A 63,316-nucleotide genomic window follows, 5' to 3' on the forward strand; every position below is an offset into this window, starting at 1 on the left:
TTGTTTTAAATAAACCTTTTTTTAACATGAAATAGTAGCACAGACAATAACAATAAAACAATAAAAAGGATTTCACTCCATTTAGGTTTAAGAGAACCAGAGTCCTGCTGTCCTTTAAAGGAATACTTCCCCGACTTGCATTTAGCTTTGTCCTGTTAGCGGAACTCTTAGCAAAAGATGGTGGACACTGTTTACATTATTTGAATGAGGTCCCGCCCCCCTACGCGTGGGTCTAAAAAGTGCGGAATTAGCGTTGCAGTGTCAAGTCTCGGACAAAGTGTCAACGGCGGGCACGCAACACAAAAAAGAATGAAGATATTTCTCAACTCAGGGGAAACTGAGGTTGGGAAGCACCTTTTTTCAAAAATACTACCCCTATTCTAGTAACACAAAGCTAGATGCAAATCGGTGAAGTATTCCTTTAAGTGTAAAGGTAAAAACTTCACATGTTTTTTCTGAAAATGTACAGTTTTCAATACTGAAAAACCACATTTCCTGTATTTTCTCGGTCAGTCCACTGTTCCCCTCGAGTGGATTTCTTTCCAAGACTTATTCGATGCAGCTTGTTCCTCTTTTTTAAGTCACTTTGGATAAAAAGGCTTAAATGTAAATGTTCTGCATGTGTTCTGAAAAAGTGAACTTGACATCAAAACCCTGCTAAAACAAAAAATGTTGCTGTTGCTGCTTGACGGCAAAAATAATTGAAGGCAAAATCTCTGACAAAGGAGAGGAAAAAGGAGAGCGACAAGGATAAATGCACACGGTGACTAATGACAGATTCTTTTTGTCATTCACATCCAGCCCCCCCCCCTCCCCTCTCCCCTTTTCAGGACAAAGTCAGACAGTGAATCATCAACAACACTCGTCTCACGTTGTATTCATGCTACCTGGCTCGGAGTCATAACCACAAAGCAGCCAAACACACTCTGACATGAATCAGACAGATGGATCAGCACATTGTGTGTGTACTGATGGAATATAGACAGCGTCCATACAGACAAAAGATAACAAGAAGCAACGCAGACGCTGACGGACGAAAAAAAATGATGTCACGTAATGACGGCGCGGACGGAAGAGCGGCTCCACTTTTCCTCGCAGAGATACAATTGTGCGGAGACAATTATATAGGAAGCCACTCGTATGACATACCTAATACGCACAACATATGGTCTTCATACTGCGTTTAATAACATCACCAGTAGACGTGCGGAGTGTGTGTGTGTGTAATGCATTAGAATGTGAGTGCAGCTGGGAGCTCAGTCAAAGCCGAGTGTCCCCGTGTAGAAATAGAAACAGCTCTGGAATACAACTTGAATGCTCATTTTGAGTCCATGATGGTTTTCTACCACAGGACTGGTCAGACCAGAGTGATGACATCATTTTTATTTTTTTTTTTTAAATATCTGTCCCTGAAAAGTCCTACTTTTATAATTATTGCATGCAGAATTATACAAGTTATACGAATGTTCCAGCCCGTTGCTATGCATTGCATGAGTAGTTATGAGCACTTTGTAAAGTATTCATAGGTTAGGCCACATCTCAAACTTTCATTTTGGATCTGATTCACAAATGCTTTTTCCGATGTCTTGTGACACTTCCCTGACCCTTGCGCCTCAGACATCTGTCATCTTTCCACAGACACATAAATGCTTGCCAAAGTATTCAAAACCCACCTCTGTTGTGAATCCCGCGACAGTAAGGTGTCTCCTGAAGAACCAGGATTGTGTTTCTCAGCCACACTCTCACAGCTGTTAAATGGCTTCAGTTTCCCTTAGAAATGAACAGCATGAAATTCGAGTAAAATTGTTGTTTAAATCACAAATACATTAAAAAAAAAATTGCAATGACTTTCAAGTAGCTGTGGGACAGACTCAACACCAACGTGCTCGAAAGAAGGAACTGTTTTGGGCCAAAAACGGACTTTCCGGCTGTTTATCGCCGCCTGTTGTCATCACAAAAGGCAAATAAATGATGTCATAAAAGACGGGACATCGAGACAAGCAAAAGGGTCTGCACAACAGTTATGACTCGGACCTGGAAATAGGTCAGAGTCATTTATCAGCTCACTCACTGCTGTAAAGTCAGAGGCTGCACTTGATTTAGATGAATATCTCTGGCAAAAAGTCTGCTTCAAACGTGTCACAACCTTTGATCAAACATCTGATCATCTTTTAGTCATCCATCGACGATTCTTTTATCCTCTTTCACGACGCAAGAAAATACTCTCGAAAAAACGTGTCTTCAATTATCAATGATGAGGTTACGCATGCATCATGTTACTAATATTATTATTTACTTTCCTTTTCAGTCAGGGACACTCTTTTCATAATAATGCAGCACATGAGAATACGGGGAGTGCAATACAGGAAACCCCCATACGAGAGGTGAGCCCAAGCAAGACAACGGGAGGCGAAACTTTGTCCCGTGCAGCGGCGTGAGGCAACATCAGTGTATCAGGCGATTGAAGTGTGATTTAGAGATAGATTTTAGTGTCCTGCATGAACTAATGCATGTCTTTACTGGGCTTTTATGATTAAATTTGGATGATAATCACTGAAAATGTATAGCTAACTACATATCTATATATCTATTTTCTCTATAAGAGCACAGGATTACAAATGTGTAGTTCAGAGCACAAAACAGGTTACCTGAAAATGTTATTGACTATTATCTACAAAAAATGACATGTTTCCACACCTTAGTAGTATGATAGATCCTCCTCGAGGGAGGATTTAACCATCACAACTAAATGTCGAACCTTAACCCTTAACCTAACCCTTACCTTAAAACCAAATCTTGAAAAGTCCTCTAAAGATTTGTCCTCACAGCCTACTACAGACATGTACACACACGCTCACACACACACACAGGTTCACGCATCTATCCTTTTAGGCACTCTTACTGTCTTCCATTCATTTAGACAGCCTTACCCCTACCATAAACCATAACCAGTTAATGCCTAACTCTTAACTTTAACTTAACTTAACCACATTTCAAATCTTAGTCAGAATGTCAGAAATGAGGCTCTGCCTTATTAGGACCAGGTTTTGGTCTCCATACGGACCACTGTCCTGACAATAAATGCCAGAAAATCCAATCCGATCCAATTCATTCACAAATGTATATGTATACATATACATATACATATACATATACATATACAGCACCACAAAAAATACGTTTTTAAGACTGACTTAAAAACAGGAAGTAGGGGTCACAAAGAATTAGAATGAATTATTATTTTTGAACACTAATTAGATTCAACCCGTCCTTATCACAGTGAACACACACAAGCACCCCAGCCCCCGTCCCTTCCCGGGATTGAACCAGCGGTTACAAGCCCAATTCCTTTCCACCTTGGCCATGGGCTGCCATAGGAGTAGATCCGAGAGGCAAGGTGGAGCGAGGTCACTTAGACACTTAAAAACAAACAATAATAACATGTTCACGCCTCTGTGTTCTGGTAAGATGGCGTGCAGCATTGAACATGTTGGCGGTGAGCGACGGAAACCTGGCTAACCCCAGCATTAGGGGTGTTATATAAGATAAGCATGTATGAGTCTGTCAAGACTAAGCCTTGGCCATTTGCCTAAATTGAAGAATTTGTATCGTTATTACCTCCTGGTTTCTAACCATGGGTTTGTTGTAAGAAACCAAGACCAACTGTAGGGGTGGTAGAGGTGCTGCATGGGCCGAACAGTATAACCTCAGCCTTATTGTCCTTAAAACTTAAAGCTGTCTATGCTGTGATGTCACTGAGACATGCCAATAGAGGTTGGACAAATAATGCATCACTTCGCCTCAGGGGACGGAACATACATTTCACACATAACAAATACAAGTACATACACACACATCTGCTACTCAGGGACACAGGGATATGTATCTGCCTGACTCTGCAATCTCTACTTTATGACTCACGGTGCAGAAATCCACTCTGCTAGGTCTACACACACGCACACACGCACACACACACACACAGGCAGACATGACAAATACTGGGCTTCCACCGTTATGAGCTCATTGAAAAACAGCTGCCATTTGCTCACAGAGGTCAAATGAGGGAGAAACCCTTCACTGTCTAACCGCCTGCCTTTTGTCTTATCTGACTATGTGTGTGTGTGTGTGTGCATCTGCATTTAGCAGAAGAAGAATTCTAGTTTAGTACACTTTGATCTCACTTTGTAGCCGCATCACTCATTTGGGTTTGGGCTAGAAACAGGAATATAACAAAAGTAATGGCTCATTCATGCATGGAGTATAAATTGCACCAGTATTGAAATGTTATTTTTTCTTCTTTTATTACTGTGGTCTATGATCAGTGTATAGAAATGGTGTAAATTGATAAAGAAAAACAAAGGATCACGTTTATGGATCGGTGGGGAGAGAGCAGATCATCATCGAATTTGAAGCTCCTCTGAACTTTCTGATGTGCAACATACACCAAATTCCTCCGCCAGCATATGGATGAGTATGGAGGATGTGCTTTATGAATGTATGAATGTGTCTGTGGATGTGTGTGGATGAGTGAATGGTGATAAAAGAGAAACACAGACCATTTAACAACTTCACATTGTGTGTGTGTGAGAGACTTTTGGGGAAATTGAGGACATTTTGGCAAGATTGTATGTGCACACATGATGTGTGTGTGTGTGTGTACGTGCTTGTTGTGCATGTTTCATGTACTGTATGTGAACATTCCATTTCAGTTGGTTTAGTGTCCTATCTCACACAAAGCCTTTGCTCCTCCCTGTCCACTGGGAGGAACACATTAGACACACACACACACACACACACACACACACACACAGAGGGGGAGAGAGGGCAGAGGTAGAACCATCAAAAGGGACGCTTATCCCAGTGCGGTATGGGTAAATGATAGAGTGTGAGCACAGCAGTGATTAATGGAGGGCAAAGAGGAAAGTAGAGTCAGCTGCTTCGACATGAAGGCAGGGAGGGAGTGATACTAAAACCACACCTACAGCATAGGAGACCATGAGGAGAGCAAGTGATGAGTAGATGCGGATGCAGGAGCACAATCCACAATCCAGAGGGAAGAAGCCACGCTCACATTGTCACATGGGAAACCTCACGACTGCAAATATCAGGGCTACAAAATCCACCGTGTGTGAACTCAAGTCAGTGCTGATACAAGACTCGCGTATATGAAAACATCCTCCAGTGACTCACAGTGGGGTTCAGTGTTTTTGAGACAACACAGCGAGGGGGACTGGAGTCTTTGGTTTGTTATTCCTGGCCATGATTCATTAAACCTTTAGCATCATAAATGGACCATGGCCGCCTCCATAGGTCTCGCTGAATTCTCACAGATATCATGCTGGACAGAAACGAAGGGGAGTTTTACTTCACATGAGCAAGTGGAAGTCAATGCTATGTCACTGTGATTAAAGGGCTTTTGTTTGTACTCTCTTCAGGATGTCATATAATAAAGTTTTGCCACTTTTGTCGCAGATTTCTGTCAGGATAATGTGACAGTAAACCACAGTACATACACTTTGTTACTATACTTAATTAGAATATTTCACGTGTCGCAACTTCTACTTATACTCCACTGCATTTCCTCTAACTAGCTTCGTTACTCGTTATTACCAAATAAAATCAAAAGAAGGTCTGTATTTAGCATTTCACATGCTGCAACGTGGGGTTAAGTGTCTTGCTTAAGGGCCCATATAGACTAGCAGAGCCAGGAATTGAACCCACAACCTTCCAGTTGAACGACAACTTGCCCTACCACCAAGTACATTTGTATATCAAAAAAGTACAGTAAATATCATATGCTTTAAGACTTTAACTTGAGTAATATTATAAACAGGGACTTCAACACCTATCAAAGTCATGTTCTGGTTAGGTACTTTATACAAGAGTGCTGTAAACTACCATGCATCCCATACTGAGGAGGATAAATGGAACTCAGCCAACATTATTTGACTATTTACACCTGTGTTTTTCCTACTGTGACCTGCTGTGTGCAAAGTGCAAAGGAGCCACTGGCAATCTTACTTTAGTAAAAAAAAAAAACAACCCTTGAGTTGAGTGACTCATTATCTCCGCCTAAAACGTTGATATGGCGGAAGAGGAGGAGGAGGGAGCAATGGTGCAGACGGAAGGTGAAATTAGAGAAGCAGCAGAGAGGAGGAGGAGGTAGAGGAGGTGAGAGGAGAGGAAGTGACCGAGGATAAGAAAGATGACTAAAAAGAGGGACAGAGGGGAGGAGGAGGTGATTGATGGAAAAAGACAGTGAGGGGGGGGATTCTGATTGTGGACGAGGACTCGTCTGGCAAACTTCCTATGACAATAAGGCTTCGGAAGCCAAACTTGCTGTCATGTTTTTTTTCTTTTTCTTGGAGCATTATAATATTTGCACCACAACGCTCCGTCTCTTTTCTCTTGCTTGCTTGCTTCATGGTAATCATCTCCTTCTCTCTGTATCTGTGTCATCTGAAAATTGAGTCTCGCGAGGGCCGCGGGCTGATTTCAGGTCCGTGTAATTATGCTCATTAGGGGGTGGTGGTTACACTTGCTGCGAGTGTCTGTGCAAGTGTGTGCACATCTGCTTGCTTGCGGTAACTTCGACAGTAATGATTTATTTTTATTTATTTGATTAAAGTATCGTGATACATGCACAGGCATAAACACAATATGGATCCTCAGACAGCAGATTTCGGTTATATTAGCATTATATTCGGTGTGTTTGTTCGACTGATGTCAGTGCATATCGCTCTGAAGATTAACATTCAATTGACATAAATTCTGGGTCGCGGAAGCACTTTGTCTTTGTTTGTTTATAGATTAAAAGGATGAAGCCACAGGAAGAAGCAGGAGAGAGAAAGAGACAGAGAGAAAAGGGGAGTGGGAAGAGATTAAAAGGGAGAAGATAAACGTGACAAATTAGGGCCGCATCTGGTTCGCTTTGCTGTGAGGAAACTCTCAAAGGACATATCTGTTTTTCTAGCCGCCAATAGCATCCACAGCTAAACGGTCGTTAATAAGAGTTTATCTTTACTGTCAACGATCGTGAAGAGATGGTTTTCCTGGATGACACACGTAAAATTCAAATTCATATTTTACACATTGAAAAGTGAGGCATAAACTCACAGATGCACACGTTCCTGTCACTGTGCAATGAACACATCCAATCCTCTCGCTATCATGGTAAATGAACTGGGTGTAACACTCGAGACTCCCATCCACAGCTACAACAGACACATCCAAACACAAACGCCCATATGCATGTTGAAACATGACATCCATTTTTTTTTTTTAGAGCAACTGTAAGTCAGATCGAGTGATTAGAGGTTACAGCTAAAGGATGAATGAAAACAGTGAGGCGCTATAGAAGATCAGCTCGGGTCACCCAGACAGGGAGGAGGATGGAACTGATTACAGAGAGACAAGAGCAGGAAGACGCGGTGCTCGAGACGAAAGAAGAATGGACAGAAAATAGGGCGGGACCGTGGCCGATACGGCAGAAGGAAAGACAATAAGAGGAAATGAGAAAGATGGTAAATTATGAAGTAAGCAAAAAGGAGTTGGGTAAAACAGTTGCCCGAGAACAAAGAAAGAAACACTAAATCACAAGATGGACACACTTCCAGTAACTCAGATATGAACCTGGGCAAAGTGAAATGCAAATCACATGAATATCACAATCGAGTTTTGGGAAAAGATAGAAGTGGAATATATTGAGAGAAAGCCAAATTAACAGCCGTCCGTCTCGTCGAGTGCCTCCACTGAACTTGCTTCAGCCCTCTCGTCTTTAGCCGAGGCACCGCGTCGTCCGAAGAATGTCTCACCCTCGTGTCTTGCCTCTCGTGGCTCCCACGTCTCTTGGGAGCCAGGCAAGTCAGAGAAGCGAACAAGCAGAGCAGAGGCGAGCAGAGCGAGCATCTGCAGCCATTCATCCACACTCTGCTGCACGTCAACTAGAACTCGTCATAATGTCCCCGTCTCGGGTCAAATGAAACGCATTGTATCTGCATTAGGACATGAGTACATGAAAAGTGTAATTGGTAACATACAGTGTTGGGTGTCACTGGCCAGTGTGAGGTAATGAAGAGGAGTTGTAGAAATACCACAGCATCTAGGTTACCACTTGGGGGAGGACACTTATTTTGGTTCTAAGAGACTTAACATAAAAAATGATGAGCTAATTAAATCATAGCATGTGTGAGATCCTATGCATGGCATTTCCCAGCATCACAAACACACTGAGGGAAATGTCGTGATAATATCTCTTGTGTTTAAGTGTTGCTGGTCACACAAGAGAGAACTATGATGCAGCAATGTGAAGCTGTTTTTAGTGCGGTTTGATTTTTTTATTTATTTATTTCTTTTATACTGAATATAATTTGAATAAAGCACAGTTGGGGGGCCAGACCAGAAGTTTCTTTTAAGAGTGGACATATGTTGTTTTACAAAACAAAGTGATCATGTTGCAATGCTGAAGGCACGTGCACACACAGACACACACACACACACGCACAGAGACAGACAGACAGACGGAGCACCAGACTATGCCCATCTATGGTGGGAAAAGTGCTCCACCGTCTCCACAGTGTGATACAAAGTAGTGAATCATTGATTCTCCCCTGCAGACACATAATAATTCAATAACTCAGCCCCCTCCCCCCTTTTGTATCCAGTATTTAAGGATCAAGTAAGGATAAGGATAAAAGATACAACCTTTTAATAGGGGGATCCCACTTTGTAGTAAAAGAAACTTGAAACTGTAGCGTGTTTTTAAATATAAATAAATGTCCATTGCATTCAAGCAAATACCAAACAAGTTTACCCAGCACTGAATGAGCTTCATGCGGTGTTCTGTTGGCCACACGGTAGGTGTAGTGGTTAGCACTCTTGCCTTTGCAGCCAGAAGACCCAGGGTTCAAGCCCCGGGTTGGAACAAGGGGATTTTCCTCCCCCCCTGTGTGTGTGGGTTTTCTCTGGGTTCTCTGACTTCCTCCCACAGTCCAGATTAGGTAAATTGGACACTCTAAATTGACCATAGAGTGTGAGAGTGAATGGTTGTTTGCAGTGGCAAATGGCTGTGTGTTATGTTATTACATGTTTTTATTTGAATTCATATATACAAACTCATCAACTTTGCCAACCCAGTAACATTGGCTTCACATATGTTTTCATATTGTTTGACCAAACAATAAAAAAAACGATGAATACAATGACAGAAGGGTACAAAAGTTATAAAATACAACACACTCAGTATAAAATAATAAACACATCTAAAAAACTAACTTAAAAACATTGGAACAAACATGACTAATAAAATAAAAATTGTATCTGTGAAACACTTTTCTCAATTATTCCACATAGATATTTAACACAGCTTGTTGATATGATAATTAATTAATTATGTCTTATATTTTATTACCAATATTGACAACTTCAGGCTTCCCTCTGTCCAAAAGTGACTGACCGTAACGGAAAATAAGTCAAAACTCACCCAGTCTACCAAATACATGTAAATGTGTGTTTACTGTTCCAAAGATCCACGATGGAAGCATGGGAAAACAAGACGGCTGCTAATGGTTTGAGTAGGGCTGAAAATACCAAGAAGCATTCCCATGAAAAGTTTCAGAAGTGGATTCTACCGCTTAATAAAACTGCAGTTTGACTTGATTATAAATGCTAATTGCAACTGGACAGAGTTGAGGGATTTTTTTTGGTAATTACTTAGAATTCCTCGGGGAGGAGTGACAGATGTGATACAAAGGGCCGTACTGTTGTTTTCATTACATTGCATTTGGTAGCTCATGGGTCACGTATTCAGTTGCAAAATCCGTAGGAAACACTGACGCAGGTCAAACTACGCAGACAGACTGAGTGGACGCACACTCTGGAAATTAAGAGGAACATGAATCAGTATTTTGTTGCTTAATAAGGGACATTTTGGAGATACACGTATGATTCATTTCACTTTCAACCGACTTGATATTTGTACGTGCTTGACTTACAGTACCTGCATGGTTATAACATGACATAGATTTTAGGGTTTTAGGGACGCACTGGTCAGGATTTTTAATTTGCCTTCTCACTTGACTGTCTCTCAGCACCATGTGTCATCAGTGGGATTAAAAAAGCCCCTCAGGACAAACAGCTACTCTTCTGTTCGGATAAAGGAGCAGATATTAGAGGGCAGGTCATTGCACAACATCAAAAGAAAGGACCTGATTCCTGTCCTGGTTGAGTGGACAGGTAGTACAGCAACATAGACTCCTCTAATAATGTAGCCTCCTCTAATGACATGAAAGGAAACAAAGCTTCTCTTGATCCTGTTCTATTTACCACACACACACACACACACACACGTCACTTTCATGCCATAGTTTATTTAAATCCCCCTCCTCATACATGAAGTCAAACTGGGACGACCTCTTCAATAAAAAGGGGGCCAATTATGACAAATTTAACTTGTTTAACATTTCCATCCTGCCATTACCTGTTTACTTCAATTCAATTTCCCCTCATTGTTTCATTCCATCGTACCCCTTCCTCTTATTCAGCAAAGAAGATTTTTTTCATTGCCGTTTATGGCATATCCAGATGTCTACAGAAGTAACCGGATACTTTTTGTACTTTTACATCCAACATAAATAAAGATTTCAATATGAATATCAACAGGTTAATCACATTTATTGCACAGTAGGTTTACTACACGGAGTCCGTCACACATGAATCAACAAACGTTACATAAATTGAACTCGCGCTACACTCCTCCGCCGCCATCTCTCCATCACTGGCTGGTGCCCCTGTCATAACAGTGCAATTGATATTTTTCCAATACTACTGGAATATACTACCTTCTGGAATTGTGTGTGTGTGTGTGTGTGTCTGTGTGAGTGTCCATGTGTATGCAATTCCCAGTCTGTTTCCGTTCACTGGTTTCCATTCAGACCAAACTGACTCATGCAGGTTATGATGTAACAGTTAAAATTCAGAGAGCAGTAAGAAAACAAAGCTGTAATTTCATTTTTAAACTCCTTTCACAGGCAAAACCTGGTGAATGACATAAAGTACTGGACCAGTCCCATAATACCAGACTAAGGGACATAAACTCCTCTCTCTCTCTCTCGCTTCGACACTATAAACAATCAGCTGACTCATATTACACAAACGTGTCCTATAATTTCTCACAGTGGTATTCGTCCATGCAGACAGTATAAATATATCTGTCTCTGAGGTCCACTTTAGAGCTGATATTCTTATTTGTCTCCCAGGTGGACATCCTTTATGAACGGACATTAAAATGAGTCTCCAGTGACCGCTTGTGATCAGATCTTACTTTATGCTAATAAACATGTTCCTCTTTCTGCCTTAAATGCTTTAGTTTTAACCCATTATTAAGGCTCTATCCTCCACAGGAGGGTCAGGGGGGGGAGCTGTGCCAATCTCAGCTGACATAGGCGGGGTACACCATAGAGAGAGAGACAACCGTTCACACCTATGGTCAGTTTAGAGAGACCAATTTATCTAATCCCCTAGTTTTAAGTCTTGACCGGGCAAATAACTTCAGCAGAGATCCAGCGATCTCACAGAGAGCATCATTGTGAAATTTAACCAACCAGTGGAGGCAAAAGTAAAAAGTATACAACTCAGTCTTCTCCTGCATCTACGGGAATATCTCAAAAACTATAATAATGGAAAGTTATTATAGGTATCAGGTGTGATGAAGCAGGGAAACGTCTAAAACATGCAGGACATGGGTCCAGGAGGACCAGGATTAGGAAACACTATTCTATAAGGTTCTAAAATAATGTTCCTTGTGACTTTATTTGTGTTCGTCTTCTACATTATTATTTATAGTTTTGTGTTGTTTTTCGGGCAAGGAACCATATATGTTAACATCATGGACCTTGATTTTCTACAAGCAAATAATAAAACAGAAAAATGGAACAAAAGGAAAAAAAGGTCTTGTTATATCCTTCAATAATCTGGGGTTGAACTGTGCTAGATGCTGTTGTCTGCATGTAGTAATAAGTCAATAATAAGGCAATGGACCACTGAGCTCAGCAATGCCAATTTTGACATTAAATAGTAGATAAACAGATATAACAAATCACATTACTGAAAATGTGCCAGTCATTGTAGACATTTTGGTGTCTTCAAAGCATCTTGGGTGGATCCACATCTGGAATTAGGGCTTTCTAATTGCATTTCCAAATGAATGACATTTTGTTTGTGCCACTAAGGCAGCTCATGACACGTATACTTAGAATGGTGAAAATCAACGTGTCCACTGTCTACATACTACACCGGTGCTATGTAACGTCTGTGCTCGTTCATTCCCCTCAACCAAATCACACGGAGCCAAAAATCAGCATTTCTGTCGTGTCATCTTCTGACCGTGTTAGCTCTGTTTTCCCTCCTGAGTGGAGGACGGAAAGGTGCGATGTGAGAAAGGAAGATGTTCCTCAACCTTTGGTCCCAGTACAGTGTTACTCACGATGAGACTTCACTTTTCCCCCAGAAAATACATCTCATGAAGGTCCTGCCCCTGCACTATCCAAGACGTGCACACACACACACACACACACACACACACAGCTGCTCCCAAACATCTCCATCTTCAGTTCTACTGTATACCTCTAATTAGAACATGACTGTGTGTGAGTCAGACGTTTGAGGGAAGTCATCATTTCCCAGCTCAACCATCTTTCCATGCCCTCTGTGCTTGGTAACGGTTATAATAATGACTCAACACCAAACACATTTTGTGCACGCAGCCTATGGTGCTTTCTTTTATTTCATATTTCTTTTCTTGGCCTCTCTCTCTGAATCCTCATCTTTTTTTTTTTCCTCTTCTCACTCCGTTTTCCCTTTCATCTTGAAGCTCTCAAATGATCACACTGCAATTCCTCACCAGTGTTATGGGGTAACCATGGAAACCCTAATCTCAGGCTCCCTTGGTAATTAACATGTGATTTATACCTTTATATAGCCATGATAAAGTCAATTTTTTAAAAAAAATCCTACATTGTACTTTTATAAACAAATTTTATGACGCCATAAAAATAAGAACTAACATTTTATTTGTTATTAGATGTTGCATTTCCCTATTTTGGATACTTGTTCACACACACACACACATATGTAAATCAGGATGTTAAACATTTCCAGGTCAGACAGGGGACAGCAGGGTCAGACCGCCATTGTCTGGGCTCTTTTGGGTCGTCCACAGACTTTGTCCATTCACCCCCGCAGTAGGCTACACGCTCACATTTTTCAATCTGACAGGGTGTTCACAAACCAGTCTGCCCCTTTATAATTGTCACAGGGACCAAAAGCCAGGGGAGGCAGATCACCGACTTCCACTCAACACTTACACTGGGAACCAACACAAAATCTAAACCAAACGTTGATTTGTGTTCCCAGACTAGCACCCAAATATCAGTGAGTCAAGCCCAGACTTATGAAAACAAGTACTTCTGCCATATATAGTGATGGCCCATCAGAGAGGGCCTTTAACTCCTTTTCAGCCTGTGCACATAAATTAAGGAAGTGTTTTTCCAGAGTCTGGGTCTGAGCTAAAAACAGGGTATCGTTAGGATTCAAATTGGACCTTAAGAATGCACAATGGCATATGCCTTTACGTGGACCATAGAAAATTCATATTTTTAATCAAAATAGTTTTGATTCATTTCTGCAAATATGTATTAATGCTGTGAAAATGTCCTACTTCTAAACCTGGCGTACACACTGACATAAAGTTTTCAAGGCCCTAAAACGGAGATTAATGGAAAGTTTATCCTTGACGACGAGCAACAGACACTTTTGAAAGAAGAATTATCGCCCAGATTCTTTTCCAAACCGGGTCTCATCATGAGGGAGTAAATGTAAAAGAGAGTGGCTAATCCTTCCTTTCATTAACTGCTTCTACTCCAAGGTTTGTCCAAGTCAAGGAAATCCCTGGAGCTATAACTTTTCTCTGCAGACAACATTATGCTCCCCTTATCACATAGAATGGGTCATGGCTAGTGTAGGGTTATGCATCACACATCTGGATGGAGACTGTTTTACAATGAAAGCAGATTAGTGTGGACATAGACATAGGACTGCTGGGAAAGCAGGATAAATAATACGTTTTTATGGTGTCATTGTGACAAACACACACACACACACACACACACACGTTTGTTCAGCATTCCTAGTGATTTGGACACCAGTAAACATAATGCATAATGGAATACTTCGCCGATTTGTATTTAGCGTTGTATCACAAGCTCAGTTTCCCCTGAGTTGAGAAATATCTTCATACTTTTCTTTGCTACGTGCCCACCAGTGACACTTCCTCCTGTTAGCTTAACTGTTAGCAAAGATGGCGGACACTGTTTACATTCTGGGAATGAGGTCCCGTCCCCTACGAGTGGGTCTAAAACGTGCAGAATTAGCGTTGTAGTTTCAAGCCTCGGACCAAGTGTCGCTGGTGGGCACGTAACAAAGAAAAGAATGAAGATATTTCTCGACTCAGGGAAAAATGAGGTTGGGAAGCACAATTTTTCAAAAATACTACCCCTATTCTATTAATACAAAGCTAAAAAAAAACCTGAAACCAAGTCTTAATCCTAAAAAAAGCCATTTTAAAGGGGCGCCAGAACATGAGGACAAGCCAAAATGTCCTCACTCCTGATGTTTTTCCAAATTTTGTGTGGTCCTCACAAAGATACCCATACAAGAGCTCACAAACACACACTTCCTCCCTTCCTGCTTGGGTTCCCTGCGGGGGTCGACAGCCCTCTGCGTTATGTTCTGTCGCCAGGAGATAAACCAAATGTTGTATTGATGACATCATGTGTGAGTTTGTTTATGGGGGAGGATTGAGGACGGGGTGAGTTAGAAGGAACTAATGTGGAAACTGTTGGGAAAGGTGGAGAAGGAGAGAGAAAGCTGTGGTAGAAAAAAAGGGGGGAATAAGAAACAGGATGCATTCATAATCCAGAATAAGCAAATTTAACCCTCGTTGCCTGCTCAGTTTGTTTATCTCACAGTCTGTTCACTGAACAACCAAACACTTAGTGGCTGTTTGCTTTCACAGCTGCTTAGTCTATGGATGAGCTTTTCAATTAAGTGCAGCTTATGTCTATGTGTTGTTCTTTATGGCTAAAAGATGAATACGCGTCGTCTCATGCTTTTCAATTGTCTTAAATTTGGGGCCACGTTCACAAACACACTTACATGTGGGAGAGAAGTTTCAACATCAGTAAAAAAAACCTGAAAATATGTGATACATTACGTCATAAAATTCTACTGTGGAGGTCCGTGCATAGAATCCCCAAAACACTTTTGGACCCCGCGCGCCAGAAATTCTGAAATAGTATCGCCAAACACAGGAGGATATGACAAGCAATGAATGTAAGAATGCAAAGTGGTCAAGACTGACTCATTTGTATTTAGTGCTGTTGAAACTAAGTTTGCAAACAAAAAAAGGCCCTAGACAACCTTACCAGCTGTAAACTGCTCACTCTCCTACACCGAAGTCCATGTAAAATGACTGATTTTGTCAATGGACTTTGGTTTGGATGAGTAAGCAAACCTCAGTCCCAAAAAAGTCCCTTTCCAGCTGGAAAATACTGTCACACATTGAGAAAAAACTGCTCACACATTCCAGGAATATGGTAGACCTTCACAGGCATAAATTTTATGAGGTGAGTCTTTAGTTAAGTGGCTGAAATCTGTTTTTCCGTCTGTCCCTGCTGGCAGCCATGCTATCCATGAGACTAAAGTATCAATGTTAAAACTCTGGTTTTAGTTTAGTTTACTAAGACAATAATTCTGTTTTCTTAATGTCATGTATGCTAGAATCATTTAGTCCGACTAAAATCGAGCAAGTCTTAGTCGGACTAACATACCTGGATAATGCGATTCATATAGTCCTATTACTCCTGCATGTATACGCTTAGTCGGACTGGAGTCGGACTTGGTGTTCTGTGCATGCACCAAAATGTCCTCCCAGGTCTTTGACCCGGAAGTGGAAGGAGACGTTTAAAGTATAAACTGCAGTACTGTTGCAGGAAAGCATGCGGCAGCGGCGGTGGCGTCTTTCTTCAGACAACACACCGATGCTCAATCTAATTTGTATCACCATGAACATGTACAGCAGGTATGAAATACAGAAACACAGCACGATCCATCTCGAACTACCTCTTTAAATGTGACCAATCGCTGCATGCAAGTCACAAAAATAAAAGAGGGCTCCATTTCCCAGAAATGTTTCCACACATTTGAAATACAATGAACAGTGCTCACTTCCCAGGACGAGTGGTCCGTGAGGTTTACACAATGACACACTTGGACGTTCCCATCCCGTCTGTCCATGACAAATCCATGGTAAGCAATCTGAATCACTTCTATCTGTGGTCATTCTGTAGCTAATGGTTGTGGATGTGGTCCGGGGGACCGGGTTGGTCTCACGCTCTCCTGCACGTCTCCGCAGCAAATGACTATGACTCCACGGGGGAGTCGAGAATCTCCAAGGGGGGGGCTTCATGTTATCGTCTTTTTAATGTGTTTGTCTGAATGAGGACACAGGGCTATCAAATATCCACACACTCAGAAAAAGCTGCACATATATATGCATGTCCATTTTGCTCTCATACTCTCATGAGCCCTCCACCACTGGTGACCAACTGGTTTAAAGGCTGTTGAATCTGTGACACCAAGAGACAAATGCCAACAGTCGCTCTTTTCGTCTGTTACCGAGTGGATAAAGACATCCAGGATATATTAATGCATGCACAGTGATTTACGCTGCACTCTAAACCAAGACTGAACATTCACAAACACCGAGATGCTTTTGAAGATACCCAGAGCTAATCCGCCCATGAAAAGTGCGGAGTCTCAACTCCTAATCACTCCATCGCTCTGTGGACTGTGACCTCATCTCCCTTGAGAGGAGGTAGACTGGAGGATGAAGAGGAGGAGGGGGAGGTCAAGAAGAGAGGAAAGCGGGGGGAGGGATTTTAGGAAAGTTTTTTTGTTTCGTTTCATTTTGTGTGATTCAAATAGAAAGCTTTCTTGTACATTGGTTGTGTGTAGTGTAAAACAATAAGCATGATTTAAGTGAAAGCAGAACTTAAAAAAAGGGAATGCACGAGTAAACAATAATTAACTTTTGCGGAAAACGAGTGCTCAGTTGGTTATTTTCTCGATGAATCGAGCACTCGTCCAGTCCATAAAACATCAGGAAATGTTGATCGATGTTCACCCAACCCTCAAAATGATGATGTTCGCAAACGTCTTATATAAAGCAAAAAAAGTCACTCACTCACTCACTCACTCACCCATCTTCCACGGCTTTATCCTTCACATGAGGGTCACTGGAGGGCGCTGGTGCCAATCTCAGCTGACGTAGGACGAAAGGCAGGGAACATCCTGGACTGGCTACAAAGAAAATCAGTAAATCAATCATCAATCAATTTAGTAATCTGTTATATTTTAATTTTATTTTTCACAATTATTTGCGCTTTAAATATCAAAAAGGATGGCCAATTAGTTGGCAACAAGCAGAGTGATGGACCTAGAAACACTACGGTCCGTCAATGGTCGATAGAGAATCGTCACATCCATGTAACAACAGGTATAGTGTGGCAAAAATCAAATGTCCCTGCAGTGTGATAGAGAAAGAGAGAAGATTCAACATCACTTTCTCTTTCAATGAATAACGGTGGTTTACTGTGTTGCCTTTGTTCTTGAATTTACTTTCCGCTTATACTGTGTTGCACTGATAGGACGTCAAAGCTTTCACCATCTGGCCTACACACACACCATTTTGGAAACGCAAGCCAGATTAGGAAGATCAAGATTTATCATTCCAAACCACACCGTGGTGAGCTGCACTGAACACATGAAATCATGACGTTTCCCTTTCATTCCATAGGATAATGTGTTAATGACTAAACAATACAGTAAAAGGTAAGTTTAGTAACAGAAACAGTTCAAGACGTAGTATTGAAATAACCTGCACAGCTTAAAGTAACTAGTACAACAATAACATCTCCAGACCAGTGACTTTACATAAAGATGGATAGCACGTCCCTTCCTCCCACTGAACAATAATGAAACCAAAACACCCAAGACTGGGTAACTTCCCAGGTGAGCCAGAGTCTGTGCTGTCGATTTTTCACTGATAAACCCTTTGTGTACTTTAGCTATTTTATTTTGGGTCATGTCCCACCTGCTAACAAGGGTCAGGGTTTACAACCTATATAGTTCAGCCAGCCAGCCAGTGGTCGAGCAGGATGTTTTGGCTTCGGGTGAGCTGTAAGGTGATCTTTTCTTTTTTTATTTCCAGTCAATAATCTCCATTTGCTGACATGACAAGAGCAAAACGGTGTCAAGGCCCAGCTGTGACTATAAATACAGAGTAATGAATAGAGTTCACAAAATACAGAGACCTGCAGGTAAACAAAATGGAAATACACTGTATAATAAAGGAGTAATGTGCTGGAGTCTCCACCGGGAAGTGGCAGTTATAAAGACACATAATGATGCCAAGGCGCAGAAAGAATGAGGAAAAAGAAGAAGTTGAAGGAGAAAGGCAAAGAGTAATTCAAGTCAGCTGCTCCTGAAAATCAAAAGCAGAAGGAGAGACAAAGAGGAAAAAACAAAAAAACCAAGAGAGCGTAATATTGAGAAAAGATTTGGAGAAAGACTAAAAGACAACACGCTGCATTTGTACGGAGGCTTTGCAGCTGTGACCCTTGTCCACTTTCTCAGGATGCTGATGCAATAGTAAACTTACAGTACGATTTTTTTTTCCACCCATCAGCACAAATTCTTCATCAACTGCCCAAATTTCTCAACTCTGTGCTCACGATTCACTCACGGTATCGCCCCTCCCTTTTCACTTCTCTTACTTCTGTCTGTTTGGATTATTAATACTGCTTTGGCCTTGAACTCACTAAAACCTTCACACTTTCTTTTTTTACTTACAGCTTTACAACTTTCTTTTTCTCCTTCCAGTAACTTCCCTTCACACTCCTGTCACTTTTTTTTTCCTCTTCTCTATCCAGTCGATTCCAAACATCTAAGACCGCAAGTGTATTTGTATTAAATAATAACTGATAATTGTAGTTTCTCTGCTAAATATAATTGTGTCTGTTGCTGCTGTCCAATATCCTGTGTGATTCACTTTTAATGTCCAATTAATATTTAAAAAAAAACTAATTTAACCATAGGAAAGTGTGTATATCTCTAGATAGACTCTAGATGTGAAGCCATAACAGACAGATGACTTGCACGATAACCAGATGATGACTTCAAACTAGGAGTTCCAGCTTCATTGGCACTCATCGCATTTCTCTACTAACAGAAGGGATGTTTAGGAAATTATATATCAGTGTAGGACTCCGACTTAAAAAGTATATAGAAGATGAATAACTGCTTCTACTTCACTAAACATGGCGCTGGCCAAATCACAAATCTCAAGGCTCCACACGGGAGTTCAGATTCTTATAGGTGACTTCTGGTCGCCACTCGGTCCCACCTTAAGTGAAAGGTGTATTATTTTTTAAGTCAAACTTAAAATCCCATTTAAACGTCGGCACATCTCTATCATGGCAGTACATCAGATGAATAGAACTATGATGAACTCATTCTAACAACGGTGACGCAACGGCACATTTTCCTCTGGAGTACAAAATTAACAAAGTTCAAGTTCAACACAAAACAATGACATTGTCAGAGTCTCCATAGATAATGAGGAATGCAGAGAGACAGCTGGTACCAGAGAGACTGCAATGTCCAGATTATTCAATACATCTCATATGTGAAGTCTTGTTTTCGATGTTTGGAATGGAATGGAAATGATACGAGAAACGTGCATGAGAAGATGTGGAAATAAAGTACAAAGTACTGTAAAAGTAAGTAAGAAAGGAACAGAACTCAAACTAAGGACAACTATCACACATCGGTTGTGTTTGCACACAGATGATGAGATTGTATTCAGGTCAGTAATTGGAAACACATGTGGAGCCTTCTCCGCTCAGAAGTGGCCTTTCCTCAGCTGGGTCGTGTTCATAAAACACAATCTCACATAAAGTGCTTCGCATACTCTTCATCCTCTGACATAACAGACACATGACGTGGGGATATATATGTATATATATATATATATATATATATATATATATACACATATGGTAGTTGGGGTCGGTCTCGCTGGGAAAATCTCAGATAGTCCACGTTTCAGAGAGTCTGCACGTCATACACCAACCAACAGATTTGACATAAGTCAACTTTAAAAAAAGAGTCTACTGGACGGAGATTTCCCGACACACGTACGATAATCCACGTGGAATCAGCTGAGTAATGTGATCTAAACATGTGTCGGGGACTATGCACACTATCTCTATGCATTTATGTTATTCCTTTGTTTATCCCTTCCATCAGGCTTTTACCTTCTCATTATACTTCCTTACTTCTTCTGAATGACCCCCAAAAAAGTCAGGACATGAGTTTATTTATAATTATTCTGCAGATACCAACTGACACCAAGGTTCTTTCTTTGTCAGTGTGCACGAGTGTTTCTTGCCCAAAATCTCCCAAGAGGGAGACTTAAGTCATGGCGGAAGTTACCACTCATGGTAAATGTAAACAAGTGTGCTAACGGCTTAAAACATAAACATTACGGGGGGTTTCTTTCTATACACAAAGCGGACACTTTTTTCTTTTTTACAGTGTTTACAACAAAATAATGACTCTAAAACTGGAGGAAAATGACTAAATTTGAACAAACACAAATACCTGATCAACTTTAAAACACACGCACAACATAACTTGTGTTTATAGTGTCACTAAAAACACAAGAGATAAGGAGCTCTCCTCTTTCTCAACATGGTGCTGGAGACCTAATCTCCATAGACATCCTTTAACAGCGAAACCACGCCACCAGCTCATACAAGTAAGTTTGTAACATCATGGACGAATCATTTCAATAAGCCCTCGTGGACGTATGAACACCTCCCAGACATTGAAAGTTCAGGCTACTGGAGATTTTCCAGACACCGACACCCTGCGACCTAATCCCTGCTGATCATTCCCTGCACCGTGTAACACCTACAGGCCAACATACTGCATTTCATCAGTGTTTGGTGGCAGAACATGAGCCAGGACGTCACAGAGCAGTAAAGACACTTTAGTATTGGTGCACTTTAGTAGGATGAAACCAGACCTGGAAACATAGACTGTGTATATGAACATGGGGTCAAAAAGAAAAACTGTATTGAAGCCGTAGTCAGAAATTCAACATCACCTGCAACCAGGCGCCTACCGGATGATACAAGCCGTCAATCACATGGTGTCATGCGATGTCAAGTCTATTTTCCTCTAAAAGAGAACATCATTTTGAAAATTGGTTTCCTTTTGAATAAGACCAGAAACAAATGATTGACACAGTTATCTCCTCAGGAAAATGTACTTATTTCCATTATTCACAAATCTGTCACTTTCTTATTAATCCAGAAAAGATGGATCCGTGTTTCCACAAACTAAAGATGGTAAATGATCTGTATTTATAGATATTTATAGATTGCTTTTCTAGTCTTGGTGACCACTCAAAGCTGCTTTACACTACAGTTTTGTCCATTCACACACTCATACGATGCATCTATGTGCAGCACATTTTTCTATCACACATCAAGCAGCGTGCTAAAGGACACAATTGGCATGTAGTAGTAGCGAAGCTGGGAATCAAACCCACAACCTTCAACCTTCCAGTTGAAAGATGTTCTGTCTACTGCAGAGCCGCAACTCACCGTTTTTTCGATACTCGATTAATCGGTCAATTGTATTCGCGATTAATCAAGTATTTGTTGATTAAAAAAAAGCAACGATTAAAGATGTCTTGCTTTATCCACAAACCAAAATGCACTTTAAATTAATTTAATCATTAAAAACAACCGAATAACGAATTATCAAAATAGTTTACCATCACTCATTTACTGGTTTATCAATAATTGAGTACATTTAGACATGTGACGCTATTTTCTGCGTAAATAAAACAGTAAAATAACTGATTTCACTTTCAAACACACCTGGGACTCATCGTGGATAAAACGTTACACACATGTGCACAGCTGGGCAGGGGTTTGGGTCAAATGCGTGTGTGTGTGTGCGTGTGTTACATACTTTAACAGAAGGGATAACAACTGTGATTCAGTCGGTGCAGTGATTTCCACTTTGTTTACCTGTGTGTGTTACAGGTCGCGTGGAGACAACCGTTGCATTTCCCTTTTTTTTAAAAAATCTTACCTCATAGTGAGAAACAGACGGTGCCAGTGAGCCGAATTGTGCGTAGACATCTCAACCGTCGTGTCGTAACATATTTTTTTTTTTTTATGTGTGTGTGTCGTAAGTTTTATCTGCTTCTTCTCTCCTTCACGCTGCGTAAGAGCAGTCGTCGTCGTCGTCGGCTGGTTCTTTGCTGTTGGACCTCCCACCTCCGGTTGAAAGCCATCCCCAGATAAATCACTCCCACGGACTGGTAACCTGCACACACTGGGGCCGCAGACTAGCGGAGAGGATCGGGCTGGTCGGGGAAGCAGGAGCAGAGCAGAGTGGCTCACAGCGAGAGAGAGAGTTTGCACAGGAACACGAGTTTAGCCTTCGTCCTTGGAGACGACCCAAGTACAGGGAGCATCCTTCATTAGTTGTGTGCTGCAGCATTATTTAAACACCATGTCTGGCAGCACCATAGCCAGGGTGCTTGTTGCGCTCTGTATCGGGGGCGCGGTGAACTGCATGCCCAAAGAGACGCACAGGAATCGGAGGCAGCCGCAGGAGCATTACCCCGCCTCAGTCGACCAGGGTGAGTGCTTCTCTCTTTTTTCCTTTTTGTTACAAGGTTACAGTCATGAGAGTAGATGTGTGTCCCCACAATCGGGGGGGGGCCACCAGGGGCCAAAAATGGGAAAAAATAAAATCTAAATTTGAACTATTACTTTGACATCATCACCTTTTTGTCACTTAATGTATCACGTGAATCACTTCCAGCATCCCTGCAGTTGGTTGATAAACACCACAAAAAAAATCACTTCCACATCAACAATAACCCTTTTTTAATTGAATCCATGTGTGAATGTTTCAAACTTCCAAAGCCCCAGGAATGTAAAAAAAAAAAATTAAATGCTTCCATTTGAAAATGTGGAACTATTACAATTTAAGAAAAGAAGGGGAAAAAAAAGGTACAAAAAGCTGTCTGCAGTATGTGAAGTTATGGGATGTGAACAAAGAACAGGCCTGGTGGGAGAGAGAGAGAGAAAACGTGTATATTATTCTCCAGTCTGTGCAGCTGATTTATTACTCAGCCTTTGGCCCCTTTTGAAGTCAAGTTAACACATCCAGAGTCAGTTTCACAGACACTGGTGAAGTCCTCACCGCCCTGAACAATAAGAGGTGTATTTTTGATAGAGGCTTATTATGGTGTGTGTATATTTGGCTTTCCCTTTCATCCCCCTGACATCACCCGTGTGTTTAGAAGTAAAAGTTATAATTTTCCAGTGGCTATATTTGTGTTTCCATCATGTAAGAAGGAAATGGTACGCAGGTACAGAGTTTTGTGGGTGTGTGTGGGTGGAGTATCTCTCTTTTTTCCACATACTGTAAGTGTTTTGGAGTAAGAGCAAAGGCAGGGGGTTCTTTTATTATTATTACACCCCCTGCTGCCAGAGTCCAGCTCAAACCAAAGTCTTATCAACTCCTCCCCCCCTCACATCTCCCTCTCTGCTGTCAGACGGTTGTACAGAGAATGGCAACGTCTACTCCATCAATGACCAGTGGGAACGGCAATATTTGGGGAGCACTCTGGTCTGTACCTGCCATGGAGTTGCTGGTATCAAGTGTAAAAGCAAACCTGAAGGTCAGTTTGTTGTCTGACCTCGGATTAATTGTCTTCTAGTGAAACACAGATGCAGTACGAACCATTTCTTTTCTTTCTGTAGCAGAGGAAAGGTGCTACGATAAAATCAACCAGCAGTACTACACTGTGGGAGAAACCTATGAGAGACCCAAGGACAGCATGATCTGGGACTGTACCTGTATCGGCTCTGGCAGGGGGAAGATCAGCTGCACCATTGCCAGTAAGTGTGCTTCCTCTATTAACTGTTCCTTGCTGCAGACCACACACTCCAGCTTATGTTTTTCCACGTGTGTATTCTTCTCGTCTGCCAGACTGCTGCCATTAAAACTGGTTAATCTCCATATTCTCTCCAGCTGATAAACGACTGGTGCCACACGGCTGTGTGGTTAGATAATTGGATAAATGTCTGAGTTTGTGTGTTGTTGTTTTTTTTACGTGACATTCTTTTTCCTTCTGCGCCACCAGATCGCTGCCATGAAGGCGGGGCTTCATATAAAATAGGTGACACCTGGAGGAGACCCCACGAAACAGGGGGATACATGCTGGAGTGCGTCTGTCTGGGTAACGGCAAGGGAGAGTGGACCTGCAAACCTGTCGGTGAGTCATTCAGACTGTGACTGACTAACAAATGACTGCATGTGAGGAGAAGTTTGAACGATTGGTCACTTCTGTTATTCGTTTTCTGAGCTATTCGCTCGGTTACTTCAATTCTAGAGTGTATTTCTAACGGATTTCTGCAAAAATAACAATACAAGTTCAAACTTTGTGTGTTTGTGTTCCCTGCAGCCGAGCGTTGTTATGACAACTCAGCGGGAACATCCTATGTTGTCGGGGAGACGTGGGAGAAGCCGTACCAGGGGTGGATGGTGGTGGACTGTACCTGTCTCGGGGAGGGAAGTGGACGCATCACATGCACTTCCAGAAGTAAGAAGAATAAACACTTTTAAACAAACTTAGCAGGAGTTTTTGAAGTGTGTATATTCACAAATGTAAGTCCAATTGTCACATGCAGAATACTGAATTCATTTTCCACACATGTTCATTCCCATACAACTTGATCCCCGAAAAGCTGTAGCCTCATTAATAGGCTTAAGCAGAAGAGTGCAGCGCATGCTTTGTTGGATGATTCGAACAAGCAACTGAGGAAATGTTTATCATGTGTGTTTCCTAATTGAAACCAACGCTCCAATCCTGCATCAAACGGACTGTTGCCCGAGATGGCAGTTAACACGATCCCCTCGTGACTCTCTGTCGCTTGCACGACTTCACGGTGGTCTCCAAAGAGGAGGTCATCGATAAATGATTATCAGACATGTTCAGCAAAAGATCAACACTGTCACCAAAGCACAAACATGGAAAACAGCTGGTGGCCAGGAGGATACACACACCCACACCCCTCTGAAGAAAAAGCCACAGGATCTCAATGTTAATATGTCTTGCCTAATTAATCCCAGTCACTATCCTCTCTCTCAGATCGCTGTAACGACCAGGACACGCTGTCGTCCTACCGTATTGGAGATACCTGGACTAAGACGGATGCCCGAGGCCACCTGCTCCAGTGTCTGTGCACAGGAAACGGCCGCGGGGAGTGGAAGTGTGAGCGACATGCCTCACTTCACACCACTGGCCTGGGTGAGAACTGATAGTGTCCCCTGCACACCCCACACCCCTTCGCACTCTGTGTGGAGACAGGAACGTACACCAGAGACAGATGCTGTGGGGGGGGGGAGGGGGGGTGTGATAAGAGGTGCCAAGTGTCCAAATGTTGAAGTGTAACAGAAATGAAGAGAAGGGGGAAGAAGAGGAGGGACTTAAACATAGTAACGGTGGTGGGAAAAAATGTGTGTGACGTGTCTTGAATCACTTACAGGGTGTGAGGAAAACACTTGTGACCTGACAGTTGTTAGCAGTTATTTCTCCTGGTCTATTTAACATTTCTGTACCACTATATCTCCATTTTAATTAGAACCTTCTGTTTTTTTTTCCTGAACATCGTCATGAAAGTGATTAACGTCTGTGAGGTTATTGCTACATCTGACGTGAATCTCATGTAATATTTTAGGCACTGGCTCTCGTGTGATCACCAACATCCAGCCCGCTGTGTACCAGCCTGCCAACGTGCCCGAGTCTCCCCAGGACGGGCCCTGTCGCACAGATGCCGGACTGTCATACTTCATCGGTCAGCGTTGGATCAAGAGTCAGGGAACCCAGCAGATGATCTGTACCTGTCTTGGTAATGGAATCAGCTGTGAGCAGTGGGGTAAGCGATCAATCACCATGATTCTGACACACAAATCAACAGGTTCACACGGTGTTCATGAGACGTTTTCCTCTGTCTTCCTCCAGATGGACCAGCTCCAGTGTACGGTGGCAACTCTGGAGGTCAGCCGTGTGTGTTCCCGTTCGTCTACAAGGGGAAGACGTACCACTCCTGCATCTCTGATGGACGTAGCGACGGACAGCTGTGGTGTTCCACCTCATCTGACTTTGAGACGGACCAGAAGTATTCCTTCTGTACAGAGAAGAATGGTGAACAGTTATTTCAAATAATAATAATGATAATAATAATAACATAATAAGTGAAAAAGAATATTATATACCTTATTTATGAGTCATGTGAGTTGAATGTTTGGATACACAGTGTGCAACATAATCATTTTGATTCTTGGAAATGTTGTTTCTGTTCAGATAAACGGACAATGGCATGATTATTTAAAACTAATAAATTACAGGCATGTGGGCCGAAATTAGTCACCGTCTCTATAAACAACTAGCTAAGTTTAATGACTGACTAGTTTAAATCAAAACCATGCGTCTGCACCACATCTGGGGTTTGTGATCGTTACTCATCATGATTAATACTGTGTACACACACCACAACAGCAGGATTTGAAATAAATCAAAGTGACGCCAAGTATTGTTTTTTTTGTTTTTTTTCCCAACAGTGATGGTGGCGACACGAGGCGGTAACTCTAACGGTGCTCTGTGCCAGTTCCCCTATCTGTACAACGGCCGAAACTACACTGACTGCACTGCAGATGGACGCAGAGATGGCATGAAGTGGTGTGGCACCACAACCGACTATGACGCAGAGCAGCGCTTTGGCTTCTGTCCCATGGCTGGTAAGTGGAAACAGAGGAAGAGAAGTAAAAGAAGTGTTTTTAGTCATTTGTGAGCCATTACATGTTCTGTTCAATGTGACCTACAGTGGATATAACAGTGTTGAAATATTTAATCACTACATGCAAATCCTTAAGAATAGAGCGATTTTTTTTTTTCAGCTATTCACTTAAATCTTAGTAGAAGGAGATACAAACATGAAAACTACTTAAATGTCACACACTATGCTAAGAACTGACTGTTAATACTGAAGAGCGTTTGAAATCACTGTTTATTTCTTCTTCATTGGAGCAGAACGTTTGTTACAGTTTGTGTTAGCAGTGTTTATAATGGAATAATAGGGGCAGTATTTTTTATTTTTTTTTAATTGTGTTTCCCAACCTCAGTCCAGAATTAGCTTCATTCTTTTCTTTGTTACATGCCCTTGGTCCGAGGCTTGAAACTGCAGCGCTAATTCAGATTAGACCCACTCGTAGGGAGACAGGACCTCATTCCCAGAATGTAAACAGTGTCCGCCATCTTTGCTAACAGTTACGCTAACAGGACCAAGTGTCACTGTTGGCCACGTACCAAAGAACAGAATGAAGATATTTCTCAACTCAGGGGAAACTGAGGTTGGGAAGCACAAAGTATTCTCTCTGTAGACCTGGTTGCTCAGGCGAGGCAAACTGACCAACTTCAGAACAGCTTTAGCAGCCATGTGGTTCACTAATGTGATTAGCACGGCTAATTGCAACTCCTCTTCCAGTCTTAAGTGAAAGGTATCTCCGCCCCGTCTGCATCGTGGAGTTAACATAGCCTTTGTGTCCTCTCTGCTCTTTTCTTCAACAATGAAAAGGCTTAATGGGTGATTTTTCTTTGAATTAGCATGAACATTATCAGAGTGACGTTAGAAAGGAGTCGCCGCTGATGGAACAGACGCAGCCTTGTTTACAGTTCTTACACCTTGATTTTTAGCGCACGCAAAGTCACTGTTGCCTTCTCTGATAATGTGTTGTTGTGGTGTTTAGTTGTTAATTAGGTCTCCATGGGTAACAACAGAGGCTGAAGCCAGTAAAACACTAGGGGGTCATTGATGCTGCGCTAATGTCTGTGAAAGAGTGGTGTAATGGTACTGATGATACCAGCGTGCAGTAAAAAAGATTACTAAAAGAAGCTTCAGACATTGTTTTTAGTCCATGTTGATGTCTTAACAAGCTTGGCCGTGTGATTTACAAAACCACATAATTACGTTGGCTATTCACTAAAAGCCAGAGTCTTCAGCAGATGCCAAAGACACTTAATTCAAACACAGCTCGTGATTGTCTTTTTTTGGGGACAGCTCTTTGTAAACTTGTGTGTGAGTGGATTAAAGACGTCGCCATATTGCCACCTTCGCGTGTGACATTCCGGTTGCATGGTGCCGTTGTGGAATCAGAGACAACCCTCACTGGAGGCTGCTTCTGTAACAATGCCCCCGTATGTCTGTACATCTCATTTTAAAGAAAAACAGTCTCTTATAGCCTACATCAAAGCATTTGAAAAGCAGACAGATAGAAGATAGATTAGTCTGTTTGGCAGCAGGCAGTATAAAGCGGAAGCTTCACAGGACTTATCTGAGGTTGAATTGGATCACTGAATTTGTTTTATCTCAAAAGGACTTATCGTTTGAAGATTTCTTGCATTGGAGCAAACAGATGGATGGTGTTTTTTTAGTGTTTTGCACTTGTTAAATGAAGTCGGGCACCTGGTGTCTATAGCCTGTAGGTGTGGGATGCACCTCTGAGACAACACCCTGATGTTTAAAAACACCTCATCAAGATTTAACACGGACACAAACAGTGTTGGTTGCCCCTCAGCCAGTGTTGGCGCGAGTTGTCTGTCAGTCTAGTAGTTAAAGCAGCAGGGAGTCTTTGATATTGACATTAATGACTCCGCGGTGATTGCCAAAACAAACATGCTCGTTGAGATGTTAATGGTGAAGTTTAAATCAAGTGTCTGCCATGTGCTCTCGGGATGGCATGGCAAATGATCTCCAGCTGTGAGTCAACACTCAGGGCTCAGCCTCATTATTCAAGCTGCCATTTACACAGTCGGATCCACCCTGAGAAGAGCTCAGACCCACATTCTCCAATCTCTATAAAACATTGTATCTGGTTCTGCTTGGGGGTTATTGCTTGTTTGCAATGTCCTAAAAGCCAGTTAAGTATTAAATGGTGATTAAAATACTAATTAAATTACCCGTATAAGCTATTCATTTGTTCTAAAGGAATAAATGTAGTGTATTGATGCATAGGTTCGGACCAAATACACTCAGACCAACCAGCTTAAGGTCATTTGAAAGGGTGAGGTGACAAAGGTGGTAAAGACCCTGACGTCGGCTCACAGGGAGTACGTGAAGACGTTCCACTGTCCCAAACAAAGAAAGTCTGCCCCAGCTGCAGCCTTGATGCACGGCTATCAGGCAAAGTCCAAAGGATCTCCGCTTTCACAAACCAGATGTGTGGCTCCGCTCCAGATTCTCCCTGACACAGAAAAGGCCTGGACGGGCTCCAAGACACCAGATCTACCATATCTCTCTCTGTCTCTCTCCACTTCTGCAAACAGACGCTTTCATGAGCATACATGCATATCAGTTTTGTCTGCAGCTCTACCTGCTTGACTGCCACACTACTGAGGCAGTGTAGAGTTATTTAACATACAACTTATATATCGAGGCCTACGTCTGCAGCTTCTTAAGCACCCACACACTAGGGTAAAAGTCTGTATTATTATTATTGTTATTATTTTCCACACTGGTGGTCCGGTTTGAACACATGGTTCTGCATTGACAAAGTGGCAGAAGTTCCCTCGTCTCCACCCCACAGACGCACTTCCTCACATGCAGGTCTCTGCCTGTCCCCTCCGACTTTGCAAACTTTCAATCTTTGAATGATAAAAACCACTCGCTCTTTTAATAACAGGAGAACATGTGGGCGAACAAATACAGTCATTCATGCACACGAGACAAAACAGCTGTCTTCCACTTTGAATCAAATCTCCGGGCTCAGGTGTTTCCAGGACGGTTGTATCCCTTTGCAGCCTGGCGTCGTAATTACAGGGTAGAGTCACTGATCTCCATGGGTGATCATGCATTAGGATGTGTTTTCCTGTTCTTATTTTAATGCCTGTGTGCACACTGCTTCACTGCATCGTGTGCATCCGATATATCAAGTTGTTCATTGGTTTTCTTAACATTTTAAGAGCATTAAAACACAGAAACACAAGTCGCATAGTGCATATTCTTTTCTAACTGGCTTTCTCTTCTGTGCTCCAGCCCACGAAGAGGTGTGCACGACAAGCGAGGGGGTGATGTACCGCGTGGGAGACCAGTGGGACAAACGGCATGATGTTCTCCATCACATGATGCGATGCACCTGTGTCGGTAACGGCAGAGGAGAGTGGAGCTGCGTTGCTTACTCCCAGCTTAAAGGTGTGTGTGTGAGACACTCGGTTTGTTTACGTGGTGGTAAAGCAAAAGTAAATATAGTGTTTAATCGACTAAAACTGGCTAAACAGACAGCTCTGCACATGTGACACACGAAATAACAGTTTTTTTTGTAAAGGTTAAGTATTAATTAAGTGACATAATAAATGAGAATGTGCTGAGTGAGAGACAGAAAAAAGAATAAGTGACTGGGTGTTGACTGTCGTGACAGTGTGTGTCTCTGAGTGTGGGTGGTGTAGTAATTACAGAGTAATATTGGAATTCTCTGACAGAGAGAGAAGAGGTGAAAGGTCATGTGTCCGTTCATCACTCACCTGCCGAAAAGGTTAAGAGTGAGCCTGCACACCTGTGCTGTAGGCGGCTTCAGTTGCACCTGCAACGCACACACACAAATACACAAACTTTGACGTATCGGATTTCATGTGTCACGTGTTTGTGTCCGTTCCAGATCAGTGTATTGTCGACGGTCTCACCTTTGAGGTGAACCAGACCTTCACCAAACAACACGAAGAGGGATACATGATGAACTGCTCGTGCTTTGGACAGGGACGCGGCCGCTGGAAATGTGATGCCATTGGTGGGTGTCAACTTTGGTATTGAATGTAATACAATGAGGATTATGTAAACTGTATTTTCCCCTTATGTGATGTTCCCCAACTGTGACATAGGGGATCAAAAGTCCATTGACCGAGTTGCATCATCCGGTCTCTTATTACTTTGCCCTCAGATCAGTGCCAGGAGCCCGAGACGAGGACTTTCTATCAGATCGGAGAAACCTGGGACAAAGTCATCCGTGGAGTTATGTACAAGTGCTACTGCTATGGCCACGGCGTAGGGGAGCTCAGTTGTGAGCCCCAGCAGTCATACTCTGGTAAGATGTTACATTTGTTTTACAAGACTAAGAAAAGGTCAGAGTGTTTATGTGTCAGTCACGGTCTGGAGTCTGTTACTTTCCTGCGAGGTCAACTTGTGCAGCAACATTTTCCTCCAACCAGGTTATGTCACCGTGACTCTTGATCCTCTTTCAGTTTAAATGGGTTTTTGACCAGCAGCGGGAATCAGGGTCAAGTGACTCTGCAGTACATGCAGGTTTTTATCAGCTTTGGCTTTTGAATGTGCTAATTTCCTCTCCATCTGCTTTCTTTTTGGTGGAATTGTATATTTTATTTTACTTACTTCATTTTATCAGCATGTTTAAATGGTTGTTTTTATATTCCTCTGACTCCTCTTGTTTCCGGCATGTCGGTGTACCCTACATGAATTTTTTTTTTTTAGTGTAAAAAAGGTAGATGACTGATGTTAAACAGGATTTAACACTGGCTCACAGTTGCCATTACATGTGCTACTGATACCTCTGATGGAGAGCTGAGTGATTTCTTAAGTCACCTGGAAAATGAGGCCCACGACTTTGATGTGAAACAGACAGGGAGGTGGGAGGGGGGTGTGATTTCCTCTCCTACAAATACACCCCCCACTCCGGGCCTTTGTTCTTGCTGGCATGTGGTACAACCCCTGCACTGTTGCCACAGCTGTACAAAACACCACACTTGCACTGTGTGTGTGTGTCTGTGTGTGTGTGAGTGCTTCTCGCATACACAACTTACTACCAAATACAACTTTTTTTATGTATGCAGAGTTTTCAGTTGTTTAGCTGTCACATTTTTACCTACTGCTTTTGGAACATTAATGCAAAACCAAAAAAACGATAGAATTACTTTTATTTGCACGTGCACATGTTAGTGATCGTCACTATCAACACTCCGGTTACAAGCCTAATGTTAGTTTTTCAAACCGTTGTCAAATTAGTTCACGCAATGCTGATTTTGCACAGGAAACGGTGTAGTCACAATTACAATTCACTGTTGGCGTACTTGTACAATGCCTGTGAGGCAATAAATCACCGAATCTTGAATCGATTAAGCCCATCAGCTCCACGTGGCGACACTCTCTGTATTTCCGCTGTTGCCGCTGTCCAAAAACATTGGGTATTAGGTTAACGGACACTGAAAATGGATGTACATCTCTGTATGTTGGCCCTGTGATGGACTGTAGCCCGCCTTTTTCCCCATGTCAACTGGAATTGGCTCCAGATCCTCCCATGAGCCTCATGTGGAGGATTAAGTGGTAGAAAGAAAGTGAGGGAGTGAAACCAAGCTTGGCCAGATCACATTCCTTCTCCATCACAGCCTTTTGGAGCATTCTGACATTACAGCTGACCATGTTGTGGTACTGAATGTGCAGTTTGATCTATGTCACCCACGGGTAAAACAACATGTAATGTAGTTCCCAATTTTTCCCATCCTTCCCAAATGTACGGCACATAATTTCTCATTTCTCAAACATGTACCGGGAAACACAACAAATCCCTCAGTGAACATAAACGTGTGTCAGTGTAGCTGCAGGTTGAGGCTCAGCTTCAGGTTTGACAAGTCTTAATGTAAAGGAGCATTTCAGCTGGTGCTCGTCTGCTCTGTGTGTGCAGCAGGTTGATGGGAGATACAAAATGTAGGGCGCTGTTCTGCCATAATGGCAACCAGCTGTTGGTGTGTGTGTGTGTATGTGTGTTTGAGTGCATGCCGAGGAATATAAAAAAAACAAAAAACGATTCGAGGGCAGTGAAGAGCAGATCACCACGTCACTTTGCCAACTCAGTAAAACACCATAAAAGGTAAAAATGGCAACCCCGGTTTGAGCCTTACATTGATCATTTCTTCTAAAGAGCGGTTTCCTTTGTTGCCGCCTCTTTTCCGCTGCTTGTTTGGGTTTTCATTTAATCTTTTAAAATCATTTCCTCCTGTTAAGATGGCTCTCAATATCCCGTCCCTTTGCTGTGGTTTGTCTTTATCACGATCCTGCTGTGCGTCTACCTATATCAAGACTGACTGTTGTGTCTGTGTTTGAAAGTAAATGGTGTGTGTGTGTGTGTGTGTGTGTGTGTGTGTGTGTGTGTGTGTGTGTGAGACTTACAGATGTGTGTATGTGATATGCATATCATGTTTGGAGTGTGTGTGTGTGTGCATGTGCAAGTCCTACACATCTGAATCTGTGTAACCCTCACACTCACCAGTGGCCTTTGGGTCTGTAATAGACAGTAATTGGTCCCAGATTGTTTTTGAGGTTTGTGTATGTGCTAGCAACTTCTGGTTAACCACGCCACTTGCTCAGAAACTTTGATTACAAGTCTGCTATTTGGAAGAGTGGTCAGAAAACCTCACTTCTTTATAGAAGCTACCCATTTCTATCGGCAAAGCTTATGTCAAGATTCTGCCTCTGCAGTGTGACCTTTGTTGACACTGCAGAGGATTCGATGCCGTCCTCTCATCCTCGCAGACTACAAATGTGGGCAAGTGGTGACATCATCGTTCTCATTTTACGTCCACTAACCAGACGTACTCTGTCTTTATGCGCGTGCATTGTTTGTTTAAGCGCTTTCATTTTGGCTGTATACGACGCTCAGTGTGCCGCTGTCAGACGCTCGCTCTCATGCTCTTGTTAGCCCCAGAACTCGCCACCGCAAGGTTTTCCAAGGCATCCACTAACAGATGTGCCCAAATGTTAGACAGCTGGTAGATGTTTGGCAGCCTGCAGTGAGGCCTTGGGGAGTTTAATTAAACGTTAAAAATGGGGGAAAGCGGGTTAATCCAGCACAGTTAAGTCCATGATTTTATTATACAATTCCGCGCCGTTCACTGAGGCCACATTTTCCGTAGGGATTTGTTGTCTCTGATATTGTCGTCATCTTCTGCATCACCAAGTCTATCCGTCATCACAAGGTGAAAACAGATGATGCTTTTTTCTTGTATTTTATTTATCATTTTTACTTTTTGTTAAATTCCCGAAGCTTGTACTTATTCCTGTATTTAGAGTCCGTCATACAAAGTATTCCTTTTAGCGGAACAATACTTCCAAGAAAACAAGGGTCGAGAGTAGAAAGAAATATGTGCTGGAATCTCACAGAGATGTGCTATTTTTTTTCTCCCCCTCCACTCTTTCCGTCTTGTGTTCAGGAAAATGTTGCTTCACATTCATTCTCTGTTTTTAAAGGACAGCTTAAGATCATAGAAAAGCTAATTATTTTCCATTTATTCTTTTTTTAGGAGTTTCGCACTTGCAACACTTGGGGTTCACCAATATTGCACATTACAGTTGATCCATTTTCAGTTTTTCACGTGTTTTGAGTACAAAAAGCTCTGCTGACCCCTCTGTCTCTGTCTCTCTCTCCCAGGTGGCCACCGTCCTGTCCAGGTGATTATCACAGAATCTGGAAATCAACCCAACTCCCACCCCATTCAGTGGAACGCTCCGCCGTCTGCTCACATCAGCCAGTACATTCTCAAATGGAAAGTGGTGAGTATCCTTCATTAGGGCATCGTCTTCTCTCCATAGCCGTCGCTCCCGTGGACTGAATATTTAAAACATACATCTTTTTCTACAGAAAAACACCCACAGCCCATGGATGGAGGTGTTAATTCCCAATCATCTGACCTCCTACACCATCTCTGGTCTAAAGCCGGGAATCACCTACGAGGGTCAGCTGATCAGCCTTCTTCGGTTTGGTGGGAGAGAGGTCACGCGCTTTGACTTCACCACCACTTACGGATCATGTGAGTTCAGGGAGCTGACAAATGTCTTATTAATAATAATAATAATAATAATAATAATAATAATAATAATAATTACAATATTATGCTGGAGTGTCCTGGTTAGTGTTGGCAGCTCTGTTCTTTAGCTGCAGCGTTAAGCCAACCGTGTTGTTTTCCCATCTGTGTTTCTGCCGTAGTGGCTACAGCACAAGGCGAGACCACCCAGCTTCCACCTGTCGTCGACACCTCCGAGTCTGTGACTGAAATCACCTCCAGCAGCTTTGTCGTCTCCTGGGTTTCAGCTTCCGACACAGTTTCTGGTTTCAGAGTGGAGTATGAGCTCATTGAGCAGGGACAGAGCACTGGGCAGCCAGTGGTGCTAGGTAACCGCCGTTACATATTCATACATTTGCATACCCCGTGTAAGATATTTAACCTTTTATTTAACTGTTTGTGCAAGGAAAAACTAAATGTTAAAATACAATTGGTGTTTTTTTTTTTTTTCCAGACCTTCCTCGAACAACTACCTCAGTAAACCTGAATGATCTTCTTCCCGGGAGAAAGTACTCTGTCAATGTCTACGAGGTCACAGACAGTGGGGAGGACAATCTCATTCTCACCACTTCACAAACCACGGGTGAGTTCGTTCTCTTAATTCATGTTCCTCCCCCTGCTGCTACACTGAAAAATAGTTTTTTGCATCTGTGAGCAATCCAATCAACATGTGCCAGGAACATGGTTATAACTTTCCCTTACGCACTTTAACGTCTCATTTGTTCCACAGCACCTGATGCACCCGTTGAGCATGAAGTGGAGGAGGTGGGAGAAACCTCCATTGTGGTCAGCTGGGCAAAACCAGTGGCTCCTATCACAGGTTTGTTACAGACACAGTCAGACAAGACAAAAATCTGTCTACCTTTTCTGTGGCTCATCCATCTGACTGTGGCCTCCTCCTCCTCCTCCTCCTCCTCATCCACACAGGTTATCGTGTTGTCTACACGCCGTCGGTGGAAGGTGAAAGCACAGAGCTGAATCTGCCCGACACTGCCACGTCTGTGACGCTGAGTGACCTCCAGCCTGGTCGCCTGTACAACATCAGCATCTACGCTGTGGAGGACAGCCTGGAGAGTGCGCCTGTGTTTGTACAGGTCAACACTGCTGGAGAGCCGCTGCCAGGTAAAGGACTGAGATACAAGCTTATCTGCAGAATAGAAAAGGTTTTTCACTATGTTAGTATGACATTTAGAAGTGCTTCACTGTGTGTATACCTAGTCTTATTTACCAAGTCTGTAGGTGATGGTAATCTCCCTAATTTGGCCTCCCTGTGCCACACTCTCCAGAAACAACCTGCAAGTTTTGTAGTGGCCTGTTTATTGCCTTTTTTTTATGTCACAGTTTCAGTTTTCAATCTTCGAAGTAAAGAGTTTTCCGATGGAAAGTGAAGTCATCGAGTTCGACAGCTGGTGCGCTCTTATTCTGCTCGGCTCCAGTTATGTAAAGCCTCTCCGTCTGCCAGGTGGAAACATGCTGTTGGGTTGGAAAAGTGTTTTGTGAGATGGGATAAAGGTGCTGCTATGTTTGTGGAGACGAGTTTCAGATATAATGTAGGGTGACAGACGTAAATAATCATGTTTTTGACGCACAGCTGTGAAGTCATGGAACGATACAGTGGGGATACACTGTATTGTCACATAACAAGGAAAATAAACACTGTAATAAGTCTGAATATAGGCTCGGCCCTTTAGTATCAAAACATTATGCTCTAATTTAAATGTTTTGGATTTTGTGGGGCCTTTCCCTCATGTGGTGAACGACATGTGTCTCCACAGAACCCTGAGAAGCTTTATTTCTAACAGCTGCAACAGAGTTATTCCAGCTATTTGGTGAGAAACAAGCCATCATTCTTAGAAGGGATTCACACCAACGTGGTGCTAAGTGATCCTCCTCGGATGCATGTGTGGGGAAGCCATAGTGGGGACTTTATGTGATGTCGTGTTTGGCACGATTTGTTCGGCGCATACTGTAGATGAAGGATTTCGCAGGCTTCATTTCTCCCGTAAAAGCACGAGGGGTGTTTGTTTCACGGCTTTACAATGTCATACTTTCTTTTGTCCACAGATGAAGTGGTTTCTCCCACAGACCTGCATTTCTTTGAGGTGTCGGATAAAAAGATAGTTCTGACCTGGTCTGGCCCGGGCAGCGACGTCTCAGGTTACCGCGTCACCGCCGTCCCCATCGATGAGTCTGGCTCCCCGCAGACGGAGATGACTCTGCCCGTCACGCAGAACTCCTACATTGAACTGACACACCTAGAGCCTGGCACAATGTACCGCTTCAATGTTTACTCTATTCACAACGGAGAAGAAAGTTTACCACTTATTGGGGAGCAAACTACCAGTGAGTATCACAGTGGAATGAATTAAGTTGATCGTAAATGAAACCCACAGCCGTGTGGAACCGTTTGGTGCACTTCTAACGGCGTTCTCTGACGTCTCTCTCGTTCAGAGCCCGACGCTCCCACGGACATCCATTTCACCAACGTGACCGAGGACAGCGCTGTGATGCTGTGGTACGCCCCGCGCGCCAAAGTCACCGGCTACCGCCTCTTCCTCACCGTCGAGGACTCCAACCCCAAGCAGCTGCGGCTGCCCGCTCGCTTCCCTCAGTACACTCTCCTCAACCTGAAGCCGGACACGCAGTACGTCGCCACGCTTCACGCGGAGCAAGGCAACACGCTGAGCGAAGGAGAGACTGCCGTGTTCACCACAAGTGAGTGTCTGTCTGGTGCCTAAGGTCCAGATTAAGGCCTGATATGACTTAATTCATATCACATCCTTCCATTATTGTTGTTCCATCGCTGCCTTTTAGCCTAGTTTTTGGGATGACAGGAGATATTAAATGGTCTAATGGTGAGATCTAGGGTCTAAGGAGTCCTCTGCTCCCCCCTCTCCCTCATGGACCTACGGTGGCCTTCACATACTAGGAAGGACGTCCTTTCTCTTCATTTGAGTTGTTAGCGTTTGCTTCACAATGCTCTCACATGCTCTGGCTCGGTGGCTTGCGTTAAGCTAAAATACACATAAAAGGCTTCCGAGGCTACAAAAACTATTTTTATCTTGGAGTAATTACACACTTAAACAAACAAAGTTAAGGACAGTGTGTCTGAAAGTTACTCTCTGGTCATAGTATAAAGAAACTGATAATGACATGCTTGTGGTCTGTATTTTTAGACCCACCAATGGGCAACGCTCCTCAGTTCAGCACTGATGTGACCGACACCTCCATTGTAGTGTCCTGGATTCCAGTTCCCCGCATTGGATACAAGGTACATTCTCCACTAATGCATGAAATACATACTGCAGCATCCATTTAGTTCCTTCTGTTTGCTGAAAGTACATCAGTTGTACTTTTGACCCTTTTTTACGAGTTTGCTGAAACTGGGAACAACATCCTCGACAGGATAAATGTGATTGTGTCACAACATGTCACGCCAGAGATGAGAATGTTCCGCTGGCTTCCTGGGAAAACATTGAACTCTGACCTTCTGACCTCCTGTGCTTCCTCTAATCCGTGTCCTCCTGTCTTCTCTCTCTCTCTGACTCCGCATCCATTCATTTCTTAGTTGACAGTACGTCCCAGTCAGGGCGGCGAGGCCCCGAGAGACGTGACCTCTGACTCTGGCAGTATTTTCATTTCTGGCCTGACACCCGGAGTGGAGTACACCTACAGTGTGCAGCCAGTCATAAATGGCCATGAGCAGGGAACACCTATCACACGGCGTGTTGTCACTCGTAAGTATAAACCAAATGTTGGCTGTGTTATCCTTGTCTTGGGTTTTTCTGGGCTCCTATGTTTTGCTATTCTTCTCCTGCCACATTTTAAAATGGATGTCCCTTGCCTTTTGTCCTTCTCTGTCTCCTCTTTCCGCCCCTCCTCTCCAGCTCTGTCTCCTCCTACTGATCTCAACCTGGAGAAAAACCCCAGCACTGGAGAGCTCAGTGTGCAATGGAGCGAAGCCAGCACACCAGGTACAGACACGCACCAAGGTGTGCTTTAAAAAAACAACAAATAATCCTAATTAATTAATCTAAATGTCTCTCACGTCTCTCCCTGTAGACATCACTGGCTACAGAGTGACCTGTACTCCCACCAATGGACAGCAGGGAAACAGTGTGGAGGAGTTTGTGGAGGCGGGACAGAACTCCTGCACCTTGGAGAACCTCAGTCCTGGAGTGGAGTACAATGTCAGTGTCTTCACTGTTAAGGATGACATGGAGAGCTCTCCTGTGTCAACGATTATTACACCAGGTGAGCGTTGGGTGGCTTATTCAACATTAGAATACAACAGAGCAGGTTCAAAGACGAGATAGGGATCCCAGTGGAGACTAAATACTGAGTTTTTAATTATCCAGAATGTTTGTATGAACAGGTAAGACCACGCTTTAGGCAAAAGATCTATAGTATTGATGCTCTAACCTTTAACCAGCAGCTGAGGGACATTACTTGATTTCCTGGATATATATTAAAGCATTTCAATGAAGACACTTCATTGAATAACAGCTAAAATCTCACTAGATAATATAGTAATATATACCAGGAAGAGTATCCCTTAGCATCAGCTCTTCCATTGGTGTGATATATTGATCATATATCTGCTGGAATACCTATTGGAAGTGATATATTTTTTTGGCTTATTTCAACCACTGCTTCTTCATGTCCGTCTGTCTTTCTTTCTGGCACTCGCCTTCCACTTTTTTGTCTGTTTCGGCGGGTTCTCTTTCTCCCTCTCCCCCCAATCCCCTCTCCACGTCCACAGAGATCCCACAGCTGACGGACCTCAGCTTCGAGGAGGTGAGCGACACCACCATCAGCCTCCGCTGGTCGCCGCTCAACACCACAGCCATCACTGGCTATAGGATCACAGTGCTGGCCGCTGGCGAGAGCGTGCCCATCTTTGAGGACATGGTGCAGCCAACCACTGGCCATTACACCGTCTACGGCCTGGAACCCGGCATCGACTACGACTTTAGCGTGATCACGGTGACGGAGAATGGCGAGAGCGAGCCCACCACGCTCACTCAACAGACCTGTAAGATCCATGACCCTCTGCTGCAGATATTCCAGCACTAACTGTATTAGTAGTCTTTTTTTTTTTTAAGACTGTACGACTTTTGTTTTCTCTGAGACGGTCGTAAATCACACGGCGTGTGCTGACGTTATACAATGTAATAAGATTCTTGTTAACCTTAAGACATGGCTCTTCAAAGCAAACCTTTTTTAACTGCAGACATAATTGCTCTGCATGCTGCGTCGCCAGTTTAATAATCTTGTGTGTGTGGACCATCTGGTTTGAGTTGAGGATGGATTCATCAAACTGAGGCTCATTTTGCCCCCCAATGCAAACACTGCTTGTTCTTTCACTTTTTAAGATGTCGTAAATCTTCAGTCACACACACACATACACACTTCTGTGTCTATATTTGTGAGGACACATACAAACAGGTACAGTGTGTATAGTTTAACGACATTTATTGCCTTCGGTAAGCTTTAAAACGTGTAAAAAGGTGTTTAGTTTGTCCATTTTGGTCCATCGTAAAAACACAGTGCTCCCGATATGGATATGAAAGGCTCATTCTGGGGTGATGAAAAACTAGAATTCATGCAATCAGGTGATTGTACATATTTAACTATCTGTATTTTATTTAAAAATAATTCTAATATTTTTGAAAAAGCACAGGTTTTACTGATATAATTAATGACAGCTCTGTTCAGTTTAAAGCTCTTTGTAAAGCTATCGTTAGTTTGATTATTTATTTTCCTCACTGGGAATGATCTAAATGGCAGCTTGTGCAAATGACCCATTTGTTCGATTTCCATGACCAGTTTGAAATCATTCTGAATCACGCTGCTCTTTCATATCGACAGCTGTACCCGCTCCCACTGATCTGTCTTTTGGCGAGGTTGGACACGACAGTATTGAAGTCACCTGGGTCGCTCCCCTCGTCCCCAACACCGCTGACATTGACAATTTCCACATCAGGTACAAAAATGTTCTTAAATTTCTAAATTTTTATGGATCATATGTAGATTTTTATAAAAAGAAGTCATGTAAGTCATTCTATCTTTACTGTTATTTATTCAGGTATCACCCCATTGATGATGAAGATGATATTACAGAAACCACTGTTGGAGGCAGCAGTAACAGCGTGGTGCTGAGGAGTAAGTAACAGCACAAACAAACGATTGACCTCAGTGCACAGACACTTGTGTTGATGTCTTTCTCTCCTGTCCACAGACTTGCTGCCCAACACAGAGTATCTGATCAGTGTGGTGTGTGTGTATGAGCAGAGGGAGAGCTCTCCCGTTGTCGGCACACAGACAACAGGTGAGTCTTTCAGATCTGGAGAATGAATATCCCTACAAGAATACACACTGGTATCTAAAAGTTAATTTCGTCCATTCTGCTTTTCCCCCCCTCAACGTTCCTCAGCTCTGGATTCACCAGTGGGTCTGCGATTCTCTGAGATCTTCACCAACTCCTTCACCGTCCACTGGTTTGCTCCTCAGAGCAAGATCACTGGTTACCGCATCCGTTACCAGATGGTCACCGGCGGGAGGTCTAAGGATGAGAGGCTGCCTCCCTCCAGGAACCACTTCACTCTGACGGGTCTGGCGCCAGACACCGACTATCTGGTTAACATATTTGCTGTGAGTGGGACTCAGGAGAGCCTGCCGCTCAGCGGAACACAGAAGACAAGTATGAAACTGATTTGATTTATTACAGTTATTCACCATTTTGTCATCATTGTGTTATTTATGGACATTTTTCTTTTTTTTTTCCAGTCTCCGATGCTCCCACAGACCTGGAAGTGCTAGATTCCTCCCCCACCAGTATCACCATCCGCTGGGATGCTCCTCCCGTAACCGTGCGCTATTATCGGATCACTCACGGAGAGACAGGTGAGCTCACGATAATAGACCAAGATACTGGTTTAATTAAGTGCTTTTGTCAAGTTCTTACACGTCACTTCATTTTCATCTCCACTAAAGACTTAAGTTCTTCGGTCTACTGATTTTAAAACGGTTTCTTTAACATCGACAAATGCTTTTTTTCCTCATACAGGAGGTCACAGTAATCCCAAGGAGTTCACAGTGCCTGGCTCTCAGTCCACTGCTACCATTTCTAGCCTGAATCCCGGTACCAACTACACAGTCACTGTCTATGCCGTGACTGGTAGAGGAGACAGCCCTGCATCCAGCACTCCAATCTATGTCACACACAAAACAGGTACACACAAATATACATTATGCTTTTATGTCCTTTTTGTTTCCCTTGTCAGCTTTTCCCGTCTTAATCAATGCCGATCTCCATCTGCTAGGTGTTGACTCTCCCTCTGAAATGGAGGTGAAAGAGGTGAATGACAACAGTGTCACAGTGAGGTGGAGCCCTGCTCAAGGGCCAATCAAGGGATACAGGGTGACCGTTGTCCCCAGAAATGGACAAGGGCCATCTTTTACTGAGGTGGTGGCTCCAGGTATGTTTTACCCAAAAGTACTTGATTAGCTATAAAAACATCTCTATTATTACCATAAACTTCTTTTAAATCTTGAAATGGTAAAAATCTCATACCCTTTTTTACCCCAGACCAGACAGAGATTACTTTCTCAGGCTTAATGCCCACAGTAGAGTACACCTTGAGTGTGTACGCTCTTGGACAAGATGGTGAGAGCTCTCCTCTGGTGGTGAATGCTTTGACAAGTGAGTATTGTAATAAGTAATAAGGGGTAATAAGTAAAGTAATAAGCAAATAAATAACAAAATGTAACACGCAAGTAACTCGTTTGGCTTCTTGATGTTCTCTCCCCTCAGACGTTGACCGTCCCAAAGACCTCAGCTTCTCAGAGCTGGACTCCACGACATTGCGGATCTCCTGGGACAGTCCCGATGGAACCGTCACATCTTACAGGGTCCTGTACTCCAGTGGGGAGGAAGGCGAGCGAGAGCTTCTTCCCGCTCCCCGAGGCGATGCCGAGTCCACTGTTCTCTACGGTCTGCAGCCTGGGGCTGAATACACTGTCAAGGTCATTGCCCTGCATGATGGCACAGAGAGCACCCCAGTGATTGGAACATATGCTACAGGTAAGAAAGGATAAAGGTTCTAAATCTTTTATAAATCCGGCAGAAAAGAGAGTGATAAATACAATCTAGAAACAAAATTTTAACTTAAATTCTTATCTTTTCTCTCTTTCCTTTAGCCATCTCGCCCCCCACCAACCTCCAGCACTCCCAGGTTGGCCCTACCTCTTTCACAATAAACTGGGCTGTGCCGGGTCAGGAAAATGGACTAAATGGCCTCAAAGGCCTGTCAGGCTACCGTGTGGTGGTGAACCCAAAGAATAAGAGCGGACCGACCAAAGAGATCAACCTGGCACCAGACGCCACTCAGGCTCACATTTCTGGGCTCATGGTGAGATTGGGTCTTGTATTGATTCAAATTCATGCTATGAAGTTACAGCCCCAACTCACTGACAAAATGAATACATAGCCAGCTTCATACATGTGGATAACCGTTATGAATGTAGGCTTTTACTAAATTTGGGGAGATTGAGCTACAGAGTGACACGCCAATGTAATCTAATTCTGCTATTCTCCATTTCCCCCGCAGATTGGAACGACCTATGAGGTCCATGTTTATGCTCTGAAAAACTCTCTCACCAGCAGGCCAGTGCAAGCAGAGGTCACCACACTGGAGAGTGAGTCCTTTTTGACATTCTGATATTAAAGAAAACAATGACATGGCAGTGTTCTGCACACACTCCACCATCATCATTATTATTATTATAATAATAACAACAATATTTACACCCTCACTTTTCGTTTACTTGCCCTCTCCTCATGTGCTTTGAAGACATCAGCCCACCTCGCCGCGTTCGCATCTCTGACGTCAATGACTCTGCCATCACTTTGACGTGGCGCTCCAAGACAGAAACCATCTCTGGCTTCCTGGTGGAGGCCACGCCCACTTCCTCCTCAGCAGGCTACATACCCATTCATAAGACCATTGGCCCAGAGTCACGGGCATTCACCATTACAGGTACACAGATATGAGCGTGTAAATACCTAATATCATAACCTGGCAGATGTCACAAAGGTGCAGAGACGTGACTCTTAATGTTTTTCGTTATTTCAGGTCTGGAGCCAGGCACAACTTATAAGATCAACATGTACACACTGAAAGGGAATGGACGCAGTGCACCGCTCACACTCACAGCCACCACAGGTAATAACACTAACCCATGTCCTCTAGTTTCAGTCAGACGTGATCATGGTGAGCGTGTATCTGCTAATTATCCGTAAACGCTGTCCAAACACGTTTTTTCTGAAAGACTGGTATGAAGATTTGACTTTCATGTGCGTCTCCTCCAGCTAAACCCGTGGTCAGCCCACCCACAAACATCCGCTTCACCTCCCTGAACCCCACCAGCATCTCTTTCACCTGGGAGCCATCGCGCAGCCCAGGGGTCACTGGGTATTATGTCACCTACGAGGAGGCCGGCGGTTTGCCGCGCGAAGTCACCCCCAGACCCCACGCTGGCCAGAGCTACGCCATTGTCAGTGGTGAGTGGGTTAATGTATATAAATAGACAGCTACAGATTGTGCAAATGTGGCAAATAACAATGCATTCATTGTTATTTGTTGTTCCTAGGTCTAAAACCTGGAACGGAGTACGTCATCAAGATTGTTGCACTGCAAAATGCTTTGAGAAGCACACCTCTAGTGGGCAAAGCCAGAACACGTGAGTACATTTGTTACCGTTAATTGTGGATTTTATCTTTTGATTTGTCTTTAATCTGTTTAAATCTGCCTTTCTCATATAGTAAAACTAAAACACCACGTTGAATATTATAATGCATTTATATGTGCAAAAACTTTATTGCCCCCGCAGGGGAAACTATTTCTCAGTGAGTAAATCATGTCAAGCCTCTGTTATAGCGTGACGATACAAGCAAGTTAAAACAGACATTTCAGCCATTCAACAGTATAGGCGTCTTTTCCTAAAACAAAATGTACACTAAAAAGGACAGACCGCATGGTATAATAAATACGTTAAAATGTGTTTTTAATCTATAAGAAATCATTAAAACACTTTCAGTCCTGCTGCTCAGAGACACAACAAGGAATAAAGTCATAATATTACTATTAAGATGTTTTTTTGATTAAGGATTTAATAACTTGTGGTATGAAGCTTGTGGTATAAGCTTTGATATAACAATATTCTGAGAGGAACAAGTCAACACTTGCTAGATCTCCTGCAGTTTGAAAGTGACACTATGCTGCCCCCTGGTGGTTTTAATGTTCTTCAAATGCAGAGTTACTGGATTCTGCTGTAAATTCATTCACAGTCCAAAGGCCACATTTGTAAACTGTTAGAAGTTTAAAATGTATTTTGCAATTTCCATTTTAAACCAAATGTTTAACCCAACAACTCACATATGCAAAGTTAAACTCATATAATTAGTTTTTCCCTCAGTGAATGTAACAACTGTTGTGTTGTGTTTATTGGGAACATGTTGCATTTCATTTATTACACCTTTGGATGTGTGTATTTGTTTGGCCTGCCTTCCTTCTAACATGTGTGTGTCTGTTGTCCATGCAGAGCCAGCCATAGATTATCAGCTGTTGGTTCCTGAGCTGCCGCAGCTTCCTGTTCCCCATCGGCCCAGCACGGACATTCTGGATGTCCCAGAGTCCTTCAACGACAAGATGTAAGGAGCTCAATACTAACTGCTCATATCTGAAATTATAACCTAGACAAATACCTCCAGTCGTTTGACCTTTGACATCTTTCTCTTCTTCTGTGACCAGCTTCAACTCCAACCATGTACACTTGGCTGGCACCAGTGGTCAGAGCCAACCAGGCCAGCAGGGACAGCACATTTACACTGAGTACCAGAACCTAGGACCTAATCATGGACTTCATGGCCCCTTTGGTGGACCCAAAGAGGGACAGAGACCCACTCTCAGAGAACCTCTAGTCTATATCCCTGTAGCGGGTCCTGATGGAAACAGAGTGCCTTTGGTCAAGGTGTGTGAAATGTCTTGTATGTCTTGCACTGTCTAGCTGTTTAAATAAAAGTATTGTAACTTACCTTTTTGATGTAATAGTATGGGAATGTTGAAAGATTATAAGATGTTCTGTTATCTAGAGCAGCGTTTCCCATCCCTGGTCCTCGGGGGAACACTGCCCTGCATGTTTGTGACACACCTGATTCAAATCAAGCTCATCAGACGCCTGCTAACGAGCCACTGATTTGAATCAGGTGTGTTGGACCAGGGTCGACAAACAGTTCTGTGTTCAGTTAATGTAAATTCCCTCGTTGAGCCTTAAATATGGAACATAAGAACATTTATGCTTTTCTGTCAGCATTTCAATGTCCCCGTGTGTTTTCCTTCCTTGTGACATCATGTGTGTTTCATCTTGTAGGTGAGTGAGACTCCTCTGTCGGGTCTTGCGTTTGGTTTCCCCGACAATGAGACGGAGTTGCCCCAGGAAGCACAGACAATCACAACCATCTCCTGGCAACCCATCCCTCAGACTGCAGAGTATGAGGTGTCCTGTAATCCCATCACACACCTGGAGGAAAGGGGCTTCCAGGTACACACACACACACACACACACACACACACACACACACACAGACTTGTACACATATTTACTTATAAGAATGTAAAGACCGCTTATTAACTTTGCCCGCGTCCATATAGATGCGTCTTCCCGGCTCATCGAACAGCGCCACACTGATCGGACTGACATCCGGAGCATCCTATAACGTCGTAGTGGAGGCCATGAGGGGCGGAGCTAAAGAGAAAGTTCTGGAGGAAGTCGTAACTGTCGGCAATGCTGGTACAGTCATGTACATGATGAATCATTTCATTTTTTATCACAATGGCAAAATGAATTTTAAACTTTTTTTTCCTCCCCATCCTCAGTTCCAGGTGACATCCCTGGCACCGCTAACCAGGACGTGTGTTACGATACGTTCACACACACCTATCACGAGGTGGGCTCCGAGTGGGAGCGCATGTCTGAGACCGGTTTCAAGCTGTGGTGCCGCTGCCTGGGCCTGGGCAGTGGTCATTTTAGGTGTGATTCATCCAGTGAGTGGCTTAATAACCCTTTCCCTGCATGCTTTGCAAACAACTCCAACATGCCATGGAATTAATCCCGATAATTCTATGTAGTTCACTATTGCTGTTCTATGTGCTGCGGCTTGTACTCAAAAAAGATGCCAGTATGGGTAGTGCACCCCTTTTCTAAATATCTGATATTTTCTACATAAATACATTGTACGGTTAATTATCTGTACAATGTATTACATGTTAACAACCAGTTAAACTTCAGCAGTTTACTGACACAGCTGTGTGCAGATTGCCCATGCTGGCCTCTCTGTTGTGTTTGTGCGTGACAATACTAGAGACTGAGGTCATCATCCATCCATATAGGTTTTAGCTCGTCTCTGGAACAATGTGTACATTCAAGTGGAAGCAAATGAAACTTAATCTGGTCTTAATTGTCATTATATGCTGCATTATAAGTTATTTGGCATGGTGAAGATGAAATTGTGTTGTCTGAAGGCCACAAGCTTGAATACGTGACTTTATAAACTGATCATTACTCTTCTTTCATGTTGCTGTTTCTTTTACTCTCTTCTCCTCTACACATCTTCCGTTCCCTTCCTTTTACACCTCACCCCACCCTTGTCTTTCCTCTTTCCGCGCTTCTCCTCCATCAGAGTGGTGTCACGACAACGGCTACAACTATCGCATTGGTGAAAAGTGGGACCGTCACGCCGAAAATGGACACATGATGAGCTGCACCTGTCTGGGAAATGGAAAGGGAGAATTCAAGTGTGAACCCCGTAAGTAAACGTGCTACAGCGGCGTAGGCAAAAATCAGTTTTTGAATTTGTTCAATTTGAGTTGTTATGCTCAAATACAGTTGATCTTTAACACTCAACTATAATCCTCCAGATGAGTCGACATGTTACGATGATGGGAAAATGTACCAGGTGGGGAACCAGTGGCAGAAAGAATATCTGGGTGCCATTTGTACCTGTACCTGCTATGGAGGGCAACAGGTGGGTGATAATGTTCCAAGTACTGTCAGAAACTTAGCGCCTGTCTCTGTTTTTATGTTTCTACACACAGTATGTGCATTCACTTGAAGTATAACTGGAAACCTTGTGGACAATTGTTTGGTTTTGTACATTAATCTCTGGACTCCTCCTTTAGGGCTGGCGTTGTGAGAACTGTAGAAGACCGGGTGCACATACTGATGTGGACGCTGACCTCCTGCAGCCTGTTAGCTCAGATGTTTTTGACCGGTACCGAGAAAACGCACTACGCAAACTGGTACTTGTCTCACTCTTTATCTTTGTTTCACTGCATTTACAAAATATGATCAATTAAGAACACAGGAATAAATGCTTTTATTTATTCAGACATCTACACAATGTATACTCTTAACGTGAATCATTTGAATCCATTTAAGCTTCAAAATGTGTTTCATTGAGTTTTTATTTGTTATGTTATAGATTGATTGTATTAGTTAACATTAACGCTATACAAACAAAACTAATCCTTTCCTATTGTCTCTGTTGCACAGAACATCCAGTGTCCCATTGAATGCTTGAGGCCGGAGCTGCTTGCAGATGCTCACAGTCCCGCAGAGTAGAGTTGAGAGGAGTGTAAATAAAAAAAGAAAAAGGAAGACCTGAAACCCCTTTCAGGAAGGAAGCTTCTCTCGTGAAAAGAAGACCTCTCCATTAGATGTGTGCCTTCAAGATTTTCCCACCACCACACTAAATTTTAAGTGCCTTTAAGAAAGACTTTTCTACATCAACCTCTGTGCCTGTTCAAAGACCCGTCCAGCTCTCCATGTTGTTTGTGATCCTCTGTTCTTCAACGAAAACTAGGACTTCTTTTTGACACAGTCTGTCGGAGCACAAATCCTGCTGCTTTGTCACCACAAACTTGCCAGCCCTTCCCCAAACACCAGATGCAGTATTGTTGTGTACTTTTTTTTTTTATTGGATTTACACACATTCCTTTACAATTCTCTTTATAAACCACTACAATTGCCGGTCCTTGATAATACCTGCAGCCACATTTGTTGCATTTTCACTTTTTGAGTTAAGATGTTGACAGAGACATTTAGGTCGCGATAAAGTGATTTTTGTGGGTCCCTGGACATTTCCAAATCAAGGGGAGAGTGTTGTTTTGCAAAGCCATACATGTATTTGCTTTGTTCCATGACAACTTTCATGGCTCCTCTCAGCGTAACTGACCTAAACCAACATTATAGTCAAATTTGAAATGAAACCGTTTGTTTTAACCTGAATCAGCATTCTTTATAGTAAAGAGCGTTTTAGTTGTGAAAGCAGTTCAAATAAGTCATCACTCTGTCTCCTACTATAAAGAGCAGAAGAACTGGTCAGTAATATTGTCTTTGAATTACTTTTTTTTTAAACTACAAACTTTCCTTAAAAGATAAGCACTGTTAATTTTAAGTTTGTGTTGAAAAACATTTGTTATTAAAGTTTAGTGATGTGGGTGTACATAAAGTATATCACCTCTAAAATTGAAAAAACCCCAGAGCTGACTGACCAAAATACATTTTCAAAAGTGAAAATGGATAAAGATTCACCATTATTTCCAAGTGAGATTTATTGTAGTTTCATAAATCCTTTCCCCTCTTTATTTCTTTTATTTATCCCTTGTTATTCGAGCATTTTGTTCAATGCTATTTTGGGGTGTACACTTTATTTTGATTAACATGTTTTTATATTGTTGGTGCCAAACTCTGAACTACTGTGGACTGAATCTTTTTAATAAACAAAAAAAAAGAAACAAGATGTCTAAGTGCATTCATTTTGTACTAATGTTCCTGGAACCAAAGATCTATGGCTTAGGTATAATAATTGTTGTTTATTACATAAGACTGTATAACAACAGACAAGGTCTATATAAACCATGAGGAATTTGTTCATGGGCCACCAGCTCCTCGGTGCAAAGGTCATGTTGATTTTCATTCAAAGCAGCAGGTTGGGCTATTTGATACTACAACAATACCGGTCATAAATAATGGTCAGTTTCACAAGGCAAGACTCGATCAACAAGCTTTCTTCCAAAGTCAGAAGTTGAGTTAAAGCATTCTACATCCATCACGCTTGATTGGGTTTGAAGATTTACTTCCAAACCATGAGGATAACGTCCAGGATCATTTCGAGAACAACACTCCAATGGAGCTGACTGACAAATATGAAATGGCTAACAAATGGGCTGAAAATAAATAAATGACTGTATTGTTTAATTCTGGGAATAAAGTCCCAGTAGTGACGGGAACACTAGAAGCTCTAACTCCCAAACTGGACAAGTGGCTGCAACAGATTCCAGGAACAACATCTGAGATCTCTGTCCAGAAAAGTGCAGTCCTAGGACCAGATAAAATAATGTGCAGAACCCTCAGGTTCCCAGGCCTCTGGTACAGGACCCAAGTTTGGAGACACAAGACAGCCCACTTTAGTCAGTTTTGCGTATGCTCAGATAATGAACTGATGAATTTTGTCCTATTTTGACCATCATTTTAGACCCACATACCAGGACAACAATCTATGTGAAATTACAGGGTAGGAATTAGATTTTCTCACAGACATGTGGAAATCACCACTGTAGAGTTTTCTAAACAATGCCAGCCATACATAATGTAATTATATTAATATTTAACTATCCTTATCAATTGTATGACATATGAAGATGACATGGATATTCAGAAGCGTCTGAGGGACACACTCTTGTTGTGAAAAGCAACGGAAACGTAGATGTCGACGTGAAGTGTGTTTTTTTTAATACGCTGATGTGATTTCCGGTTTGGGTTCGCGTTTTTAGAACTAAATTACGTAATTTCGTCGAGTAATTCATTTGGAACTAATTTGTATAACTGACCTAACGCCCTGGATAAGAGCTTAGGAAGGTCTCTGTTTGTTACGTTTGCGTTGTGACGCTGTCAAAAAAATGATGCCGCTTTTATTCTGAAGAAACGAGAGGACGTGACGTAGCGGTTGCTCCGCTGAGTGGGGAACAGAGTTTCCGCGCCACTTGAGCTGAGCAGCAGACACGCAGAGATCTCCATCGAGTGGCCTAAACAGACGGGAATATGGCAAACGTTTGTCTCGATAGTTTAATACTCAAGCTCCACGATGTGAACGCGGTGAAGTTTGGCGAATACAAGCTGAAGAGCGGCATGCTAACACCCATTTACATCGACCTGAGAGTTCTGGTGTCCTACCCTGTTCTCATGAACCAGGTAAACACGTGCTGCTGACGCTTGACTTGAAATTAAGTTTAAACAACATATCGCGTGTAACATAAGTCGACGTGTTAGCAGAGAACACGTAGATCACATAGTTAGATTTCTTTATGGCGAATGTGCAAATGATACACAACGTTTTCTAACCCAAATAAACATTTATTGAACACAAATTACGGTCTGTCTAATGTGTAATTTATGAATTGAGCGTATTATAAACCAAATATTCAATCCATGAAATGGGCACTCATGAAACTGAACTTAGTCGATGTAGTTTGCACTAACAAATGTAATTCGACGTGTTGATGATTAAACCTCGTGATACTAGGCACCAGCCATGATTATTTTAAATTTATTTCCAGTATTTCTAGTAGATTTATTCCATAAAACTGATAAGATTGTTCAACCACCTCAATTGACCAAGAGAAAAGTGTCTGTATTGTTGTATCAGTGTTCTACTTACTGGGCTGGGCAATATTTAATAATATATCACAATATAATATGATATAAAGTGTACAAACACACTTTGGGACTAAATGCATGGGGTGGGGTGGCTCAGTGGTTAAGACCGCCTGTGGTTAACACCCTGTGTGCAAAGACTTCATGGTTGCAAGTTCAACTCCACCCCTGGCAGGTTGTACACAATTCCCTTGTAAGTCACTTTGGATAAAAGCGTCTGCTAAATGACATGTAATGTAATGTAATGCATGTACATTCTTATGATGTTGAACCTCAGATGTGTGAAATGTTTGTCTGTAGAGGCTTCTTTCATTCTTATTTGTGACAGGTATTGATGTGATGCTTTATGCTCTATGTACAACCTGCAATAATTAGTGATAAAGTGGAAGAACCAGTGGTCATCACCTAATTTTTGTATTTTTGTAACTGTGCCATTGAAACATCTTGACCTTTTGTTGCTGCATTTTATTTAAAAAAAAGAAATGTCCTTTCAGGTTTCCAATCTCATCTATCAACGAGCACAAGAAGAGGGTCTGCAGTTTGACTTGGTGTGCGGGGTTCCATACACAGCCCTGCCTTTGGCCACAATTATCTGTTCTCAAAATGAACTGCCCATGCTCATCAGGAGGAAGGAGGCCAAGGACTATGGTGGGTGTTGATAATCAAAATACTCTTCTTTTTAGACTTTTAAAGGTATCGTGTAAACCTTTTTAAAAAATGTTTAATGTTACATAACTTATGTGCTTGGAAAGTGAAAGTGTAGTTGATTATTAAGGAAAAACTGTTCATCTTTACTATGTGAGGCCATTCATTTCTGCAGACGGAGCCTGTGAGATTACTGACCTCACAGTTTTAACTGCAGTTCACATTAATCCTTTGTGAAACACTCGATCTTTATTGCTTAGTTTGGTAATATGTGTGAGATCTGAAGCTCATTAAAAAAGCACCAAAAAGCATGTGTCCTGTTTATGATATCTTGTTGTTCATACCCGTCTAAGTGATACGACAGTCATGTTTTTATCTTCTCCGATGTCTTTGCTTGAGAACCATGATATGAAACATGTGAAGTAATAATATAAACTAAATGAAAGATCTTCACTTTATGTACAGTTTGTTCACTTTATGTACAGTTCTGTTCACTTTATGTACAGTTCTTATTTCTTGTTTATATGCATATGTTTACACTTATTTTATGCAGATATGTTATTTTAGTTTCTTTGTAATATTTATATTTTTCTTATGTATATTTATACTTTTTTTTTACAAAAGCATCTCTTTTCTACTTTATGCTGGTGTTTTTGAGTGGACAGCAAAGTAAGAATTTCATTGTACAGGGAAACGTGTTTCTTTACTGTGCATATGACAATAAACACTTTGAATCTTGAATCTTCTTCATAGTGACTGACTAGCTTCTTTATGTCACTCTGTTAGGAACCAGGCGCATGGTGGAGGGGTCGTTCCGTCAGGGGGACACATGTCTGATCATCGAGGACACAGTCACCAGTGGCAGCAGCATCCTGGAGACCGCTGAAGTGCTCTACAAAGAGGAACTCAAGGTTCAGTATCCCGGCCGCCACGATAATGTTACAGGGATGTAGTGGCATCTAGTCCAATGATTGGTTAAGAATGACATTGTTTTCCACTATGTACACATTAGTTACAGCCTTTGTAATTTGTTAATTGCATTGTTTCAAACGATTTGAATTGAATTTGAATCCAATTGACTTTCTGAATGAAACGTTTGTTTATGCCGTTAAGGTGACCGATGCCATCGTCCTCATGGACAGAGAGCAAGGCGGTGTTGAGATGTTGGCTTCCAAAGGAATCAGGCTCCTGCCCATCATCTCCATGTTCAAGCTGCTCAACGTGCTACTGGCAGCCGAACGCATCGACGCCCAAACTGCCCAGAAGGTCCGCAAGTTCATCTTGGACAACAACACTTTTGGGTAACTTGTGTAGCTGCGTATGTCTCGTGCGTACTTTTAGATTTGGTGTCTCCGAAATAACATTTGCAGCTTTGCTCTTTTTAGCTCCAAGGAGGAGAACGGCAATGACGTTCCTGCCACCAAGAAACCATGCGTGGAGAAGAATCTGGAGCTGAGCTATGCAGACAGAGCCAAACTACCAAGTAAGGCTTAGTCAAATGTGATTGACAGTATGTAGTCTGAATATTGCATTTTGACATCCTTGGATATCCTCTGTCTGTAGACGTTCACCCCCTGGCGTCAAAGCTGCTGAACATCATGGAGGAGAAGCAGTCGAACCTCTGCGTGTCTGCAGACGTGACCAGCGGCGAGGAGCTTCTCCAGCTGGCGGACTCTCTCGGGCCCAAGATCTGCGTGCTGAAGACGCACGTGGACATCCTGCAGGTAGGAGCAATGGAATCCCACCGTTTGTCAGAAGGAGAACGTTGTCAGGAAACTTATCCTGTTTGCGGATCTTCTGCCGACAGGACTTCAAACCGGCCTTCAGCCAGACACTGCAGACTCTGGCCGAGAAACACAACTTCCTCATCTTTGAAGATCGCAAGTTCGCTGACATTGGGAACACAGTCAAGCATCAGTACGAAGGTGAAAATATTGTTCACCATTAAGTTGATTTGAAAATACATTTGACCTGTGGGGCATCGCGCTAATTCAGTGTATTCCTTTTTAAAAGCTCTCTCTTGTTATTTGTTATTTATTATATGTATCCTAACATAGTGCTCATGCATCCCTGGTCTGTAGGTGGCATCTACCAGATCTCATCTTGGTCCCACATAGTGAACGCTCATGCGGTGCCAGGGCCCGGGGTGGTGAAGGGTCTGAGTGCTGTGGGAAAGACTCTGGGCCGAGGCTGTTTGCTCATTGCACAGATGAGCTCCCAGGGATCGCTGGCAACCGGTGACTACACAAAGGCTGCGGTATGTATCTCCCTCTCTCTCTCTCTCTATTTTGTTATCAGACATCCGCTGAAATACACTGTGTGTCATTTAAGACTCCGCTGTTAACCTCTTAACCGCTCTCTGTCCTCACAGCTACATATGGCGGAGGAGCAGTCGGACTTTGTGTTTGGTTTTATCTGTGGGTCAAAGATTTCCAATAGGCCAGAGTTCATCCACATGACTCCTGGGGTGCAGATGAAGGCTGGAGGTAAATGTTTTATATGTACTAGGGCTGCAACTCTGTCGGTTATGTCTGATTTTCGATTAATTGAGTACTTGTTCAGTCCTTAAAATGCGGATTGGTGTTCTCACCTGTCTGAAAATGTCAAAATTGTTTTAGTAGTTAGACATTCAAAATGTCCTAAAATTAAAAGGATGTTTAAAGGGCACATAAGGGGAAGTTAAATGTTATCGCTTCAGTTCTATTTATTTGTCATCAGGAGGGAAAAGAATAGTTATCTTCTGGTAAAGATAACCTGGTATTTACTTTGTTGCAGAAGAGTGTTTGATTTTTGGTTTTTTGTCTTGGTGTTGTGACTCTGATTTAACACTAGATGGTGCTACTGTAAAAGAGATATTATCTGGCTTTTCTTTTTTTTACAGGTGACACGTTGGGCCAGCAATACAGCACCCCAGATGAAGTTATCCACGTGAAAGGCTCTGACGTCATCATCGTGGGACGCGGCGTCTTGGAAGCTCCCGATAGGCTGAAAGCCGCCGAGTCGTACAGAAAGTCGGGCTGGGACGCTTACACAAAGCGACTGAGCCAGAGTGACCAGTAGAGTAGCAGAGTAGCAGAGAGGAGTAGCATCGGCGTCACTGCAGATGACCTGGACGTACGATTGTTCCTACATGGTTCTAAAACGACTGCAGTGTGCACGTAAACATAAAATACACGTTTGTTCGTACACCGCACACGTGCGATTTGCAAAAGCACAGGCGGCGTCTGTGACGAACCGGACACTATACTGTCGAACATAAATGCATGCGTTGTATACTGTCTTTTTGCTTCTATCCTGGTTTATTTTGCTGCTGTGATTCCTTCTAGGACCTTGATGATCTTCTGAGGAACGTCTGACCAGGTTTAAACAAGATTTGTCTTAACAATTTGGGTGTAGGGGCTTTTAATTATTTTCTGATGTATGTTTTCCCTGGTCTGCTAAATGTAAAAAATGTGTCACAGTAGAAACTACGGTGTTCCGTTCCTAAGACCTTTCTTTGTCACAAATGCACCATTCCTGCGTATGTATGCTTTTTTGCTGAAATGCTCGACTAAAAAATAATAAGAGCTATGGGTTTGTTTTTTTAAGTTGTTGATGATCTTTCTGTTGTAATCTTTATTTTGAACTCCAGCATCGCACGCTATAGGTATTATCTCAGGAATAGATGCTGGTGTCCAAATAGAAAGTAAATAGTCATTTTTAGTTTTTTTATGGTGGAACATGATGCCCGCTAAGCACGGTTTCTCAACCCTGGTCCTGGAGGACCCACTGCCCTGTGTATTTTTAGATGTTTCCCCTTCTCCAACATCACTCAACCTTTTTTTTTTTTTTTGAGGCAGTTACATTTTTGTCCTAACGAATGATCGCTGAGCTCACAGAACAAGTTCAGGAGTAGTTGCTCAGTTATTAATGCAGTTTGTCCAACAAACATGGAAAATAGTGCCTCCAGTTAAACACCACCCTTCCTAAAAGAAACACATCTTGTTAGTCCTGGAGCCGTAACAGTGGACCTCCTGTGGATAAAGTGAAAAGGTGCCGTGTTCTTTGCGTTGTCCCCCGTGTCCCCTAGTGGATGAACCTTCTGCAGGGACCTCATGGTTTTCTCTACGTACTTTCCTTTTATATTTTTAAGGGAGGTACGATGTCTTGTTTTCTTGTTTGTGTTTTTTGTGAAGTGAACTCCAATAAATAATTTTGTTTTATTCCGCTATAAGACAGGTTATTGCATGTCCCCCTCACTAATGACTCTTCCATCAATTTATCCTAATTTGCCATTTAAAAAAAAGTGACTGAAATTAGTCTCCTGTTGGAAGGAATCACTTAAGATTTGAGTTCAGAACAATTGAAAACAATTACAATTAATGCTTTGGTCCAGAATTGTGTCCATGTATAGGCCTTGGTAAAACTACTATTGACTTGTGCAAGATAATTCAATCCATACTATTCTCGCTATTGTGACTTCTTAAGTTTGAGGTACTGATAAAGAAGAAAAGGTCTAGAACTAACTGAAGGTGCAGGAAATAAAATAATACAGGCCTATACTTTCAGTCTATTTCTGTAACCTGCTTTATCATCAGGCTTTTTGAGCTGCCAGCAGCACAAAGTCATTTGCAAGGTATATGATATGGAAATGATGCACCAGCAGCAGCTAAATGGGACAAATTGAGTCTGCAGGTAGCGACGTTACAATGAGCCTTTCTACAGGCACAAAGGTCAGACACGTTGCCTGGTACAGAAGAGGGGGAGGAGGAGTGCGCTTTGGATGGAGGGGAGGTTAGAATAAGTCAAACGCTCTCCCTCCCTCCCTCCCTCTCTCTTTCTCTCCCTGTGTGTATGTGCGCATTTTCAGCAGCACACGCACACCCTCCCCCCCCTTTAATGTCAATATTGGATCAGAGCAACGCACCGTGCGACAGGTGTCTGTGCGCAGCCTGAGGTCGGATCCACTCCCCCCGTCCTCTTCTAGGGGGGGAGGAGAGAGAGAGAGAGAGAAATAAAGAGAGAGAGAGAGAGAGGTATAAAAGGTGTGTACCTGTGACCAACAGCACTCATCCAGTGCGCGTAAAAAGGTGAGCCAAACTGACCAAGGCTGCGCGTCGTTCCTTTCTTTGCTTCTGCTGAAGGTAGGCCAAATATTTCTCATTTACTCTGTTATTCAGTGTCTTTCTTTTTTTTAAAAAAACACAAAACACAAAACAAAACTTGACTTTAACCTGCTTTTCTAACTTTTCCAAATCTCCCTCCACAGGTTTGATTGACAGCAGAGAGGCCAGCTGTCAGACTCTCAGCCTCTCTCTCTGCGGATCTTCGTCACTCTGTCGTCGTGTCTGTGACTTTTTCCTGTCTGTATTTGCTTCACGTTGAGCCTCACGCACAATACCTGAAGATGAAGTTTTGTTCGTTCGGCTCGCGTTATGCAGGTACGGGTTGGCAACTGGAAAAAGGCACAAAATGGCACACAAATGATGACTGTTTGTTTAAGGAGGCCTTTGCGCTGGCTTTTTCTTAGTGTGACTTGAATGAAATAAATGAAGCCAGATATTGCTGCCTTACGCAATATTGCAGCAGGATACGCCAAGTTCTTGTGATGAGTACAAATAAATTCTTTAAGAAAAAGAATTTGATTCAGGCAATTTGAAAACAACACGGTTTGAGTAGAAGTGAAGCACCAGGTGTCCAGAACATGTCACTGGAAAGTTGATCTTATTTGCATACAGGTGTGTGTGTGTGTGTGTGTGTGTGTGAGTCAGCAGCATCATGCTGCCCTGACCTGTGCAGTCACTCATTTACTGACAAAGTAGATTTAAAAATAATCTAAATTGTAAAAAAAAAAAAGAAAAGAAAAAAGGATTGGTTGGTTTGTGGTTAAAGAGGACAATTAAAGGCAGGGTAACGGCAGTTTAATTCAGTTGGTCTCAGATGTTATCAAGACAGGAAGTCTCAGCTCAGGTCCAACGTTTTCTCTTAGAGAAAAGATAATATATGTAAAAGTAAGACCATCAAACTATTCAAAGTGAGATACCCAAGTGAAAAGCCTGACATTTTACAGTGTCTCCTCACGGGGGCTTTTTCTCTGCTAATCATTTTCCCATTGTCACATTCATGATGACAGCATGTTCTTTCCACTGGGAGCCTATTCATTACTGCCCATCTTCTACGTCATGGGATGAGGCTGCAGGCGAGCACCGTGGAGCAGGGAGATGGGCTTAATGGGAGTTTATGTTAATCATTAACTAAACATTAACCACACACACACTGATATGGGACATCTGTCATGTTGATTAAGATGTAGTACTCGGCTTTTTTGTTTCGTTGTACCAGCCGTTGCTCATGTTAAAGATCATAGACGCCTTTTTACATATACACATTTTGTATTCAACTCTCACCTTTACTGGAAAACAACTTGGTTTAAGTGTATCTATAAAAACTTATACTTATATGTACAGACATGATAGAACACGCAATGTGCCATAAAAACACAGTCCAAGCTTCATTTTCTTATTGTTTTGTATACTACACTTGTGCACCAGCACTGTGTAGAGAGCAGACATGAATAAAACACTTAATTTCTCTTCTTTATTTGGCGGAAATCCAAACCTGTTATGTTGTACAGTTTATGAATGGAGCGTCTGTAGCATTTGTGTGTCTTTGTGACACTTGGAAAAGCCTAAATAGTCCTTTTGAACACACGTTTCAAACACGTGAACACATCTTTATGTCTTTGGATTTATTTTAGTTGCTTTAGAAGTATCTTATTTATCATACTGGTCCACTGTGGTTGTCTTTAAAGTGCTTTACAAATAAAGTTGGATTGGATTGGATATTTTGGTCTTCTGTATGGATTATCACCTCCACCCCCACACACACACACACACACACTTAACAATCTATATAAAACATGTCAAGAGACGGTGTGACAAAGCCAGTCCTGCACGTCTTTCTTTAACTCAGATCATATTTGCCTCTGCTCAAAGCACAAGTCAATATTTGTCTAACGCTAGAGGAAGGGAAAACTCACACTCCTCAGTATCCTGGTTACCTTCTCCCAACGTTAAGTGACTGTTCCAACTGGTCCTGCTGCTGCTGCTGATGATGATTCTCGCAGCTCCAGGTGATGCATTATTTGTTTAGCATCCTAAAAGAAGGGTTAGCCACCTGGTTTTTTTATTTTTATGGTTTGAATAAAGTGGCGTCGGCAAACATCAAACATTTGAATCTGTAGACCACGTTTTTCACATTAATGAATGGACGGGGGAATATTACATTGAATGTTAAGTAACAATTTCAGTCAACAACACGCTGCATTTACGGAACATGAGACAACAGAGGGGGAACTTTTATGCGCCAGAGCAGCTGTCGATCTTCCTGCAAAGGCAGTGAGTCAACTTTGACCGTTAGGAAACCCCAAACCTTTGCCTCTTCCTGTTTCCCAAATCCCGATTCCCCCTCAGTGACCCCTTTAACTCTGATCGGCAGACCCGCCGTAACACTCTATGAGCATCGTTGTTGACTGTAGTTTGTGTCTGTACAGCGACAACATGATTACATTTGTGGCGTCTGCCAAAGAGCTGGCTGTAAATGGTGGAGCATGTGTGTGTGTGTGTGTGTGTGTGTGAGTGCTGCCTGTAGGCTGTGTGCTGTTCCCACTGACAGTTACTGATAATGAAGAGTCATGCAAATGCCCCAGGCCTGCACCCACTCCTGGTTGACTAGTCTCTTTTACTTTTGACTCTCTGACACTCTGATGGAGTGAATGTTGATGAGAACATTTCAGAAATGGTTGCTCAGTGTGTTGAAAGTCAACGTTTTATCCGGAACATTCCCTGCCGACTGCCACAAATCGCACGTATTAGCGTATGAAATACTGTATTATCGACATTTTCCGCTTGTCTTTGTCTCCCTGAAGTCAAATCCAGCTGCTTGTGTGTCCTTGCAGAGATCAGTGGAGGCGAATATAGGTGATACGAGCAGATGTCCTCCTCACACCATCCCCACTTGGATTAGTCACCATGGCAACCTTCCACCTGAAGGAGGGCATTTGTTCAGTGCAATCGGTGTGCCACTGTCCATGTATTTATGGTGTGTGTGTGTGTGTGCATGTTTGTGTAAAAGTGCGTTCAATGGATATTCAAATATTTCAGACTCGCACTGACCCAGAAAACAAGATCTCTTGCAGCAGTTTGAACACACACACACACACACACACTGCACTACAACCCATTAAGAATCCATTTCTATATGTGTTTATTTTATTATTCTTAATCCTCCCAGTAGCATCCCAACACAACAAATCTGAAAAATGTAAAAACCCAAAAACTTTAAGGAACTGATCCCACACTGTGTTTGTGGTTAAATGTTTTTGCTTGAATATGAACTGAAAACTCACCGCAATCCACCTTTAAATTTGAGGACAAATTGTGGTGGAACTATACAGTCTGCACCTGGTCCTGTGAGATGAGACCATTACACGACCATGCAGCACAATAATCAGATAAGGCCTGTCTGTTGTAACCCTTAGAGTCACTGTCAAACATAAATGGGTCATTTATGTTTGTATTTTTATATTTTTTATATTCTCTTAGATTTTTATTTTTATTTTAACTTTATTTTTAGCTTATTTTATTCTATTCTATATTCTATGGTGTTTGGTAACTGGGGTGTTTCTCTTTCCAGTCTCCTGTAAAGTGTGACCCTAATCTTTACAGTGCTGTGTGCTGATGTTGGAGCTGTTAATTTCCCCAAGGGAACCTCCCAAAGGGATCAATAAAGTCGTCTGTCTGTGTCTGTCTGTCTGTCTGACATTTGACTGCATGAGTGGAATAGAGAGACTAATGTAGAAGCAAGAAAAGTGTGTTTAAAAACTCTTGTTATCATTTTATTAAAGTGTACATATTTAACGTCCTGTGTTTTCCACTTTCTTTGTTCACTAACCAATGAGACTCCTAATGCCTGTGTAGAAATAGAAAGATCATGTTGCAGAGGTCACCAGCAGGGCTTGATGACCATGTGTAATGGATTTGAATCATATCACTGTCGAGAGGAGATGAATGGATTTTTTTTGGTTTTAAAAAAATACAGCGAGATAAGGATTTAAAGTACTGCTCTACTGACTTTTTTTTTTTTTTTTTACAGGTACTCTGTCCCTGACACATGCAAATCCCCACCCCACCCCACCCCCAGGTATATTTAACAGGGAAATGTGTGTGTGTGTGTGTGTGTGTAGCGAGTTTCACAAGAAGCAGATCATCCATAAAATACACATACAGTATCGTGCATGTGTGTATATATACGATATACTGTGTGTGTATTTATAGATATTTAGTGTGCACACACACAAACACACACACACACACACTTGTCACACTATAGTTGTGGGGACACATATTGATATAATGCATTTGTCGTAGAACCCTAACCCAAACAAGCTCAACTTATCACCTAACCTGACTCATTTTAACCAAATCTAACCCTCACCTGACCATCAAAAAGCATGTTACAAGGTCCTCACAATGTACACAGTGACACACACACTAATACAATATCTGTTTCTATAGAATCCTGTTGTTTCACCTGCCCATCACCTGCTCTGAGGCCAAGCAGGCTGAGTCTTGCACACTCACACACACACACATTATGCAAAGACAAGGACAATGAATGGTGTAACACAAGAGTAAACAGCTCGCACGTGACCACAGGTGTGACCCCCCCCCCACCTATCTTCATGCCCCGCCCACACAGAGGCACAAAGCCAGCATTTAACCAACTCCCTCATTCATGTTCATGTGTTAACATTCACAGTCATACTTCTATCAATCTTATGTGTTGTTTTTGCTCAGCTCTGTATCTGCAGCTGTACCAGCTGATGCCTGCGTGTTATATCTCTGTATAATATAGAGTGAACTGAGGAGGCCTGGGGCCACACGGTGGATTAGTGACTGTTGCCTTGCTGCAAAAAGACAGAGGCTTGTGTGGAGTTTGCATGTTCTCCCTGTGGGTCCTCTGGTGTCCTTAAACACATGCAGAGGTGGATGAGACACTCTAAAATGATTGTATGTGAGAGTGAATGGTCATTCGTCCCTGCATGTTGTCCCTGTGATGGACTGTCCACAGTGTGGCCTGCCTTTTTGCCCTACGTCAGCTGGGATTGGGTCCAGAATGAAGCTTTACCAACCCGATTGCAATAAACATCCTTGCCACTAGATGTCACCGACAAAGAAGGAAAATGTCTCCCTGATACTCAACACTGAGGCTGTTGATAAGTGATGCACAGAGGAGGCAGGGAACACACGTCAGAGATAACAGTGAGTGAGGATGGAGAAGGAGCTCTCTGACATGAAAAGTCCAATTATCAACACTGACCTGTTCAGTTAGAAGTGGAGACACAGTGTTTTTAAGAGTGCTCACCATCACATGTTTCAGTCTATGTTTACTTATAATAGTAATTAATATATATATATATATATATATATATATATATATATATATCAGGATCCAGTTCAAATAACAGAAATGAATAGACACACAAATGTCCTTTATGAGTCAAAGTACATCAGTGTGTTCCATTTTCAAGTAAGACAAAAAGGACATCAATAATTGTACTGAAATCTACAAAAGTAACGAACAAAACACTACAATGGACCACTTCTTTCTGTTATCTGTGTGTGTGTGTGTGTGTGTGTGTGTGTGTGTCTGTGTCTTTAAGGTTCATTTTTGGAGAAACAATCTAACAGTGTGGAATCAAATGCAGGGGCCTCAAAATCAATTTAATGTGGCCATCTAAAC

General features: G+C 42.4%; 2 protein-coding genes and 1 long non-coding RNA gene across 3 annotated transcripts; all 3 read left to right on the plus strand.

Moving 5' to 3' along the window:
- Positions 1–22,536: 22,536 nt before the first annotated feature.
- On the plus strand, positions 22,537–49,971 carry fn1a (fibronectin 1a). Its single transcript, XM_044016955.1, has 49 exons — positions 22,537–22,840; positions 23,765–23,890; positions 23,973–24,110; positions 24,356–24,487; positions 24,677–24,814; positions 25,364–25,522; positions 25,953–26,150; positions 26,237–26,419; positions 26,836–27,012; positions 30,306–30,461; positions 30,925–31,053; positions 31,204–31,347; positions 34,702–34,823; positions 34,912–35,080; positions 35,257–35,442; positions 35,568–35,696; positions 35,844–35,933; positions 36,041–36,235; positions 37,178–37,456; positions 37,565–37,828; positions 38,290–38,384; positions 38,682–38,850; positions 39,001–39,087; positions 39,176–39,367; positions 39,876–40,148; positions 40,985–41,099; positions 41,202–41,278; positions 41,355–41,444; positions 41,550–41,816; positions 41,903–42,019; positions 42,183–42,347; positions 42,439–42,594; positions 42,705–42,818; positions 42,930–43,199; positions 43,316–43,527; positions 43,726–43,813; positions 43,969–44,154; positions 44,251–44,340; positions 44,487–44,678; positions 44,768–44,857; positions 45,719–45,827; positions 45,928–46,147; positions 46,547–46,717; positions 46,828–46,966; positions 47,053–47,220; positions 47,856–47,981; positions 48,094–48,200; positions 48,355–48,474; positions 48,728–49,971. The coding sequence occupies exons 1-49, from the start codon at positions 22,711–22,713 to the stop codon at positions 48,794–48,796; spliced, it is 7,518 nt and encodes a 2,505-aa protein (XP_043872890.1). The 5' UTR covers positions 22,537–22,710; the 3' UTR covers positions 48,797–49,971.
- Positions 49,972–51,191: 1,220 nt separating this feature from the next.
- Positions 51,192–56,700, plus strand: umps (uridine monophosphate synthetase). The gene is made up of 10 exons (XM_044047943.1): positions 51,192–51,427; positions 52,384–52,537; positions 53,321–53,445; positions 53,648–53,835; positions 53,920–54,017; positions 54,098–54,258; positions 54,342–54,459; positions 54,616–54,791; positions 54,906–55,020; positions 55,416–56,700. Exons 1-10 carry the CDS (start codon positions 51,278–51,280, stop codon positions 55,592–55,594), a joined length of 1,464 nt encoding a protein of 487 aa, XP_043903878.1. The 5' UTR covers positions 51,192–51,277; the 3' UTR covers positions 55,595–56,700.
- An 895-nt stretch (positions 56,701–57,595) lies between these two features.
- On the plus strand, positions 57,596–58,349 carry LOC122765125. Its single transcript, XR_006359932.1, has 2 exons — positions 57,596–57,657; positions 57,783–58,349. It is a non-coding gene; the product is annotated as an uncharacterized LOC122765125 (long non-coding RNA).
- The last annotated feature ends 4,967 nt before the right edge of the window (positions 58,350–63,316 follow it).

This window comes from Solea senegalensis, linkage group LG2 (genome assembly GCF_019176455.1).
Source record: "Solea senegalensis isolate Sse05_10M linkage group LG2, IFAPA_SoseM_1, whole genome shotgun sequence".
In the NCBI taxonomy this organism is placed as follows: domain Eukaryota; kingdom Metazoa; phylum Chordata; class Actinopteri; order Pleuronectiformes; family Soleidae; genus Solea; species Solea senegalensis.

Bases quoted from the DNA above. Each gene is read 5' to 3' on its own strand.
- umps (XM_044047943.1), top strand. From the start codon at position 51,278: ATGGCAAACGTTTGTCTCGATAGTTTAATACTCAAGCTCCACGATGTG. The intron at 53,446-53,647 runs GTTCAGTATCCC...TATGCCGTTAAG, and splicing joins TCTACAAAGAGGAACTCAAG to GTGACCGATGCCATCGTCCT. The intron at 55,021-55,415 runs GTAAATGTTTTA...TTTTTTTTACAG, and splicing joins GGTGCAGATGAAGGCTGGAG to GTGACACGTTGGGCCAGCAA.
- fn1a (XM_044016955.1), top strand. From the start codon at position 22,711: ATGTCTGGCAGCACCATAGCCAGGGTGCTTGTTGCGCTCTGTATCGGG. The intron at 35,697-35,843 runs GTGAGTTCGTTC...TTTGTTCCACAG, and splicing joins CACCACTTCACAAACCACGG to CACCTGATGCACCCGTTGAG. The intron at 46,148-46,546 runs GTGTGTGAAATG...TTCATCTTGTAG, and splicing joins ACAGAGTGCCTTTGGTCAAG to GTGAGTGAGACTCCTCTGTC.